Consider the following 72,089-nt stretch of genomic DNA (forward strand, 5'->3'; position numbering starts at 1 on the left):
CTTTGGTCAATCATTAAAACCTTTGGATCCCTTCTCAGAATATTATTTTTAAATGCATAAATTGAAAAAAAAATAAAGACTGTAAAGAAAACAATTATATTGAAATATGATTATCATTTTTTTAAGTTCATAGTCCTCCAGACTATAGATTCCTATCTAAAATGATCATTCTGATGTACAACCATAAAACTTGACTGTCATTCAATACTATTAAGTGCCAAGATGTGTAAGATACCAATTGGTCCTTAATAAATGGAAGAAATATAGCTTGTAGTTACAATGAGGCTATGTCTTTAACTCAGCTTTTGGGAAGCAAATTTATCTTCTCTCATTCTAGTCAGTCTCTAACTTCTCAGCCAGCATATCATCTAGTATTGAATAGACTGCCCCATTTTGGATGCAATATGCTGGAAAAGATGTTCCAGCTTAGGATTTATTGGATATTATTTCACTTTTCTACAGAAACTTTACCTTCCACCAAATCATTCACAGTTGTGCTGGGTCTTTTGATTAAAAGGTGTGCCTGGCTATATTAAGGCCTTAATTTACTTCAGCTGAGCTTGTTTCCCAGCATCTTAGAAAAATGTTGAGACTGTGAATTCTTCACTTCTCTGCTTGTTTCGAACTTTTTTTTTCATGCCTCCATTTACATATCTGGCTTAATGTGAGGAAATGGAGCTGGGATTCTGTCACATGGGTAGAGAAAACAGGAGTGAGGAAATGCTGTTGAGTTTTTAAAGTCCTTCAGAGGTAATGCATGTTATTTTATTTTATTTTATTTTACATTTTTAACTAACTTTCATGAGATTTTCCCCTTGATTTTTATATACTATATTCTGTAACATTCAGCTCTTTCCACATAGTGGGCTCTCAATATACATTAAAGCAATTATTAATTCCCAATATTTTTTCTTTTTCTTTTTTTTTAATTGAAGCTTTTCAATTTTCAAAAAATAGTTCATTATATTCTTAATTCTTCTCCAGGGAGGTTCTCATATTTTTTAATAAAGCTTTTTAATTTTCAAAAGATATGCATGTATAATTTTTCAACATTAATCCTTGCAAAACTTTCTATTCCAATCTTCCCTCTTCACTCCAACCTCTCCCCTACATAGCAAGTAATCCAATATATGCAAACATATTTATACAATTATCTTGCTGCATAGGAAAAAAATCAAATCAAAAAGGAAAAAAAAAAGAGAAAGAAAATAAAATGCAAGAAAACAACAACAAAAAGAATGAGAATGCTATGTTGTGATCCATACTCAGTTCCTACAGTCCTCTTGATGAGGTGAAGTCTAGTTTTGGGATTCCCTTTCAGGGAACCAAAAATATAATGAGGTTTGGGTTTTGGGGTTCCCATTCAGTGAACCAAATGATAAGGTCTAGATTTAGGGAACCAAAATAAGATTAGGGTTTCTGGTGGTGAGGGAGTTAAATGATAAGGTCTAGTGACAGGTTCGTGGTTCAGGGAAATAAATGGAGAGGTTTGACACCCCTACATCCCTTGGGATTCCGTGCAAAGGTAGGGAGTTTTGGGGAACCCCCTTCTGGTGGTGCAGGGATTCTCTGTAAAGGAATTTACAAACCCCAAAACCTAGATTTAAAAAAGAGGTTTATTATGGGGATTGGAAGTAAGGAGGTGAGGGTAGAGAGAGGATAGCACTAGAAAATACTATTATCCAGTGGGCAGAGGCTTCTTTCGCATAGCCTGGCATGTTTAGATGCTCTGCAAAGAGAAGATTTTAGATTGGCTCTTTTATAATAGAAGCTTTGGCTACAAGCTAAAGGGGGCTGGTGGGTGGAGTTCCAAGTTGGCTTTATCTACAAATGGGGTTTCAGCTTGAACTGGAATTTGAGTATAATTGAATGAATTTTTTAATTGAATAGGTTGGAATTCTTTTACCTCAGGACTGAATCAACCCCACCTAGATAACAGAATGAAGCTGTTTATCTTTTTTCCCTCCAGTGGTTCCTCCCTGATGCAGTTGAAGATTTTCTCCTTCAAAGAGTTTTAAAGTTTCAAGGTCCCTCTTTATTCCCCCCTAAAGCAGTCACCTCCAAATTCATTTGGGATAAAGGGGGGCAAACATCTTTTCTTTATGTAATTGCTTTGAGCTGGAAAGGGTTGTAGAGATATTTTTGGGGGGGAGTTCATGCCAGAAGGTGAGTTGTGAGATATGAGATCTGAAAATGGCAGCAGGGCATCTAAGGGGTGTTTGTCCTGGTCAGTCATCCTTAATCGTCCCTTGCTCTCTCAGCCGAAGGCCAATTGAAAATCCAAAGTTTGAAGCCTAGAGAAAACAGATCTCAGGAGCAGATTAAAAGTGGGGTGTCACCCAGGGATAAGATGGTGATGTTCGGGAATGGGGCCTTTTGTAGGAAATGCATCAGGTCCCTTCTGTGGGCTGCCTTTAAGAATGCTGATGACCTATCTGAACAATACAGAATGCCACAGAAAAGTAGAAGAAAAAATGCTAGGAGCAAAAAGTTCTTGTCTATAGTAAAAGTGTTAAGTAGCCTAGAGTTTAGTCCTTTTCATTCCAAATTCCAGGAGAGCTAATTTCTCCTGGGATAGGGTCAAGGATGGCAAGGATTAAGGGTGTGATGGACTCAGAGTCAGGCCAGGTGTTATGCCACAGTTTTCTTTAACTGTCCTGACTCAGTTTCCCTGTTTCAGTTACCTTAACTGTTCTGTCTCTGACCCAGTAAAACTAAGGATTATTAGCTCTCAGGTTATAAATTAGCAAGATAAAAGAGTAGATCTCCTGATTCTTTTACGGATTTACAATACTCCTTTAGAATATTCCAAGAGACCCCATGATATCTTTACTTCTTTGTCTCTGGAATTTTTAGGTTTTATGGCTTCCCCTCCCTGATAAAAAACTTTCCCTCCCTTTCTCTTCTTTGTCTCCAAAAATGTATTTAAGAAGTTGTTGTTCCTCCATTCATTGCTGGAGAATGGCATCTGGCAGCTGTATGCTGGATGTTGGATTCTTTGGGTCCTCCAGCCCTGGGACCAATATGGATTCCTTGGTCCCAGTATACTTATCTCTGTCTGACTGGATAATCTGAGACGAGAGTCCTGTCCAGTCAATCTTACTCTCCCATTAATAAAATATTAAAAACTCTCTAATCTCTCTCCTGCCTCAGTTTCTCCGGCATTACAAGGTAAGAGACTTTGATATCTATTAGGTTTCCAATTGTAATACTGGAGAAACTGAGGCAGGAGAGAGATTAGAGAGATTTAATATTTTATTAATTGGAGAGTAAGATTGACTGGACAGGACTCTCGTCTCAGATTATCCAGTGCTGTATGGGAGAATCACAAATCTTTAAGTACTTTTTGGAGACAAAGAAGAAGGGAGGGAAAGTCTTTATCAGGGAGGGGAAACCATAAAACCTAAAAATTCCAGAGACAAAGAAGTAAAGATATCATGGGGTATCTTGGAATATTCTAAAGGAGTATTGTAAATCCGTAAAAGAATCAGGAGATCTACTCTTTTATCTTGCTAATTTATAACCTGAGAGCTACGTGACAGAACAGTAAAGGAAACTGGGACAGGGAAACTGAGTCAGGCCAGTTAAAGAGAACTGTGGCATAACACAATAAGCCACTGATGTCTATTGGCTTTTTTTTTTTTTTAATGCTCTGAATCCCTGGGGTTAATGGCTATCCCAGGGTTAAATTTTAGACCTCTTCAATTAAGAGGCTTTTTCAATTAAAAACAGTCACTGAGCATACCCTTTGATCCAGCAGTGTTACTACTGGGCTTATATCCTAAAGAGATTTTAAAGAAGGGAAAGGGACCTGTATGTGCAAGAATGTTTGTGGCAGCCCTCTTTGTAGTGGCCAGAAACTGGTAACTGAGTGGAGGCCCATCAATTGGAGAATGGCTGAATAAATTGTGGTATATGAATATTATGGAATATTATTGTTCAGTAAGAAATGACCAACAAGATGATTTCAGAAAGGCCTGGAGAGACTTACACAAACTGATGCTGAGTGAAATGAGCAGGACCAGGAGATCATTATATACTTCAACAACAATACTATATGATGATCAATTCTGATGGACCTGGCCATCTTCAACAATGAGATGAACCAAATCAGTTCCAATAGAGCAGTAATGAATTGAACCAGCTACACCCAGGGAAAGAACTCTGGAAGATGACTAAGAACCATTACATAGAATTCCCAGTCCCTATATTTTTGTCCGCCTGCATTTATTATTGTCTTCACAGGTTAATTGTACACTACTTCAAAGTCCGATTCTTTTTGTACAGCAAAATAACTGTTAGGATATCTATACATATATTGTATTTAACTTATACTTTAATATATTTAACATGTATTGGTCAACCTGTCATCTGGGGGAGGGGGTGGGGAGAAGGAAGGGAAAAATTGGAACAAAAGGTTTTGCAATTGTCAATGCTGAAAAATTATCCATGCATTTATCTTGTAAATAATAAGGTATAATTAAAAAAAAGAAAAGAAAAGAAAAAGATAAAAAAAAATAGTCACTGATCTTTTTTGTGAAGCAGGGTTAGAGGATGGATGTGTCCCTGCCTATCAGGGCTACAGATCAAGATAAGGATGTAGTTTAAGATTTTCTAAATTTCTTAACTGTGCTAAAGGTTTGTGCTTTTTTTTAAAACAAATTCCTTTTGGGGGCCTGAGAAGAGAAAGTTGGCTCCTGAATCTCACCATAAAATCACCAAGATGACTTAGGCAAAGGTCCCTCAGCCTCCCCGCTTCCTGCTATCCTCACTCTTTATGGGGGAGAGGTGGAAGAGACCAGAGGGCCAGAGTGAGAGCAATGCAGCAGTCCTACCCAACTTGTGGGTGGCGAGGTGTTTGGTCTGTCCTGGTGGAGCAAGGAAAGGGGGAACTGGGCCAAACCCCAAATTCCTACCAGAGAGCAGGATGCTGGGAGGGGTGGGGGAATGTTCAAACCCTGTGGTGTTTGCTGTCCTGGTAGAAAGGCAGTTCCTCTAGTTCCTCAACTCAGGACAGGGACTGGGGTCTCCTCCAACAGTTTCTATGATACCTACAGAATAAATCTCTGGGGTTCCCAGCCTAAGTCTGGGAGGGATTTGCATTAAAAAGACATCTCTGCTCTGAATGTCTTTTCCAGGAGGCAGAAGTTGTCCTGAGAAGAAGAAAAGAGCTGGGTTCTAGCTCAGGTTCTAGCTCAGATAAGAGAGAGTTAAAAAACCAATAGCTGTTTGTAATAGCAGAGTAGGAGAAGCATCAAAATGGACTCCTTCAGTTTGGGCCTTAGTATATTGGCCTTGGACCCCTAAAAACGTTGGGGGCATGGGTCTCAGGTATTTCCTTAGGCTGGAAGAGTTTGAAAGAGACACTTCCACTGGGTGTGTCTTGGCCAGCTGCTTCTGCCTCAGGATAGAAGTCAGAATTAGTCCCAGGATTTGAAAAAAAAAAAAAAAGGCACTTTAAGAGTGCCTAAATGTTGGTGGGTAGAGGGAGATTGATTCTCAATTCAGCTAAACTAATCAATTTTCAAGTTTTGAGGTTTTTATCAAGCCCAGTGTTCCCAATTCTATAGCTTTCCGTTCTCTATAGGCATCCCTAAGAGAAAGATATGACAAAAACTTTTATTTTTGTCAAGTTTGCAGGAGTTTTATGCCATGAATGTCCCCAGGTAAAAACTCTGCGGAGTGTAAAAGCTCCAGATAGCTTCGACCATGCCCCAGGGAGCTGAGCTGTCCCTCCCTGCTATAGAAAACCTCGTGACCACCCAATGGGAAGTCAGCCTTCAATAGAAAAACTGAAATCTTTTCCCCTATAAGGGGAAGAAAAAAAACTTTAGTGTTCTCGATTCAGTAGCTCCTCCCTGACTATAGACAGTGTCCCCAAAATTATAACATCTCATACTTCTCTAGAGAAAGAGAGCAACAAAATGTTCCCTGAGGATTGGAGAATTGTCAGAGACTAGCTGTAGAATAGGCAACAAATCTAGAGAGAGACAGACAACAGGAATCTCCATAAAGGAATTCTGCAAGCTAGATAAAAGTCAACAAGAAAGGCTTTTTCACCTCATCCAGAGTTTTGGGGGTTCCATTTGGTCACCAATGATGTCTAGTTTTCTGGGTTCCCAGTGAGGGAACCAAAATATGATGAGGTTTAGGTTTAGGGGTTCTCTTTCATAGGGATAATAGTGTAGATTTAGGAAACCCAAATGAGATAAGGGTTTCTGGTGGTCTCGTTTCCCTCAGGCGGGGTCCCTCACTAAGGCAGAGTTGAAGATTCTCTCCTTCAAGGAGTTTTAGAGTTTCAGGTCCCTTCTTCACTCTCTCTGGATGTAGATGGCTTTCTTCATCACAAGATCATTGGAACTGATCTAAATCATCTCAGTTGAGAAGTGTCACATTCATCAGAATTGATCATTGTATAATCTTGATATTGCCATGTATGATGATCCCCTGGCTCTGCTCATTTCACTTATCATCAGTTCATGTAAATTTCTCTGGGCCTCTCTGAAAACATCCTTCTGACCATTTCTTATAGAACAATAGTATCCCATAACATTAATATACCATATCTTATTCAGCCATTCTCTAACTTATGGGCATCCACTCAGTTTCCAGTTTCTTGCCACACAAAAAGGGTTGTCACAAACATTTTTGCACATGTGGGCTCCTTTCCCTTCTTTAAGATTTCTTTGGGATATAAAACCAATAGAAACTTTTCTGGGCTCAATGGTATGCATGGTTTGATAGCCCTTTGGATATAGTTCCAAGTTGCTCACTAGATTAATTGGCTCAGTTCACAACTCCACCAACAATAAATTAGTGTCCCAGTTTTCCCACATCCCTTCCAATATTCATCTTTATCTTTTCCCATCAATTTAACCAATCTGAGAGGTGTGTAGTGGTACTTCAGAGTTGTCTTCAGTTGCTTTTCTTTGATCAATAGTTATTTAGAGCACTTTTCATTTGACTAGAAATGGTTTAAATTTCTTCATCTGAAAATTTTCTGTTCATATTGTTTGACCTTTTATCAACTGGAGAATAGTTTGAATTATTATAAATTGAGTCAATTCTCTATGTGTTTTAGAAATGAGTCCTTTATCACAACCCTTGAATGTAAAAATGTTTTCCCAGTTTATTGCTTCCCTTCTAATCTTGTCTGCATTAGTTTTGTTTGCATGAAAAACTTTTTTAACATAATATAATCAATTTTTTGTTCAATAATATTTCCAGTTCTTTGGCCACAAATCTGTAAGGTAAAATATCTTTTATTCTTCTAATTTGCTTATAAAATCACTTTTTTATGTCTAAATCATGAACTCATTTTGATCTCATATTATTATAGGGTGTTAGATATGCATTAATACATATTTTCTGCCTTACTAGTTTCCAATTTTCCAGGCAGTTTTTGGTCAAATAGTCTGAGGAAGCTTATGAACTCCAGAATAAAGTTTTTAAATGCACAAAATGCAATAAATAGGATTATAATTTTTTTATGGGTTTGGTGAAGATAAGAATGTGTTTTTTTTTGTTTGTTTGTTTTTTGTTTTTTGTTTTACTTTTTTATTTTTGCTATTCCAAATTTTTAGACCCCTCGAAATCTATCTACAGACCTCTTGAGAGATAATAAGGCCTAGTTTAAGAACTCCCCAGCTTGGAATCCAAGCTGGAATCCCCTCTGAAAAAGATGAAGAGCAAGCTTTTGAGATCTTAGGAAGAAAAATATGTGACTTGTCTATAGCTGAAGTAGTAAGAAAGGACACTGAGAAGACTCACTTAATATGCCATTTTGAATTTCTTTCAGCCATATGAGAAGATGAAATACTATCTCTTTTTCTCTAACTCTTTTCCACAAGTTGCATATTATACCCTCTTTATTAAAATAGATCTTCCTGATGAGTCTTCATCTCTGTCCCTGTCCCAGCCCCTTCTCCACCTATTCACCTCTCCCTACAATCTAGTCTCTGTCTCCCTCCCTCTCTTCCAAGTATTATTTGTATTAACTAAATTTAATGAAACCTTAAAAGAAGAAATAATCTGAAATTCCATTCTCTTGATAAGAACATGCCTAAAGCATTATGATTTTATACATTCATAGTAATCATAAAGGCATATGCATACATACATAAACATATACACATATATAATATATATGAATGCTCTGTATATACATAAATGCACCTATGTATGTATATAAAGTTAATTTAAAGAAGTTATTTTTGATAAATGTTTATATGCTTTACTGAAAATTCCTTTAAAATCTATCCTCTCTCATTTAAAACAAATTTATTCATTTAAATGAAGTTTAAATGAACAAAATTTCTATTTTATTGAATGAGATTCTGTCTGCCAAAATATGTTTCTGTTGGACAGTGTTTAACATCCTGTGAAATGCTAACCGTGAAGTGAATTTCTAGAATCATGTTAACAACTAATATATGTATCATGTACCACACACATATACATATTTAGAAAGACATATCTACATTATCTATATCCATCTACATACAGACAAATTACATATTTTTGGCAATGATTCAAATGCTAGCATTCTCTTAGTTCAAGTTTAATGCTGGGTTTAAATGAGGGACTTATAAATCATTGAATAGTTAAGAAAAAGAGGTTTAATTCACCCTAACATAACTAGAATAAGCCACAAGGATTCAGTGGTACTAAATGTCTCTAGACGGTTCCCATACCCTCCCCTCTATTCATATCTAAAGACATCTGGCTATCAGTTAAAGGACATAAGGATTACTCACAGAGTCTGGAAAGCCTAGACTTTATGTCACTGGAAGTTTTTATGTTTAGTTGATTAAGAAGCTGCATTATGGAAATGGTTGAGGTGGGGTGGTATGTGCTGGGAATCAGATAACAGAGGAAAACTAATATTTATCAGAAGAATGAAAGGAGAGAAGCCTGAGTCTACTTCATTTTGGAAATGAGAAAAGAGTCTGTGCCATAAGAAGTCTGAAATAATCCGATTCCATGTGCAGTTTTGTCTTCTTTTAGGGAAAAAAATAATTTGTGAGGATTAGCAAAGGATAAGGAGCCTGGGTCTTCCTATGTGGTAGGTAAGAAGAAAGAAACTGCATCAGGGAATGTTGGCTATCACATGCATAGATAGATAGATATTTAGATACATGTACATCTATACAAACATACATACATACATAAATGTGCTTTCCTATATTGTTTTGTATATATGTTTTATCCCCTCAATCATCTTGCGAACTTGAGGACAAGAATTATATTTTGTATTTCTCTATGCCCCTACTCCCACTCCCATTTAACTGATGTAGTGCAATACAGGGTACCTACTAGGTTTTTAATAACTAATTATAACTAATTGCTTCATTACAAATAGCTGAAGAATACTGTGTAAAAAAAAAAAAAAGAAAGAAAGAAAGAAAAAAAAAAAAAAAAGCCCAGAGCCTCAAGATGTTTAAAGCAATATCTCTAGGTCAGAGGCTATAGAAACTTCAATGTTTAATATTCATTTTCTTGGTCCTTAAAATGTCAGTACATATTTGAAAGTCTCTGCTGCACAAACATATGCCACAACACATTATTTTTAGGCCATGAAATTGGGAAAGGGCTGTTGCTGTGATTAAATTTGCATATTAATAATCTAAAGTCCTTCTATTTCTCAGGCAACTAAAGCTAATATGATAAGATCTCAGTCAAAATTAGTATAGAAGTTATGAAAGCGTGAAGTGGCTGCAAAGTCCATTGGCCAATTTATTGGCAGGTGTGATTTGGTTAATTTGGCTATGTATCCAATAGTATTTTTTTCCTCCCTTCCCACTGCTCTCAAAAAGTATTTGACAAATGTAGTATAGAATAAAACAAGTCACAGAATCATGTGTCTTTGGAAATGAAGTTAGAGAAGTTATCACTTTGGATGTCAGGAAGAGCATCATTCAGGAGCCAAATGGGGTCAAGCTACAGAATTTGTGAAGGGAAATAGGACAATTTGTATAGAAATTCGTAACTGGGAATGAAGACAAAGGGTATCATAGGAATATAGTTTGAGAACGTTTGTAACAAATGACAGGTCTATACAAAATTTATGTTATTCTGTTATAAACTGGGGATTTGGATATGGCTTTTATATGCCCTGCATTGATTCTGTCTATATTTGGGAGATGATATGGTGATGGAAGGAATGGATAAGCTGAGTGCTGGGATCTTTCTGCTTGACTAGAGTGGGTAATCTCTAGGATAAAATGTTCCTTTGCTTTGTATGCAAAGTCTTTTACAATCTGGCTTCTTTCTAGTTTTCCAAGCCTATTACCTATTTTTCCTTCCCAACCTCTCTTTTTGTCAACCTAGCCCATTTATTGTTTCTGATAAAAATATTTCATCTCCTACCTCTGTGTCTTTGCATAGATGATACCACATTATCAAATAATAATCCTTCCTCTTCCTAGAATTTCATTTCCTTCAATAAACTACTTCCTCTTTTATGAGATATTTCCTGATCTTTCCCTAATATGCTAGTGTTTCCCCCTGAAATTGCCCTGTATTTACTTCAGTTATACTTTGTTATTTAATTATGTGTGCATTACCTTGCTTCCCTGATAGAATGTTATCTATTAGGGGACAGGAATTATTTCTAATTTTGTCTATCTATTACTGCACTTAGAGCAATGCTTTGTAAGCACACAATAATAATGTATTATTATAATATTCATTGTAATACATAGTATTTTTTCAATCAATTGTTGTGCTTTCCCAATATAATACTTTATCACTAAGATAAAGGGATTGAGTTGAGAAAGAAGACTGTCCTTCAGTTAGAAATCTAGCTAATGTTTCAATGGAAATTGTCATCCCTTTCCTTCTAATATTCACGTAACTGTTCTGAGGTCATATTTATACAACATTCCAACAAATTTTGAAAAAGCCAGAAATCCAACTAAGAATGCCTTTCCACCTTAGCTCAAAGGATTCAATGCTTAAAGCTATAATGAGTATAAATGATATAATTATTTTCCACTGTACTGATCAATTATTTCCCTAAATTTTACAAATTAATGAGTTATACAGAGAATGGCTTACAGCAGGTATAATGGTTGTAAATATTAAATTTTCCTTACCTCTTCAAAAAATTATGCTTGAATATCTGTGCAAGAAACAACAAAGCAGCTCGAATGGAAAAATGACAACTGTTGTTTTCTCAGAACAGTGGGTAGTGTATTGGAATAAAATTCAGTAGGTACAGAATTCAAATTCCGCTTTACATTTTTATTAGCTACTATGGACAAGTTGTTTAATTTCACAATATTTTAGTTTCTTCAGCTGTAAAACAAAGTTGATAATACTTTTAATACATATATTATTGGAGTAAAGTGAGAGAATATATCTTTATAAACCAGAATAGACAATACAAATGCACTTTTATTGTTTGAAAATGTTGAAAAAAAAAAAAGAAAGTGAATAATTACAACTTAGACTAAACATTAAAAGAATTACTTTGTAGTAAGAAATAATGGGCTCCATCAATTGGAGAATGGCTGGGTAAATTGTGGTATATGAATGTTATGGAATATTATTGTTCTGTAAGAAATGACCAGCAGGATGAATACAGAGAGGCTTGGAGAGACTTACATGAACTGATGCTAAGTGAAATGAGCAGAATCAGGAGATCATTATACACTTCGACAACGATATTGTATGAGGATGTATTCTGATGGAAGTGGATTTCTTTGACTAAAAGACCTGAGTTTAAATTGATAAATGATGGACAGAAGCAGCTACACCCAAAGAAAGAACACTGGGAAACGAATGTGAACTATTTGCATTTTTGTTTTTCTTCCCAGGTTATTTTTACCTTCTGAATCCAATTCTCCCTGTGCAACAAGAGAACTGTTCGGTTCTGCAAACATATATTGTATCTAGGATATACTGCAACATATCTAACATATATAGGACTGCTTGCCATCTAGGGGAGGGAGTAGAGGGAGGGAGAGGAAAAATTGGAACAGAAATGAGTGCAAGGGATAATGTTGTAAAAAAATTACCCTGGCATGGATTCTGTCAATATAAAATTATTATTAAATAAAAAATAAGAAGAAGAATGGGCTCAAGTCCCAGATTCAGTACTTATTAGGCATTTTAATTTGTGTAAGTCTCTCTCTGAGCCTCAGTTTCCACATCTATACAGTGAAATTATCAATAATCATACTATCCTATGTCAGAAATATGCTTTGTAAGCACACAATATACTATATTATTATAATATTCATTGTAATACACATTATAAGGTTTGGGTACTTTTACAATGCTTATTTCTAAGACAATTGTAATCTATCATAATCTCATGGAAAGAACATTTTATTGAAACTCAGGAGATCCAATTTCAAGTCCAATGTGAACTAGATATGTGACCTTAGGAAAGGTCATTGTATCTCATGTATTGCCATTTTCTTCATTTGTAGAATGAAGGGATTGAACTAAATGATCTCTGATGTTCCTACCCATCTAAATTTATGTTGCTATCTATAATTTCAAATCCCTTTCTTTCAGTGGCAATTGTTGTAAGATTTTAAAATTCAAATTAGCTACAAAATGACAGATGCATTTTAGAAGCCAAATATATTAAAAAAAAAATTAATAATATCTAAAAGCATCAAAGAATAGACTTTTTGCAATAACAAAGCCAGCATATAATGATAATAACTAAACACACTACAATTATTAATATAATAATCAGAATAGATGAAAAAGAGAGAGAAAACATCACCAATTCGGGGGAGCACCAAATCTGATTCATTGTGGCTGGGAAGTCCCGTGTTCAACCTATGAACTGGGAACTGGGAACAATTCCAGGCAGAGTGCCCGCTCCATAGATGAGACTCCAATAAGCCATTTTAGAGCTGGGGCTTTTGTGGTATTACAGACAAAGAAAGCTTTAGGCCAAGGATTTGGTCTATAGATGGGCCAGGGGCTTTGGGCTTCAGCCCATCTTCTTGGCTATTGGCCATGGGAATACAAATGTATTAGCTCATCAAGGAGATAACCATGAGGGGCTGCAAGGTTGTAATTAATAAATGACATACATGGGAGATTAGCTATTTCTCTCAAGTACTGTCCTTGAGTTTTAGAAGGGGCTAGTTCCTGCAATATAGATAAGCAGCCAACGCATACATAATACATTTCTTGAGAAGTCAAAGTAAACTTTCCTTGAGAAGTCAACTAAAGGACAGAGTGAACTTACTCAGGAATAGGGAATATTCTTTCAGCAATGTAAAGTATAGATTTATGCTACTTGGCATGACATAATGTTACTATGTAGGTAATGATGGTTTTTATGTAAGCTGTTACTGAATAGCTCACTACAGTATCCAAAATTATTTCATAATATAATAATAGTCAATATTACTATGTGCTATAAAATGTGCTGGGTATAAAAAAAAGCTCTTTTAAGGAACATATTCTCCAATGGGGAAAGATTATTCACAAAGAGAAACTAAAATATAGAGGCTGCAGCCTCATGCAAAGGAATTTTTCTGGAGTCAAAATTAAATAGACTAGAGGGCTAAAAATGAAGAATTTAACTGTAAATTTCTTTATTTTTTATATCAGAATCTATATATGACTTAGGTGAACATAGCCAGTTACATAGAGTACTTAGTCACCTTATACTGTCTGAAAAAACAACATATTCTTGTTAATTAACTTTTTAAAAATTGGTTATTTTAAAGTGGTTATGATGCCTTTTGGTCATTTGTGCTCATTTTTGAAAAGATCTTTCTTATACTGATGGCAGATTTAACATTAACAATGGAGCTCAATTTATATGTTATCTCTGAAAAAGATCCCCTAGTCATTCATGACCTTAATGTACTCACATTCCTCCCCAAATTGTGTGCATATATTAATATGTTGGAATTATAAATCTATCCAAAAGGATATAAGCTCTTATAGAGCATCAACAATTCTTCCACTTTGATGTCACTGGCATCTAGAATAGTTTCTTTCATAAACTAAGTATTAAATAAATTGTTATATAAGATTAGACTTTATTGAGAATACAGCATGACCTATGCATGTAACTCTTCCCCATTGTGTGAAAAAGGCAATTAATGGGATTTGCATTTATTCAAAACACACATAACAATTATTTTTATAAAGCTATGTTATTGAGATGATTTTTGTAGAGTGAAAGCAATAGAAAGTTGTTTTCATATGAGAAAGGTATATCTTTATTAACTACCCTGTGTTAAATTTTTACTTCAATCTGCTGGAATGCTATTATTAGTTATTAAGTAATTTACTTGGGTGGAGTCAAAGTACTGGGTAAGGGCAGTTAATTGTTAGAGAATAAAAATATAAGGAAAATGACCTAATAAAGTCCAATTTAAAGGATGAAATCAGAGCTATAATAGAAAGTAAACTATCTCTTTAGCAAAAATTGACAAAATAATTTACTGAAATTGATGTTTGATATCTGCTTAATAATGCAATCAAAATCAAAAATTGTTCTGAAAACCTACATTCAGAGAGTAAAATATATCTTGTGGCACTCATAAATAAAGCACACGTGTGCGCGCGCACACACACTCACACACACACAAACTTTTAAGGAAATGCCAGCTACTTCTTCTGCAGAATTATAAGGAAGGTTAAGAGGGAAGATTTCTTTTTTTTTTTCTTGTTGGGCTAAATTGTTGAAAGTGATAAGATGAAGACAATGTATTGATTCCACAACAGCATAATCAATAAAAATTTGAGATCAGGCATTTTTTTTCCATCCAGAACAATTTAGGATGCCAGAGAGAGTGTTTTTGTTGCACTGGGTTTGGGACTTTCTAGGAATGTATCATAGCAGCACCAGAAATTTTGGGCCTTGAAAGCATACTGTAGCTGCTTTTTTTCATTTCATTGTTCAAAGAAGATAAGAAAGAGATCACAGGGGCATTGTTTGTAATCACTGGGTGCAAAAAAGGTCACTCTTTGAAAATTGCACTTCCTATTATCCACCTCCTAGTTCCCAGATAGAGAAAAGTCCTTGTAGTCAAAAGACAACAACATAGGACTTAGTTCCTGGTCAGAGAGTGTGGTAAGGAGTGGTAGCTTTAATTAATTAAGAATGAGAATATAGACCAAAAGAAAAAATGACCATACTTCTTCTTTCATCACCTTGGAAAAACCCAAAATTTACTGATTCCTAGAATTACCTTTGAAACATTAGGGCATAAAAGCCTAAAATTTGGCTTCCCCACCTAAGAGTCAGCAGAGCTCCATAATATCATAAAATCAAAAATCAAGACATTGTAAAATTGAGCAAAGAACAATAACAAGTATCTGGAAATAAAAAGCTCATGCAATATCTGAGAGGGTCAAAACAGTCTCAGAAGATGTTAAGTGATATGAAAATATATACAAGAAAAAACCCCTATAATGTCTGGACTAGCTCCCTGGAGGGCCTCAAGGTCAGCCAGAGTCAGGATAAATTAAAGTCCTTGGTCTTTAGGGTGAGAAGTGAAGGCAAGCTGCCACATGGCTTGCCAAAGATGTATCCTGGATTCTGAAGTCTGGAGTCTCCAGCCTCTCTCCTCGTTGTCCTGCTGCCAAGTGACTCTGACTTCTCTCCCCCAACCCTCCAATCCTTGCCTATGATTATCTCACTACCAAAACATTCAAAAAACACCAATGGTGAGAAGAGCCATGACATCATCATCTCATGTAAATATGTATATAGAGCCATTATCTCACATCAAATAGGTAATAAGCCTTAAGTGCTTTCTTGTCTGATTCAAGGACATCTTTTTCAGAGTTTCAGTCCTCTAGAACACAGGTGCTCAAGCCCTCCCTGACTTCTCAGGGTGATGAGAACCCCAAAAAGGAGGCGATCACACTCTCCTTGACTTCTCAGGAAAGGGAGTGAAAACACCAAAAAGGAGGTGATCACTCCCCCCCTGACTTCTCCGGAAGAGAGGGGAAAAAGACCAAAGGAAGTCAAGCCAGATATTGTTATGGGTTTCTGTTAGAATCCTTGCAAAGTGTTAAGTCATTAGAATTGATAGAGACAATAATTATCTAATTTAGCATGGTTCAGTATGATTGATCTGACACTACAAGGAGATGTTATGGGCCAGAATTTGGAACAAGGTACTAAGTGGAATTGAGGAGACAATGTTTAAATCTAGTTTAGAATTGATTTAATCCTACAACAAATAATGGTTTTCCAGTGATATAATGATTGGTGTGTACTCATGGTACAGCGTATAAGCAAGAAGCTCTCAGGGCCAGGAATAGAAGCCCACTCTCAGAAGTGGAGACAGATTCATTCCATATTCTACCTTTGTGCTGGCTGGAGACATTTGGAAGGAGCCAGGGGCTGAAGCACAAGACTTTGAAGGACACAATAAAGGACCAGATTTTAACTCCGGGCTGCGTTTGAAGTAATTATTAGTCAGAACTGAAACTAAGGCTGCCTTCAGAAAACCTCCCCAAGAAACCTGCTCCCAGAGAGAACCATTATATTATACAAAAGAAGAGAACACCACAGATTTCTGGGCTGAAGGGTCTTACTAGAAACAGGTATGCACAAACCCATCAGCATGGGAGGTATTACACAAGCACATAACAATAAAGCACAGGCTAGCAATGATGACTCTCCGCACAACCAGTGCAGGCTCATTGTGGTGTAACAAACATGAATTGTACATACAAGTAGTGATATAACAAACTATATGAATCAACATGGTATTATAAAAGATTTCCAGAAGTCCTAGAAGCAGGGAATGTAAATAACAATCACACACGCCTCCTTTAGCAACCAAGAGATAGTCCAAAATCAATCTATTGTCCATTACTTCATGTGTCAGGGAATCCAATGATCCCTGCAAGTTTTTGAAGTCCTGAAAGAGACTTTTTATGTGCTAGGCAATCCAATGATTCCTGCAGATTCTGAAGTCCTGCAACAGTCCTATCATGTCTCAGGAAATCCAATGATTTCAATTCTTACAACAATCTTATCATGTCTCCGGGATTCCAATGATTCCTGAAGGTTTTGAAGTCCTGCATCGTCAATTGCCATAACTGCAATGCTCTTTCACTGGTGGGCACAATCAGCAATGAATCCACTTCATGTTTCTTGGGTCTTCTCCTTCATTTCACGGGTCTGCTCTGTTTCTCTCCAATGTACAAGGTGAATACAGCTCATTGACATCCATCTGATTCCTTCTCCATCTGTAGAAATACAAGCAAAACCTCTCCCCCAAGCAGTTAACCTATCTGTTCTCTTCCATTCACCACTTTCTGAGTCTCTCCACATCACCTGGAGATTATCTAAAGATAGTGGAGCTGCTTGCACTGGACACTGCCCTTCCGGTGGGTTATAAAACCTGTCTGCCAGAACCAGTGCATCTTTGTCAAAAATTTAAAAATTAATGGTATAAAGAGCTAAATTTAGAAGTTCTCTAGGGTTACCTGTGGCTCCTCCTTTCTTTTGTTTTTGGAGGAGTGTCTTGATGTCTCTGTTTCTCCTCTCTGTAAAGGTAGTTGGTCCTTTAAGAGGAATTTTGGAAACCTTTTCTTCAAAAATCCATTGCCAATTATGTAATAATTAGGTTATCTTTAATGGAGACCTGTGTGTAAAATTTGGAGTCTTGGCCAATAAAATTTGACACTCTGGTATAGTTTCACAACATACATTAATTTGTGCATTGGCATAAAATGTGTATATTTTGTCATGTCTTATCCCAGATAATTATATTGCTTCCTTAATGGCCTTTAATAAAATGCTAGCCACAAGACCTGGGTAAGGAGTAAGGCTTTGTTCTGGTTATGCTGGGAAGTTCACCCATTCTTAACACACTGTCTTCTTGATGAAGGACTGCTGTGGGTGCCTCTTGTGTAGCAAAAACTGATATTTCCAAGGGTTTTTAAGTGACTCTTTCAACCACATTGAATAAAGCCAGTTCAACTTCTCTCAAAGCTTCTTGAATTTCTTTTGTAAGCTGGTGTGGTGAGTTTAAAGCACTGTCTCCTCTTAAAATGTCATATAGAGGTTGCAATTGATAGGTAGTCAAGCCTAATACTGAACACATCCATTGGATATCTCCTATCAATTTCTGAAAGTCATTTAAGGTATTTAGCTTCTCTGTTCTTAAGGAAAGTTTTTGTACTGTAAGCACCTTAGGGTATACTTCATATCCTAAATATTGAAATGTCTTTGAATTTTTTCTGGACTATATTCAATTTGTAGTTCCTTAGTGTTTCTATGGTCTTTTGTAGACATGATTCTAATATTTGTGGATTCTAACATTTGTTCCTCAGATGCACATCCCAATATATCATCCACGTAACTTAATAACATACATTTCATAACATTGGAAATGCTTTTCTTACTGGAGTAAGAGCAGCAGCAATATACATTTGGCATATAGTAGGGCTATTTTTCATTCCCTGTGGCAAAACTATCCATTCATATCTTTTATAGGGTTCACCTAAGTTAATGCTGGGCACTGAAAAGGTAAATCCTTTCATATCCTACTTATCTAGAGTATAGAATAGAAACAATCCTTAATGTCTATAACCCAAACAGGCTACTCTCAAGACAATTGAGTAAGAGATGGAAGTCCAGGTTGAAGAGTTCCTATAGTTTCCATCTATTCATTTACTTTTCTTAAATCAGTCAACATCCTCCCTTTTCCAGATTTCTTTCTTACAACAAATACAGGGGAATTCCAAGGACTTAAAGAAGATTGTAAGTGTCCTTGGTCACATTGCTCTTGTACTACATCTAATAAGGTCTGAATGTTATCACTAACTAAGGGCTTCTGTTCTATCCACATTGGTGTATCAGTTTTCCATTGAATAGGAACAGGTGAGAGTGTTGGCAGACCTTTAACAGCAGCCCTGTCTAAAAAACCGAAGCACCCATTTGTAATCCAAACTGTTGTAAGCTGTCTCTTCCCCCAAAACTGATGTGCATTTCTTCAAATAACAAAGGAGTAAAAACTCTTATTTCACCTTCAAATGTCCATCTCAAAGGGGGTAGCACTAACTTCAGCTGCTATTGATCTTCCTACACCAGACATATAGGTGTTTGCCTTAATCTTTGGCCAGTGACTGGGCCAGTTGGCACCTCTAATGACTGTATGATCTGCACCTGTGTCTACCAACACTTATAATGGTATATAGATAGTGACCATAGGTCAGTCAGCTGTAACTGGTTTAGTCTTGAATATTCCTGGATTCTGCTACTTGAAATCAAAATCTGGGCAACTATCACCAGATTGCCTATTAGGAGTCTGTATCAGTAAACCTGATGTTACTACTTCTCCTGGTTGATAAATCACAAATTGTCTACCAGTATTAGTGATATTATCTATACATTCCCCAGTTTCCCATATCAGTATATGGATGAACACTGTTTTGTAAGTACTCTCAGGAGGTGAGATGGTTAAGCCTACTATGCCTGGAGGCAAGGGATCCATAGGCTGAAGAGAAACAGATTTCACCTCTACAGGGGGTATCTCAGTAGTTCTATCTGCATAACTCTATTCTCCCCAACTGTAATACTTTTCTCCCATCAGGTTGCTTCCTGGCTGATTGATCATGTCTAAGTACTGAACTTTTAAAGACTCTCTGGGTGTAGCATCAGCTGTCATCAGGCCCCAAATATTTTTTTGCTTTAGGCCCTGGGGCTTGGCCCCCCATTTTGTTTCACTGAATCAATCAACATGCTAATTTCTAATAGAAGCCTCTATTGCATTTTGGACATGGGGTTTTGGGTTTTGTTTTCCCACTCTGTTTTCTCACTTTGATTTTATGCCAACATTGAGCTTTCAGGTGCCCTACTTTACCACATTGAAAGTATTGAAAAGTCTCTTTGGAAGATCCATGCCAAAAGGAATCCTGTCTTCCTTTGGATCCAGGGAAGTCTGCATCATAGCTCAGTATAAAAGGTATTTGTGCCCACTGTGACACAGCGTCTTATGATCTCTTCTAAAAGAGCATCCTTGTGTAGTTCTAGTATAATCCTTCTGCAAAACTCATTAGCGTTTTTAGCAAGTTGTCTTATCATAATTTCTGTTGCTACATTTTCACCAATAGTTCAGATGACAGCTATTGGCAGACATCCCGCAAAATCAGCAAAAAGTTCATTTGGACCTTGTTCTATTTTCATGAAGGCTTCTCCTCTATCTTGTTTTCCTGACAGGGAGCCCCATGCTTTGATAGCAACAGAAGCATTTGGTTCATAATCTGCTATGGGCTAATTAATCTGTGCTGAGGTGTCTGCATAAGAACCTACATCTATTATTTGGTCACAGGTGATTGGAGTATTAACTCCATTTTGACTATTTTGTTGGGCTTGTATTTTACAGAGTTCACTATATTCAGAAAGCCGCAACAAGTTTTATCCAGGTTCTAAGCATGTCCTTGCTATAGATTTCCAATCACTAGGAGTTAAAATTTCATAAGCCAAATTCTGTAATGACATTTTAACATAAGATGATTTAGCCCCATAAAGAGTAAAAGCCTTTTTCAGGTCTTTGATAACTTCTAGATTAAAAGGAGTGTATCTTTTCCTTTCTTGACTTGAAGAGTTAAGCTATTCAATCACAGCATACATTTCTATTCTCAATTCAGCTGTATGCTGCCCTTCCTCTTTGTCTTTAAGTAGTGCCTTTTGCAATGGAGTCATGGGTGAGGTGGTTGCTGGGGGAGGAGGTGCTGGTGATATCATTGCTTTGTCCACTCCTCCTCTCTCTACTCAAGAAGGTGAAGTTAATGGAGGAGGGTCAATAGCCAGCTGAGATGTAGGTGGAAGTGAAGCTGGGCTGTAAGAGTGAGAATCACCAAGCCCTTTAAGTTCACTTAACTTCCCATACCTTTGGCAGTATTTTCTTTACCCCCTCTCCCTTCTCTTCCTTTTTCTCCTCATGCTTCCTAGTCTAACTGCTCTCCTTAGAAGTTTTATTTTTTCTAGAACTTGCCAATTTAAGGCCAATTGTATTATGTCGTATATATATAGATTGTTTCCTTAGAAATTGAATCAAGACCATTATCATTGCGGGAAAACTGGGACACTAATGCATTGTTGGTGGAGTTGTGAACGAATCCAACCATTCTGGAGAGCAATCTGGAATTATGCCCAAAAAATTATCAAATTGTGCATACCCTTTGATCCAGCAGTGTTTCTATTGGGCTTATATCCCAAAGAAATACTAAAGAAGGGAAAGGGACCTGTATGTGCCAAAATGTTTGTAGCAGCCCTGTTTGTAGAGGCTAGAAACTGGAGAATGAATGGATGCCCATCAATTGGAGAATGGCTGGGTAAATTGTGGTATATGAATGTTATGGAATATTATTGTTCTGTAAGAAATGACCAGCAGGATGAATACAGAGAGGACTGGCGAGACTTACATGAGCTGATGCTAAGTGAAATGAGCAGAACCAGGAGATCATTATACACTTTGACAACGATATTGTATGAGGACATATTTTGATGGAAGTGGATTTCTTTGACAAAGAGACCTGAGTTTCAATTGATAAATGACGGACAAAAGCAGCTACACCCAAAGAAAGAACACTGGGAAACGACTGTAAACTATCTGCATTTTTGTTTTCTTCCCGGATTATTTATACCTTCTGAATCCAATTCTCCCTACGCAACAAGAGAACTGTTCGGTTCTGCAAACATATATTGTATCTAGGATATACTGCAACATATCCAACATATAAAGGACTGCTTGCCATCTAGGGGAGGGGGTGGAGGGAGGGAGGGGGAAAAAAAATCGGAACAGAAACGAATGTCAATTTAATGTAATTATAAAATAAAAAATTAAAAAAAAAAAAGGAAAAAAAATTAAAATAAAAAAAATAAAAAATAAAAATAAAAAAAAGACCATTATCATTGTAATATTCACATAATTGATCTTCTATTAGTTTCCAATTATCTGCCTCTATTTCTTCTTCATTGAAGAACCAAGGAGACATGTATTCTAATGTTTCCAAGAGTCCACCGATCTGCTCCCAAGTTACAAGCAAACCTTGCCTCTTTATTAGTCTGTTTGCTTTCTTTTTATTATTATTATTATAAAATTTTTTATTGACAGAACATATGCCTAGGTAATTTTTTGCAACATTATCCCTTGACTCACTTCTGTTTCAACTTTTACCTTCCCTACCTCCACCCCCTCCCTTAGATGGCAAGCAGTATTATACATGTTAAATATGTTATAGTATATTGTAGTCACAATATATGTGTGCAGAACCGAACAGTTCACTTGTTGCACAAGGAGAATTGGATTCAGAAGGTAAAAGTAGCCTGGGAAGAAAAACAAAAATGTAAACAGTTTACATTCATTTCCCAGTGTTCCTTCTCTGGGTGTAGCTGCTTATGTCCATCACTGATCAATTGAAACTGAGTTAGATCTTCTCTTTGTCAAAGATATCCATTTCCATCAGAATACATCCTCATACAGTATTATTGTTGAAGTCTATAATGATCTCCTGGTTCTACTCATTTCACTTCAGTTCATGTAAGTCTCTCCAAACATCTCTGTATTCATTTTGCTGGTCATTATAATATTCTATAACATTCATATACCACAATTTACCCAACCATTCTCCAATTGATGGGCATGCATTCATTTTCCAGTTTCTAGCTATCAAAAAAGGCTGCAACAAACATTTTGGCACATCCAGGTCCCTTTCCCTTCTTTAATATTTCTTATATATTTCTTAGCCATAATGGTTTTGGTGACTGCTGCTTTATAATATAATTTTAGATCAGGTACAGCTAGGCCACCTTCATTTGATTTTTTTTCCATTAATTCCCTTGAGATTATCGACCTTTTGTTTTTCCATATGAATTGTGTTGTTATTTTTTATAGATCATTAAAATATTTTCTTGGGAGTCTGATTGGTATAGCACTAAATAAATAGATTAGTTTAGGGAATATTGTCATCTTTATTATATTCGCTCGGCCTATCCAAGAGCACTTAATGTTTTTCCAATTATATAAATCTGACTTTATTTGTGTGGAAGCCTTTTTGTAAATTTGCTCATATAATTCTTGACTTTCCTTTGGTAGATAGATTCCCAAATATTTTATGCTATCAACAGTTATTTTGAATGGAATTTCTCTTTGAATCTCTTGCTGTTGGATTTTGTTGGTGATGTATAAAAGTGCTAAGGATTTATGGGGATTTATTTTGTATCCTGCAACTTTGCTTAAGTTATGAATTATCTCTAATAGCTTTTTAGTAGAATCTTCTCTAGGTATACCATCATATAATCTGCAAAGAGTGATAGTTTGATTTCCTCATTAACTACTATAATTCTGTTAATCTCTTTCTTGATTTTTATTGCCAAGACTAGCATTTCTAATACAATATTGAATAATAATGGTGATAGTGGGCAACCTTGCTTCACTCCAGATCTTACAGGGAAAGGTTCCAGTTTTTCCCCATTGCTTACTGATGGTTTTAAATAGATGCTACTGATTATGTTAAGGAAAAGTCCATTTATTCCTATATTCTCATGTGTTTTTAATTGGAATGGACATTGGATTTTATCAAATGCTTTTTTCTGCATCTATTGAGATGATCATATGGTTTTTGTTAATTTGGTTATTGATATAGTCAATTATGCTAATAGTTTTCCTAATATTGAATCAGCCTTGCATTCCTGGTTATAAATCCTACTTGGTCATAGTGTATTATCCTGGGGATGATTTTCTGTAATGTTTTTGCTAATATTTTATTTAAGATTTTAGCATCAATATTCATTAGGGAGATTGGTTTATAATTTTTTCTCTTTTTTCAACCTACCTGGTTTAGGTATCAGTACCATGTCTGTGTCATAAAAAGGAATTTGGTAGGATTCCTTCAATTCCTATTTTTTCAAATAGTTTATAAAGCATTGGAGTTAATTGTTCTTTAAATGTTTGGTAGAATTCACACGTAAATCTATCTGTTCCTGGAGATTTTTTTCTTAAGGAATTGGTTAATAGCTTATTCTATTTCTTTTTCTAAAATGGGACTGTTTAGACTATTTTCTGGGCAAGCTTTATTTTTTAAGGTATTCTTCCATTTCATTTAAGTTATCAAATTTATTGGCATAAAGTTGGGCAAAGTAATTCCTAATTAACTCCTAATTATTGTTCTAATTTCTTCTTCATTAGTGGCAAATTATCCCTTTTCATTTTTAAGACTAACAATTTGATTTTCCTCTTTCTTTGATTTAATCAGATTTACTAAGGGTTTGTCTATTTTGTTGGTTTTTTTCATAGAACCAACTCTTAGTTTTATTAATTACTTCAATAGTTTTTTTACTTTCAATTTTATTGGTCTCTCCTTTTATTTTTAGAATTTCACATTTAGTGTTTGACTGAGGGTTTTTAATTTGTTCTTTTTCTAGCATTTTTAATTGCAAGCCAATTCATTAACCTTTTCTTTCTCTATTTTATGCAAGTAAGCCACTAGCAATATAAAATTTCCCCTTATTATCACTTTGGCTGCATTTTGGTATGATGTCTCATTATTGTCATTTTCTTGGGTGAAGTTATTAACTTTGTCTACAATTTGCTGTTTCACCCAATCATTCTTTAGTATGAGATTATTGAGTTTCCAATTTTTTTTTGGTCTATTTTCCCCTGGCTTTTTATTGAATGTAATTTTCATTGCATTGTGGTCTGAAAAGGATGCATTTACTAATTCTGTCTTACTGCATTTGACTTTGAGGTTTTTAAATCCTAATATATGGTCAATTTTTGTATAGGTTCCATGAACTGCTGAGAAGAAAGTGTACCCCTTTCTGTCTCCATTTAGTTTTCTCGTGAGATCTATCACATCTAACTTTTCTAGTATTCTATTTACCTCTTTGACTTCTTTCTTATTTATTTTATGGTTTGGTTTATCTAATTCTGAGAGTGCAAGGTTGAGATCTCCCACTATTATAGTTTTGCTGTCTATTTCTTCTTTCAGCTCTCTTAATTTCTCTTTTAAGAATTTAAATGCTTATACCACTTGATGCATATATGTTTAATATTGATATTGCTTCCTTATCTATGTACCCTTTAGCAAGATATCTTATCTCTTTTATCTCTTTTAATTATCTTTCTTATCTCTTTTAATTAGATCAATTTTTGCTTTTGCTTGATCTGAGATCAGGATGTCTACCTCTGCTTTTTTTACTTCACCAGAAGGATAGTAGATTTTGCTCCAACCTTTTACCTTTAACTCTGTATGTATCACCTTGCTTCAGGTGTGTTTTCTGTAAACAACATATTATAGGATTCTGGCTTTTAATCCAGTCTGCTAACTGCTTTCTCTTTATGGGGAAGTTTACCCCATTCACATTTATGGTTAAAATTACCAATTCTGTATTACTTGCCATCTTGTTAATCCCTGCTTATGTTTTTTCTCCTTTCCTTCCTCCTTATCCCCCTCCCCAGTATTAAACTTGTGAGCACCCCTTGCTTCTCACAGCCCTTCTTTTTAGTACCCTCCCCCCCTTAGAGTTCCTCCCCCTATCTTACCCCTTTTCCTCACAATTTCTGTATTCCCTTCATTTTAGTTTACTCCTTCCCTTTTCACTTTTTTCCTCTCACTTTTCAATGAGGTGGGCGAAGTTTCAACATAAATCGAATATGTCTAATATTTTTCTCTTTAAGCCAATTCTGATGGCAGTAAGATACACACTATATTCATCCCCCTCCATTTTTTCTCTCAGATATAATAGGTTTCCTTTGTCTCTTCATGAGATATAGTACTCCCACTTTACCATTTTCCGGATACAACTTCCTTTCTACCTCTGGTTTCTAGAACAATGTAGATATGTGTTCTTTTTATATCTTTATAGCAGAAATACAGTTCCCAAGATTTCTTTTTACCTTTTTAGGTTTTTCTTGAGTTCTGTACTTGTAGATCAAGGTTTTTGTTTAGTTCTTGTTTTTTTTTTTTTTTTTCATCAGAAATAGATGAAATTCACTTATTTTGTTGAATGTCCATCTTCTTCCCTGGAAAAAGATGCTCATTTTGGCCGGGTAAGTTATTTTTGGTTACATACCAAATTCCTTAGACTTTCAGAATATCATATTCCAGGCCCTTTCATCCTTTAATGTGGATGCTGCTAGATCCTGTTTAATCCTTATTGTGGCTCCTCTACATTTGAATTAATGTTTTTCTAGCAGCTTTCAGTACTTTTTCCTTCATCTGATAGTTCTGGAATTTGGCCACTATATTTCTTGGTGTTTTGATTTTAGGGTCCCTTTCAGTAAGTGATCGATGAATTCTTTCAATTTCTATTTGACCCTCTGTTTCTATAACATCTGGGCAGTTCTCTTTGATAATTTCCTGGAAAATAGTGTCCAGGCTCTTTTTTTCGTCACATTTTTCAGAGAGTCCAATAATTCTCAGATTGTCTCTCCTGCATCTATTTTCCAAGTCTGTTGTTTTCCCAAGAAGATATTTGATATTTTTTTTTCAATTGTTGTGGTGATCTTCTTTTAAAATAAGTAGAATAGTTCTCTCTCAAGACGCAGCTGGGTTATAAAAGTTCAGATGTTTTATTGCCTCCAATATAGCCTGGTTAGCTTAGAAGCCTATCTCTCTGCTTGGTTCCAAGAGCTCTCTCCGAAGTCTCCAAATCCAAAGGTTCTGTCCTTCAGCCTCTGCCTCTGCTTTCTTCAACCTTCAATCCAGCTCCAAGGTGAATCTGCCTTGCTTCCGAGAAAGGGCTTCTGGCTCTCAATCTCCCAAAGTACTCTGTGTCTGCACCAGAGTGCTCCTCTCCAATCCAGCTGAACTCTCTTCCGCCACCAGCCAGCCAAGTGGAAAATATTCTCGAATAGATCTCTCTTCACTGGCCTTATATAAGACTCTTCTGAGAGAATGGGATTATGGGTTTTCTCCCATAGTGCTCTCTGGCCCTAAGAGCTTTAAGGGAGGTGTGAATTCACAAAGTTACAAAGTTTACTTTGTGAATCTGGCATACTTGTGAACTCCGATGAGTAAAGGTGTAAACACAAGCATTTTATTAATTAGTTCTATTTAGTACCTTATTTCAGGTTCTGGCCCAAAACATCTTCTTGTAAGATCAGATCAATAATCTATCAACTCTAATGAGTTAGCGGTTTGTAAAGATTCCAACAAATTGTTTCATTTTTTTGGTTTTACTTGACTGATTCTTGGTGTCTCCTCGAGTCATTCAATTCCATTTGTTCGATTCTGATTTTCAATGAAATGTTTTCTTCACTCACTTTTAAAAAATCTTTTTCTAATTATACAATTGAGTTTTTAAGTGAGTTGTTTTGGAATTTACTTCCATTTGGAATGGAATTTTTTTTCCACTTTGCCAATTTTATTTTTTAAAGAGCTCTTTTTCCAGTTCACTAATTCTGTTTTTCAAGGATTTGATTTCTTGATCCACTCTAACTTTAACTGAATGGGATGACTGCTCCAGACCCACTTTCCAAGCTTCCCATTCCTTTTCCCATTTTTCTTCTAGCTCTCTTGTGAGAACCTTTTTTATTTTTTTCTATGAGAATTTTGTGTATTGAGGACTAGATGATATCCCCCTTTGGGGATTTATCTGGAGACAGTCTGTTTTTAGTCTTCTCTGTGTTTAGAGACTGCTCTCTATTGATATAGAAGCTACCTATAGTTAGAGTGTGCTTTAATTTTTTGCTCATTTTGTCAAAGAAGAGTCAAAGAAAACAAACTAACAAGAAAAACAAATGGTCTGCTTTTTTTTTTTTTTTTTTGGCTGGATGGTATTACTGAGCTTCCTCTACAGACTGCAAGGGGCAGCAGTGAGGCACTAGCAAGAGAGCAATGGCTGCACTGTGTCTGGGCTCTAAGACTCTGAGAGTGTGCTGAGACACTGTGGGTAGGTGTGGCCAGGTCCAGAGAAACCCTAGCTTTTCAGAGTTATAGTCTTCACACCCTATGTTTTAGTTTCTCTGCTTGTCCACTGGCTTGCTGCCAGGGCAAAGTTGCCAACACTGTATTAAAACTCTCCACAGAAATGGCTGAGATCACATCACACCCCACTCTGGTCTGCTCAGCTGTGAGCTGCCTGCCTTCAGTCTGTGCCCGATCTAAAACTGTCCCCACCCATGAGCAAAAACAGACCTTTTCTGGTGAATTTTGAGGATATCTTCTCTTGGTAATTAATTTGTGGTTTTCTTTTCAGCCAAGCACTAATTCCAAGGCTTGTCATGAAATAAATTATTCTGAGAGAAAACTCGGAGCTTAAGTAGATGTATGCTTCCTCTCTGCCACCTTGGCCCCTAAGTATGCTTTCTATAGACTTCCCTGGGGGTGGGTTTGGGGGTGGGGAAGACTCTTTTCCTAATATCTGACCCATTTCAAGTAGTAAATAAACGTTACTCGTTTAGCGCTTGACAGAGTTCCCTGTTTGTCCCCTTTAATACTTAGCCTATTTTATGGTCATAGGGACTTCTTCATTGAAATTACATTTCTTGGTCCACATTGGGGTGCCAAATATAATGTCTAGATTAGCTCCCTGGAGGGTCTCAGGATCATCCAGAGTTTGGATAAATCAAATTCCTTGGTCTTTAGGGGCAGAAGTAAAGGAAATAGGCAAGCTGTCATGAGGCTTGCCAAAGATGTCTCCTGGAGTCCAGAGTCTCCAGCTTATCTCTTTCTTATCCTGCTGCCAAGTGACTCTGACTTCTCTCCCACAGCCCTCCAATCCTTGCCTATGATTATCTCACTAACAAAACATTCAGCAAGCACCAGTGGTGAGAAGAGCAACATCTCATCTAAATATACAGAGAGAAGCATTATCTCACAGTGAATATGTAATTAGCCTTAAATGCCCTGTTGTCTGATTCAAGCATAGCTTTTTCAGTTTCAGCCCTCTACAACCCTAAAGGAAAACAAAATACCAAACCAAAAGATCTCCCAAAAGATCCAAGAAAGAAAATTTTCAAAGGCAAAGAATGATTTTTAAAGATAGAGTGGAAAAGAAAAAATAGGGAAATAAATAAAAGATATTCAAGAAAGATTTGAAAGAAGAATTAGCAGCTTAATACATGACAGATAAAATTACTTGGGGAAAGCAGATGCCTTAAAATTTGTCCAAAAAGTAAAAGATATATAAAACCTAAATGAAAAAAAATTCATTCTAAAGTAGAAGTGTTTAAGAGGGAAAAGAATTACAAAACCTCTCTAAAGAAAATAATTCCTTAAAAATTATAACTAGGCAAAAGGAAGCTATTGATCCCATTATATCAAGAAACAAAAGACAAAAAAAAAAGAAATTGAAGCAAATATGAAATATCTCATCAGAACCAACAAATGAACTTGTAAACAGATTGAGGAGGGATAATTTAAGAATTATTGAACTCCCTGAAGACTAAGATCAAAGAGAGTCTAGAGATCATATTTCAAGAAATTATTACCAAGGAGAACATTTCCAATATTCTAGAAACAGTGACTTGAAAATCAGAAAAATCTATCTATTAATCTAAAACAGTTCTCCGAATGGAGACTCTAAGGAATATTATAATCAAATTCTAAAACTTCTGGATGAAAGAGAAAACATTTCAAGAAGCCAGAAAGAAACAGGGTAACAAAAGATGTAGCTGGCTGTCACATTAAAAGAGAAAGGGACTTAGAATATGATATTCTAGTGAGTTAGGTTTAAAACCCAGTTAGGATAAAAACCCAGCAAAATTGGATATAATCCTTAGGGCAAATGGATGTTTAATGAAATAGACATGTTTAAGCATTCCTGATGAACTCAGTTTGGGCCCTCTACAATACATATTTGTATATACGCATACAAACACATACATAGACACATCAACACATATTTATTCAATTGGGTAAAGAAGTCATCTTATCCAATAGAGATTTTTTTTAAAATGATAATTAGTAGTTGTCTAATATTAAGAGTAAACCATATCTGTAATAACTACAAAGTAGTAGACTTCTCAGTGAAATCAAATTTGAGGCAATGATGTCTATTATCCACACTATTATTCAATATTGTTTAGAAATACAACTACATTAATCGATTTAAAAAAATAAGAATGAGTAATGAGGTTATAAAACCATCACTTTTTCAGATGACATACATTTAGGAAGCTGGGAGAATAAACTTAAAAATTAGTTGAAACAATTAAGAACTTTAACAAAGTTTCACTATATAAAATAAATCCACACAAATTATGACCATTTTAATATATTACCAATATCTAACAGAAGAAATGGTAGAAGTTTAATTTAAAATAACTGCAGGAATAGAGCACATTTAAGGATATACCTAGCAAAACTTACCCAGAACAGAAATTAAAAACAAATGCAAAATATTTAACATAAAGGTATTTAAACAAATGTAGTAACATTAATTCCCTCAATGGTAGGGCAGGCCAATAAAATGAAAATGACCATTTATACCTAAATAAATTTTATTATTCAATGTCATGCCAATCAGACTATGAAAAATATCTTATAGAGATAGCTTATAGAGCTAGAAATTTTTTTGGGGGGGTTATTTTTGTTTTTATAATAGCTTTTTTATTTTTTTCAAAATACATGCAAATATAGTTTTTAACATTCATCCTCGCAAAGCCTTGTGTTTCAAATTTTTTCTCCCTTCTTCCCTTAGACAGCAAGTAATCCAAAGTAGGCTAAACATGTGCAATTCTTCTAAACATATTTCCACATCTATCATGCTGCATGAGAAAAATCTGATCAAAAAGGAAAATAAAATGAGAAAGAAAACAAATAACAAGAACAACAACAAAAAAAAATGAAAATACTATGCTGTATTTCACATTCAATAAATGAAGTAGTTGTTGCACATATAAAACCAATACAACTAAAATGTCCTGGAGGTGGAAAATAACACTGAATTCCTGACTTTTTCTCACAAACTTCAGTTTGGTATCTCATATAGTCATTTTTAAAGACAGATTTAGGTGAAGTTTGGCAAATGTAACCCCTTATACTGACATCTTGACTTCACCCATTCAAAAGTAAGCTTTCTAATTTTTAAAATTGATAATGGTTCATATACATCATATATGTTTTTTCCATACATAAGGTCGCACACTATCTAATCCAACAAATATTTACTAAGTGCTTATTATCCATAAAGTGATATTATATTTACTTGTAATAAAAAGGAAAGAATGTTTTTTTTTCTTTAAAAAATTACCTGAAAGCTAAATATTCAAGTTGATAGATGTTTCTAAGAAATAAATATTCAGCCTTCATAGTATTTGCAACAGTACTAATCAGACTAAGTGCCATGATCTTCAAGGCATGACCTTCTGTTTGACTAGGCAATTGCTTCTTTGAGTCAGAGCTGCAGCCTCAACATTGCCAACAGCCACTGTGACTTGATTCTAAAAGAAAGTTCTTGATATATCAAAAACTTCAGCAACAAAAATGACTATAGTATAATCAGTGGAAATGAAAAAAAAAGAAAATTAATTACTGTCTTTTTGCTCTTTCATTGAATCCTGAAGAAATATGTTGTCAAAATGTGAATTCTCTGAGAAGAAAGATTCTTCATTTGTATATGTGTCCTTAGAACTGAGTGTGCTTTGCAAATAGTGAGTGACATATAGTCATCCATTCCATCCATCTATTCATTCTTTAGATTTCCATTCTTCCTTACCTCAAACAGATATTTTTTAATGGCTATTACATTGTCACTATACTAGGTATTCTAAAAATAAAAAAAAGTCCTTGCCACAATATAGATAGCTACATTCATCTCTTTTGAATTAATATGTATTTCATTGAGGAGACTTGGTAAAATGATGTCATAATTGGAAAATGAGATGTCCATCATTTAGGGAATGGCTGCATAAATTGTGGTATGTGAACATAATTTAAAATTATTGCTCTATAAGAATGGTGAAGAAGCTAATTTTGGAAAAGCCTGAAAGGATTTGCATAGGCTGATGCTGAGTAAAACAAGCAGAATCAGGAATACTTTTTGCATAATAACAGCAAAATTGTGTAATGATCAACTATGAAAGATTTGTCTCTTCTCAATAGTTCTGTAATCCAAAGCAATCCCAATAAACTACTTAAGAATCTGGCTGTTTAAGAGAATTACAAACTCAATGCCAGTCAGCACTTTTATGTTTTTATTCATCCTTCACTTTCAATGTTCAATTTTTTTAATATTTTGAGTTTCAAAATTTTTTCTACCTTCCTCCTTTCCAACTCTCTGCACCAAGAAGGCAAGTAATCTAATATAGGTTATATAAATAGGATTATGGAAAATGTATCTCCATATTTGTCATTCTTTGAAAGAAGAATCAGAACAAAAGAGAAAAGCCACAAAAAAGTGAAAATAGATTTCTTTGATCAGCATTCAGACTCCTTAGTTTTTGTATAGATGTGATCTCTTTCAAATCCAGACCAAAGAGATCACATCCATACAAAAACTATACCACTATTAAGTGATATTGCTGAATGGAAGGGTATACACAGTTTGGGCCCCCTCCCAGATTACTCTGGAGAATGGTTGGATTAGTTTATAACTCCACCAAAAATGCATTTGTGTCCCAGTTTTCCCATACTCCTTCCAAAAATTATCTTTTTTTCATCTTAGGCACTCTGACAAGTATGAATTAGGCCCTCAGATTTGTTTTAATTTGTATTTCTTTAATAAGTAGTGATTTAGAGAATTTTTCATATAATTGTTTATGACTTGAGGAATATTATTATAAATTTAACTGGTATATTTTAGAAATGAAATATGTATCAGAAACAATGGCTATTAAAAAAATTTCCTGCTTTTTGCTTTCTTTTTAAACTTGACTTCACTGATTTTGGTTGTGCAAAAAAAAAAATAATGTAATCAAAATTATACATTTTGTGCTTCATAATGTTCTCCATTTCTTGTTTGGCCATAAGTCCTTCTCTTCTCCATAGATCTGAGAACTAAACTATTCTTTGTTCTCCTAATTTGCTAATGGCATCACCTTTTATGTTTAAACCATATTCCCATTTCAACCTCACCTTATTATACAGTATGAAAAGTTGGTCTATGCCAAGTTTTTGCCATACTATTTTACATTTTTCCCAGAATCTTTTTTTTTTTTTGGTCAAATAGTGATTTTTTTTCTCAGAAGCTAGAGTTTTGGGTTTGCAAACAGTAAATCACTATAATCATTTACTACTTTTTCTTGTGTATCTAAACTTTACATTGTTCTATTATTCTATTTTTTTAGCCAGTACCAACTAATTTTGGTGATTGCCTCTTTAACATGTAGTTCTAGATCTTTTACACTTAGGTTACTTTCCATTGCACATTTCTTCTTCTTTTTTTAATTAATTTTTTGGTTCTAGACTTTTTGTTCTTTCAGATGAATTTCATAATTTTTCTTGTCTTGTAAAATTTTTTTAAAAATAATTTCATTACTGCGACATTGAATAAGTAAATTCATTTAGGTAGAATAACTATTTTTATATTACTTTAGCCTGCTCATGAGCAATCAATATAATTTTTCCTCCAGTTGTTTAGATCTGAACTTATTTGTGTAAAAAGTGTTTTATAACTGTGTTCATATAAATCTAGGGTTGCCTTAGAAAGTAAACTCTTATATTTTATATTGTTTATAGTTATTGTGAATGGAATTCCTCTTTTTATCTCTTGTTGCTAGGCTTTGTTGGTAATATAAAGAGATGCTGGTTATTTATGTGGCTTTATCTTGCAACTTTGTTAAAGTTATTGATTCAAGTAGTTTTTAGCTAATTTTCTGGAATACTTTTAAGTATGCCATCATATTAGTTACAATGAGTTATAATTTTGTTTCTTTACTGCCTATTCATTTCTTTTTTCTAATTCTAATTAATTATTTTCTTATTGTTAAAGCTAACAATTTTATTACAATATTGAATAATAGTGGTAACAATGAGCATCCTTGTTTTACTCTTGATTTATTGGGAATGCTTTTAACTTAGTTCCATTACATAAAATGCTTGCTGATGGTTTTAGCTAGATAATATTTATCATTTTAATAAGAACTTGATTTATTTTTGTGCTCCCCAGTGTTTTGTTGAGAAGTGGGTGGTGTATTTTTTTACTTTTTTCTTTATCTTTTGTGATAATCATATGTTTTCTGTTAGTTTTGTTATTGATGTGATCAACTAAGCCAATGGTTTTCCTGATATTGAATTAACCTATTACTGGTAGAAATTCCACTTGATTGTAGTGTATAATCCTCATGGTAAACTGCTGTAATCTCTTTGCTAATATTTTATTTGATTTTTCCATCAATATACACTGGGAAATTTTTTTTTATAATTTTCTTTCTTTGTTGACTCTTTCTAGTTTAGGCATCAGTACCAGATTTGTATCATAAAAAAAAAATGATAGTACTTCTACTTACCCTTTTTTTCCCCAAATAATTAACATGGCATTGGAATCAATTGTTCTTTAACTATTTGGTAGAATTCACTTGAAATTCTATCTGGCTCTGTAGTTTTTGTTTTTTTTTTTTTCCCTTAAGGAGTTCATTTATGGCTTATTCAGTTTATTTTTTTTCTAAAATTGGGTTATTTAAGTAAGTTATTTTCTCTTCTGTTAATCTGGGCAATCTATATTTTTGTAAATATGCATGCATTTAATTTATTTGTCAAATTTGTTGGCATAAAATTGAGCAAAATAGCTCTCAATTGTTGCTTTATTTTTCTCTTCATTACTTTTTTCATTTGATACTGATAATTTGATTTTCTCCTTTTTCTTTTCTAATTCAATTAACCAAAGATTTATCTATTTTATATTTTTTCATAAAAAACCACTGTTTCATTTCTTAGTTCAGTTATTTTATTATTTTAATTTTATTAATCTTTCCTTTGACTTTTAAATTTTCAAAGCTGATATTTAATTTTGGGTTTTAAATTTGTCTTCTCCTCCCTAGATTTCTTAGGTTCATATTCAATTCATTGATCCCCTTTTTCTCTATTTTACTTCCATAAGGATCTAGAGAAATAAAGTTTTCCCTAAAAACTATGTGGCTGAGTCCGTAAATTTTAGTGTGTTGTCTCATTATAATCATTGTCTTAGATAAAAGTATTGTTCCTATGATTTGTTGTTTAATTCACCCATTATTTAAAATTAGATTATTTAGTTTCCATTAATTTTTAGTTTATTTTCCCATGTACCTTATCACGTCTAATTTTATTGCATCACAATATGAAAAGGATGTATTTAATATTTTAAAAATGCATTTTAATAATAAAATCTGCATTTCACTGTGAGGTTTTTATGCCCTGATATATGATCAGTTTTTATGTAAAAGTCATAGAGTGTTGAGAAAATGTTATAGTCCTTTCTATAATCATTTAGTACTTTTCCCCCAGTGATTTATCATATCTACATTTTCTAAAATTCTAGCCACTTCTTTATTTTTTTTTTATTTTGTAAATTGATCTATTTCTGAGACGTAATTGAACTCTTGTCTGTTTAATCTCTAAGAATTTTGATGGTATACAGTTGGCACACACATGTTTATTATTAATAATACTTCATTATGCATTCTCTTTATCATCATGTATTTTTCTCTCCCCTTAAATTGGATCTTTTTTTTCCCCTTTTCCTTGTTTTGAGATCAAAATTGGTACTTCTGCTTTTCTTGCTTTATCTGAAAAGCCTCCAGCCTTTTACCTTTATTCTATTTGTAATTTTTTTCCCAAATGTGTTTCTCCTTAATAACCTAGTTGGTTTCTGGATTTTCATCCACTCTGCTGTCTATTTCCATTTTATGGGAAGGTTCATCCCATTCATATTCAGTTATGATCAGTAACTCTTTTTTCTTCCATACAATTTCTCCCCACTTATATTTTTTTCTTTCCCTCCATCCTTTCCTTTTTCACTAATGTTTTGCTTCTGACCTTCACCTCCCTCATTTTGCATCCCTTTTATCATCCCTCTTTCATCCCCTTTTCCATTTTACTACTGTCCTCTCTCCTAGCAACCTCCCCCTTTTCTTTTCTCCTTCCCCTCCTACTTCTCTGTAGGTTGAGACAAATTTCTTTGCCAAAATAAGTATGCGAAGTTAATCACCTTCCTTCTTTTCCTTTTCTGTTATATGTCTTTCATGATTCTTCATGTGATATAATTTATCCAATTTGCTTCCACTTTTCTCTTCTCCAAGTGAAATCCTTTACTCATGCCTTAATTTCTTTTTTTATAACATAACATTAAAATCAACTTATACCTACCCCATTACACACACACACACACACACACACACACACAAACACATACACACACACCTTCTACCTGCTCTAACAAAGACACAACAATTATTGTCTTCTTATGTAGGAGTGTAAACAGTTTAACCTTTAAATAATATTTTTTCTTTCTTATTTACCTTTTCTTGAATCTTGTTTTTAAAGATTTTCTGTTTTTTTTTTTCTATTCTGCTCTAGTCTTTTCCTCAGAGATGAGTGAAAATCCTTTATTTTATTGAATGTCCATCTTTGCTCCTGAAAAATAACGCTCAATTTTTGTAGTAGTTTATTCTTTTTTGTCTTCCTAGTTCCTTTACCTTCCAGAACATCATATTCCAGGCCCTTCATTCCTTTAATGTCAAAGGGACTAGAATGCTTTCTTTCTAAGTGTTTGTAGTATTTTATCCTTAACATCTCATAATTCTAGAATAGAATAATAGAATTCTATTCCTTGGCTTTCAATTTTTGATCTCTTTCAGGAAGAGATCAGAGGATTTGGGTCAATGACTATTTCACTCTCTGGTGCTAGGATATCAGGGAAGTTTTCTTAATGACTTCTTGAAAGATGTTATCCAGTTTTTTTGTTTTTTGTTTTTTGTTTTTGGCTTTCAGATAATCCAATAATTTTTAAATTGTTCCCCCTAGATCTATTTTCAGGTCAGTTGTTTTTCCAATCAAATGTTTTACATTTTCTTCTATTTTTAAAAAAATTTATTTAATTTATTTTGATACATTATTGTAATGATCATGCTAGCACCCAGGACACCCCAGAATCAGCTGGTGTCAGGATAAGCAAAAGTCCTCAATCTTTATTCTTGGTCCCCAGACTCAGAATTGAACAGGATGGAAGCAGAATCTCTGCAACCATCTTCCCTCGTCCACCGCTGAGTGTATCCTCTACACACCAATCATTGAGCCAGTACAGATAGTAGAAAGCATATGCCCATAGAGTATTGTCCAATCAGAAGTTAGCCTCAAGTGCTCAGCAGTCCTGACCTCAGTGCATTGATTCCATAGTTCCAGCTCTCTACATATCATTAAGTCATTAGATTATCTTAAGCTGCAAAATTGTTTCACTCCAAATGTTTGTGGGTTCTTACTCCAGAATCCATTTGGAGGTTTGATCTAGCATTGATTTCTAGAAAAACTAGGGAGAGTTCAGGCAACATTCTGGTCTCTCTTCAACATCTTGGTCTATCAATCTTTGCTTTCTATTAAAGCACACATCTTTGCTTTTCTTATTGCTTCTTTGCCATTCATATAGAATAAGCTAGGCTACCTTTACATTTATTTGGGGTTTAACCAGCCAAGATTAGAAATGTAAGCAATCTTGTAACCATTTGACAGTTTTGCTTTTTAAAAATTCTGCTCCCTGTTTTATTTACTTTTCTCTGAAACTTCTTACAACCAACAACAACATTTCAATTTAGCTAATAAACATTCATTAGGCATCTACTATATGCCAGTGGCTACTCTAGTTCCTGGAGACACAAAAGAAAAAAAAATCTCTATGGTAGAGAAACTTATTCTTTATTGCAGCTTTCAAAGGAGATTCATTTTAATTCTCATGAGACATTCTTTTGAAACCTCACAACACTTATTTGTCAACATTAGCTACCCATTTAGATAAATATCAAGAGAGACCTCTTTGTGATTCTAATATTTTGAGCATTTGCTTTATGTAAGGAAATTGTAGAAGATAAAATCTTGGAAAGCAATCAGAGGATATATTTGTCCTGAATTAGTCATCTTTGTCCAGGGAAGTCAGATATCAATGTCAGAAGTCATGAAGGTTTTTATTTTATGTTCAGATTTATATAGATGGAATGAAAACCTGAATATGAATAAGACATTATGATCATGACTCCTAGGTTATTATAAGAGCCTGAGTTTATGTTCAGAAACCCTCAGGGATAGGGTCTCCCCAACACTGAACAAATATAACACATATATACACCACACATGTATGTATATGAATATATGCACATATGTATACATGTACATATATATGTATACTTGTATAGATATATATGGATATTATAGATATATCTATTCCTATTCTCTCCAATATCCTTTCAGTGCCTTATATCACTTAGCAAGATAGGTAGATTTATTTTTAGCAACCATAGAAGTTATATCCTTTCTTTTAAGTCATGATTTGTCCTTACTGGTCAAGAGCTGAATACTCATTATTAATGTCTTAGAATCATCTGACCTAGCACCAGAAAAGAATTTAGAGAACATTTAGCCTTCCTTCTCATGTTATAAGTTATGAAGAGTGATTTGCTCAAGAGACATAGGTAATAAGTAACAGAACCAAGAAGCAAATAATTATTCCCTGACCTCAAATACAATTTCCTTTCCATTCTAACATGTTCTTTATTTACTAATTTACAAAGTATTCATAAAATGTTCATGGCCTAAATAAGAGGATTACATGAATGTGCAGACCGATAGCAGGAAGGCCATATTGGAAAAATGCCTCCTTGAAAAAAATGAATAAATAAAATTTATCCTTTTAACTTCTTCCTTAGAATATGGAGCACTTCTATTATGCTTCAAATAGATAAATAACCTTTATGATCATAAAACGGGAAAAAAAAGAAAATACAAAATTTTGGTATTCATAATTGTAGACAACACTAAAATGTATTACAAAAAACAACAGAAGAAATTTTAAAATAATTATATATATATATATTTTTTTTTCTTTAGTATATTCTTCCTTGATGGTAGAATCACAAAAGTGGAAGGTGTGGCAACGTTTGATCTGGAAAAGTTGCAGTTTAAAAATAGTGAAAATTATTGTAGGAGAAAGGAAATGAGTTACAAAAAAGGGGAGAGGGTTACTTTTCTTTCTAGAGCTATCATTGATCTTTGGGGGACTTTCAGGTAGTTGGTTGCAGTTATGGATTTTCTCATGACATTTGCTTTGGTTCATGACTTTTGTGATTGTTTCTCTTGGTTGTTTAGAATTGATTTTATCTTGCAGTGGCTGAAACCTTGAGACTGAGGACTTCCAAATTATAGATGCCAAAGTTTGAGAAATGATTTCTCAGTGAGTATTTGATCCATTCCATACCTAAACAGAATCTTCTCTACAAGTTCAATAAATAGTTAACCAATCCTTGCTTCAAAATAGTCAGTTGGTTAATAAACAAGTATTAAGTTCATTACTATGTGCTAGATGCTATTAATTACTATTGTTGCAAAAGAAAGTAAAATAAGTTCCTATCTTCTAGGACTTCACAACTTAATAGGGAAAGAAAAAGAGGCTTAAAAAGGGCAAGCAATGGGTTGTAAGTGACAAACAATGAAGTACAAAGGAATACAATTGGGTAGGAAAAGAAGAGATGGCTGGCACTACTTGGTATAGGCCTGGCCTTAGATCACTATCCCAGTCTATCATAGAGAAATTGTGAGTATATTAAAATACCATATGTGAAAAGCTTTTTTTTAGCTGAAAAATACAAACACATAATTTTTCCATAGTGAAGAAGTTTTAATGAAGAAATAGAATGCCTTTTCAATCAAAACTGTCTTCTCTCCCTAGCTTGCTATTAATATATTTTATTAATTTATTCCTAACACATGGCACTAATTACATTATTGCCTTCATAAAATCCAGTGACTCTTCATTACTTCCAGGATTCAATATAAATTCACGTTAAAAAAAAATCATCTATATTTTGGATCCTTCCTATGCAACACTTTCTTATGCTGTGCTTTCCAAAATACTTCACGCTCGGGTGACAGTGATCTTAATGTTCCTTTTCCCAGACCTTCCATCTCTTGTCAGTGTCTTTCCATCCAGCTGTCTCTTATTATTGGAATTTATTTAAGTCACCTCAAATCTAATCTACGACAGTCAACCCCCCCCCCAAACTTATGTCTTCTTACAAATATTGCCTTCAATTTACACTGTATATCTTGTGTATACATACATTTTTTGGTTTGTTTGTTTTCAATTGTCTCTCACATTAGAACACTCTCAGGAGTGTTGGAAAATTTTTTTTCTGCTCAGAGATCCTAAGATCTTTCTAGAGAGTAATTGCTCTCATTCAATTGGATGCTAATAAATCAATAAATGAGTGTAACAGAGAAAATATTTAATTAGCACCAGTTGATGAGCAATTGCTAAGTATCAAGAAACAATGGAGAAGATACCCACCCATTAAGTTTTACACAGCTTTAGGGAAAGTAGTAAAAGAAATCTATCAGCTGAGGCTGTTCAGCAACTTTTCTTATTTTGGGAGGTTGACTAATAGAAATCCAATGACAGGTAATTGGGAAGTTGGAAGAGAATAGTTTAACTTTAGGCTAACCTTATTTCTTTGTTTTTGGTCAAAGATCTGATAGGAGTATTATGCTGTATAATTAATTTCATCAGCCTATCTGAATTTTTATGTGGGAATAAGAGGTCTAAGAAAGTTGAGACCTCCCTTTGAAATAGAAGCAAGCAATCAGGTCTGCAGAAAAAATGTCTTGGACCTTAAAGGTCCTTTTAAAAAGTTAGTAGAGAGAAGATCTTTCCCTAAATCAATAGTACAAGGTTTTGTTTTGTTTTTTTTTTTAATTGATTTCCTTCATAGGATCAGGGAGTGTGTTTTCATCTTATTTTGTAGCACAGCAACTGGTATATTTTAAGAAAAAAAAAAAAAAGCTTGATGTTGATAAGTATTTTTTAGTTTGAGGCATTTCCTCTGCTTTTGCCATTTTTTTTTTTTTTTTGCTTCCCTGGGCACTTAGGATAGTGGCTGCCACCCATAGTAGCATAATAGATGTTGAATGACTGATTTTACACTTTAGAGTGAATTCAATGTTAGTTCCTGTTTTATGCTTTTTAATTTGCTGGAGCAGGTTTTGAGAGGAGTCATGGGATCTTCACTTCAGAGGGCTGAGAAATTCTCTCCTTTTTCTAATCCTGGGTTGGACTCATTAAAATTGAGATAGAAAAAAAAAATCTCAGTTTTATAGTTCCAGGGATAAGATGTGTGTTTGGAGGGGTGTGGTGGGGATATAGAGAAGTAGGCTCTTCTACTTCTAATGGGGCAGCTAGGGGGTACAGTGGAGTAGTAGTAGTAGAGGCTGCTACAGCTCTCTCGTGCTAGCTCTGAGAGAAGTCAGAGTGAGCTAGTTGTCTTCAGGCTACTATGGGTGTATCCCCTTTACTTTCATTTCCTGAAAAAATATTGTATTTAAAAATTCAAGATTGTAAAATGCATAAATTAGGTATGTGGTAAGGGTTATTATTCACATTATGAAGGGAAATGATTCTTCCATTTATGAAAAAAATCACTGTAGGGGTTCTTGAAATAGTTAGTTTCCCTGGTGCAGTTAAGCATTGTTTTATAGATCATTAACTATAAGACAGAGAGGCTGGGGGACAGAGACACTTAAAGCTTAAGATATTGAAGCCACTACAGATTAAAGCTGGATCATAAATGAAGAGAATACAGTTCTAAAATGAAAATGTAAGACAGTGTGAAACTAGTATTTGATTTACACGTCATTTCAGGGATTCTTTTGTAATATAAAGATGAAATTCATAAGATTATAAGTTTAGAGTTGCAAGGGATTATAGAAGTCATAGTATCCATCCCTCATATTTTCCAGAAGAGTAAACTGAGGCCCAGAGAGATTAAATGGCTTACAAATATATTAGTTAAAAAAGATTAATTAAGATGCTATATTTATCTGTAATAAATAGCAAATATAGATTTGAACCCTGATTCTAAGGATTCCAAATTCAACATTTCCCCAATTGTTTTCCATTATTTTTCCATTATTTCTATTTCCTTTATTTTCCACATTAGTTTCCATAAATGCAATTGAATGTCACTAGTTCATCTACTCATTAATTCAATGTGGTACTTTGCAGTGTTAAGTAAAATGGGATGCATAGAGGACATCAAAACCTCTGCTTATTATCATCTCCCTAGAAAAGAGAGACTGTTATAGGCTAATGTAGCTATATGCATGAACTGAGATGATAATTACATTTGTTTTTGTTGTTTCAAGCAATGCATGGCACAGTGGAGGGGGACCTAGGGTCCAGACTCAGCTCTACTACTGACTAACTTAGATTGTGACCAAATGTATTCTTCCCTCTGTGCCTGTTTCTTGATTAATAGAATGGAAATGAAGAATTAAATCAGCATCTACTAAGATCCTTTGACCAATATAGGTGGCTCATATATTTATTGAATGACCAAAGGCACAAGCATATAAGTGAGTATATGGTAGCATGGACCAACTATAGAATTGTGGTGTTATTTAAATGTGGTGTTAGTAACAACTTCTTGAATAATATGGGTCTTAGGCTGGATTTTGAGAATGGTAAAATTTGATTGAGTGCAGAGAATCAGGAAACATTGCTCCTTGCACAGAGAGGATATTGACTGGAACTATGGAACTATAGAATTTAGGAAGAATACAATTGGAAACAAGGAATTCTATTGGAGGTGTCAATGAAAAGATTGTTCTTGTTCAAATGTGGCCATGTTAAAATATAATGAAAAACAAGAAAGAGCAGTAAAACGTAGGCCCCTTACTGGACCACTTGCATTTTCTGCCTTCTAGAATGATTAGCTTCCTTGAAAGTACAGAATAGGTTTTCTGTCACAGTTCATGTTTTTCATAAAAAATAAACAAAAACAAACAAACAAACAAAGAAAAGTCTGGTTTACCTGTCACTAAGAAGTCAGTATCTCAGTATGTGGTTCCCATTTTATTTATTTTGTCCAAATACAAAGTTTATAATATATCCAAATAGTAGCATAGTTAAAAATCAGGTAAGCTAAGTTTTACATTGGAATCTCCCTATAACATCACCTGCTACATCATGGAATTCAGTAACAGGGAGGGAGGGTGTTCAGCTTGGATGGGCTTTCATTTTCAGGAACCCCCTGTGAAAATCAGCTTATCTGTCATGGTTTCTTCTCTTAAAAGTTGCAATTGAAGCAGTGTTGGAGACTATCATCTTTCAGGTGTTTGTAAGCTAATTACACATTCTCTGATACCTTCCCCATATTTTTCAGGAAAAAATTTACATGTGTTGAAACTTCACAAACCAAAAAAAAAAATGTATGCTCTATGAAAAATTAGGGAATGGGATGCTTTGGAATTTTCATTAGCTTTTCACAACATTCACTACGGAAAATTATATGACATGGTTCCAGAGTAGATCTTAATGTGTTGCTTATATTTTACCTCAAATTAAATTGCAGATATTGGATAATAAATAAAACTAAAACATGTCTCAAAAAAAGAAAATACAGAATAAGTGCAACTGACTACAGGAAACATTTTCTGATCCTCCTCCTGTCCCTCAATTTTGGAACTCTCTCATCCTTGAAATTACTTTGTCTTACTTTGTTTATACCTAGCATTTATTTATTTTAGCATATGTTACAGTCATTTGAAATTGGAAACTATATCTTTGTTTTTGTTATTGTTTTATAGTAACACTTCATAGCACAATATTTTGTTTTTAATAGAAATTTATTCAAACTGAATAGGAGGGTACTAAATAAGGTGACTTGATCAGATAGGCAACAAAGAACTACTTTTGGTTTTTGGACAGGAAATGTTGATGAAAGTACTACATCAGGAAGATTACCTTGGCAGCAGAGTGTAGGATAGATTGGAGGGAGGGGAAATTGGAGGTAAGGGGGCTACCTAGAAGGTGATGCCAATAATCCAGGTGCGAGATATGAACAACTGGACTAATGCCCGCTTGACTAGAGCACAATTCTTCCATATATAGAAGAATAAATGCACACATTTTTGAGGCCAAATCACAGGGAATCACCTAAACAGTCTGCTTTGAACTTGGTGATTATGAAAAACTAATTCAATTTATAGGCTAATGTAGCTATATGTATGAAATGAGATAATTATTACTTTTTTTTATTGTTTCAAGCAATGCACAGCATAGTGGAGGGGATCTAGGTTCCAGACTAAGCTCTACTATTGACTGACTCAGTTTGTGACCAAATGTCTTATCTCTGGGTCTCAGTTTCTTATTTATAAAATAGAAATGAAAAAACTTTTCACCATCTACCTCCAAAACTCATAAGATAAAAAGCTACATGCTGCTAACTTTTATTATTATTTTCTTTCTTTTCATCACACTTCCCCTTTGGAGGAATAAACTACCTTTTCAACTATTTCTATAGAATACAATGAAGGAGTTACTAAGACTGAAGGAGCATCCCTGTGGGTCCATTAAGCTTTTCACAAGTTTTGCAACACATACAGTTTCCTTTTGAAATACATTATGATACCTCTGTAAGGTTTTCTCACAGAAAGAAAAAATACATAATGTTTCAACTCTGGAACAAAGAAAATCATGGATGTCAAAAGCATATCCTGAGCAAAAATACAAGAGTTTGGTTTAGCCTCTGTGAAATTAGGATCCAGATCCATTTTGCAGATAGGTAATGATGTAGTGTTATTGACTAAGGATTCTCCAATCTCATTTCTTCTCAGTCCTATCATAACCAAGTTACAACAAATTATGCCAACTCTAAAAACCCTGTCACAATTTCAATCAGAAAACATTGAATCTAGTTTCAAGTTGAACACTGAACTGCTCTTTTTGTTTTATTGTAGTAAGTTTATTTATTACTAATATGTATTTGCTTTATGAATCATGTTGGGAGAGAAAAATCAGAGCAAAAGAGAAAAAAATTATGGGAGGAAGGAATAAAAAACAGAATAAAGAAATGAACATTAATTCTTTTTTTGGATTCAGATGGACCAAGCTTTTCATAGCTGATCATCATATATTCTTGCATCATATATTATTGCGTACAATGTATTCCTGATTCTGCTTGTTTCACTCAGTATCCATTCATATAAATCTTTCCAGGCCTTTTTAACATCAGCTTGTTCATTATTTTTTAGATCAAAAATATTCCATTACCTTTGTTCACCACAAATTATTCAACCATTTCCCAATTAATGGGAGTGCACTTATTTTCCAGTTCTTTGCTACAACAAAAAGAGTTATTAGAAACATTTTTTCACATGTGTGCTTTTCCCCTCCTTTATGATTTCTTTGGGATACAGACCCAGTAATGGCATTACTGAGTCAAAGGCTATGGACAGTTTTTTAGCCCTCGGGCATGGTTCCAAATTGCTCTCCAGAATGGTTGGATCATTTTACAATTCCACTAATAATGCATTAGTGTCCCCATTTTCCCACATCCCCTCCTACATTTATCATTATCTTTTCCTGTCATCTTAATCAATCTGAGAAGTTCAAGGTGATACCTCAGAGTTGTTTTAATCTGCATTTCTCCAATAGTGATTTAAAGCATTTTTTTCATATAACTATAGATGACTTTAATTTCATCAACTGAAACTTGTTTGTTAATAGTCTTTGATCATTTATCAGGTGGAGAATGACTTGTATTTTTTTAAATTTGACAGAGTTCTTCATCTATTTTAGAAAGAAAGCCTTTATTAGAAATACTGTTTATCAAGATTTTCCCAATCTTTATACTTCTGTTTTAATCTTGTTTCTGTCAGTTTGTTCATGCAAAAACATTTTTACTTTAATATAATCAATGTTATCTATTTTACCTTTCATAATGTTATCTAATTCTTCTTTAGTCATAAATTCCTCCTTCTCTAAATATTTGATAGGTAAATTTTTCCTTGTTCTCCTAATTTGTTTATGGTGTCATACTTTATACCCAAATCATGTAACCGTTTTGGCCTTTTTTTGGTATAGGGTATGAGATATGGGAATATGCTAATATTCTGACATATTATTTTCCATTTTTCCCAGCAATTTTTGTCAAATAGTGAGTTCTTATTCAAGAAGTTAGAGTTTGGGGTTATCAAATACTAGATTGCAATAGACCTTGATTATTGTATCATGTATATAATGTATATCTAATCTATTTCACTGATCCAGCACTTTATTTCTTAGTAGCAAATGGTTTTGATTACTGCTGCTTTATAATAGTTTTAAATTTGGTATTGCTAAGGCACCATCCTTTGTATTTCTTTTTATTAATTCCCTTGATATTTGTGACCTTTTGTTCTTTCAGATGAAATTTATTACTTTTTCTAATTCTATAAAATAATTTTTTAGCATTGTGATTGGTATGGCACTGAACAAGTAGACCAATTTAGGCAGAAATGATTTTTATTATATTAGTTTGGCCTAGCCATGGACAATTGATATTTTTCAAATTGTTTAGATCTGATTTTATTTTGTAAGAAACATTTTGTAATTGTGTTAATATAGTATTTTGGTTTGTCCTGCCCACTGAACTGCTGTTTTTCCTTATCTAAATTACTTGACTTCTCTGAACCTCAATTTCCTCAACAGCAAAATAATCTCATCTAACACTTTATATAGAGAATCAATATATAAAGCTACATACCTTTTCTGAAATTTCAAGATATTTAAATCTTTCTAATTTTGGGGGGTAAGATTTCCAAGTAGTTTGTCATACTAATGCTGAAGTAATTCCTAATTGTTGGAATCCTTACTAACTGCTAAGTAGTTAGAGTTGATCTAATCTTACAAGAAGATGTTTTGGGCAGAACCTGAAACAAGGTACTAAGTAGAACTACCCATAATCCCTCTCTCTGGAAGGAGCATAAATAGGCCAATGGGCCAGTCGGAGAGGGCTGGAGAGGAAGACGCTACAAGTCGAGATTTCACCGGAATGACATGAAGACTGGAGCTGGCTGGAGGCTAAAGGAAAGAACCTTTGGATTTGGAGATACTCGGAGGGCCCTAAGCTAAACTGGCTGTGTTTTGAGAAGAACAAGAACTGATTCAGATCCATCTTAACTAGACCACAACATTAAAAGATCACAACACCTAATCTTTAATTTAAACGCTGCTGTTTGAATTAAGTTTTTGTTTTTTTCTCATTCAGTTCCCACTGGACAGCATAGGTCCTTTCAGTTATTATTGAAATGCCCATGAATTACAAATATCTCAATCCATATCGTGCCCTGCTACCTCAGCATAATAGGCATGACTAGGCTTGGACCAAATCAGGAGAATGGGCTAGCAGCCAACACCTGAAAACCCTACACACCAAAAAAAAAAAAAAAAAAAAAAAAAAAAAAAAAAAAAAAAAAAAAAAAAAAGCTAGGGCTTTGGCCTATAGAGCAAGAATCTAGGATAGTCCTCCTTGTGCCCCAGAAACAAACCTCAAAATATTTAAATAAGCAAAAACAAAACAAAACAATGAAACAAATAAAATCAACAACCCAAAAGAATCCTGATCAGGAAAGATCAATACCCCAACTCAGAATAGAATATCAATGACCAAATACCTAGATGAAAAGCCTCAAAAGAGAATAAGAATTGGTCTTAAGCCCCCAAAAATCCTCTCAGAAGAACTCGAAAAGGATTTTTAAAATCACTAAGAGCAATAAGAAAGAACAGGGAAAAGAAATGGTAGTTATGTAGGAAAATCATGGAAAAAAGAATCAATAACTTGGCAAAGGAACAATAAAAATTGATTGAAGGAAACAAGTGGAGAAAAGATACAAATGTTAATTAAAGAATATCATTTCTTAAAAATTATAATTTGGCATGTGGAAGTTAATGAATCAGGCATGTAATTTCTTTTTAAACTTAGAAAAATTAATTAAATTATCCAATTTAAATTAAATTAAATCCCAAATTAAATATCACTTCTGAAATTCTGAAAAGAAAAGAAAAAAAATTCTGAAAATCAAAGATATTAATAAAATCAAAAGTAAGAAAATGCTTACCTATATTGAATGACTTTCTATATTAGGGAGGGGAGAAGAAGGAGGACAAAAAGGAAAATTTGGAACACTAGGTTTTGCAAAGCTAAATGGTGAACACTATTTTTACATATATTTGGAAAAATAAATTGCTATTAAAATAAAAATAAAACAAATTTATAGGGACAGGTAGGTGGTGCAGTGGATAGAGCACCAGCCCTAAAGTCAGAGGACCTGAATTCAAATCTTGTCTCAGACACTTAACACTTCAGTGCTGTGTGACCCCGCATAAGTCATTTAACCCTAATTGACTCAGCAAATAAATAAATAAATGAAATAAGAGTTAGTTGTATTAAAAAATAAAGAATATAAACATTTGGTTAATTTGATTCAAAACAAGAAGAAAATCAAATTGCCAATATCAAAAATAAAAAGAGTGAATCCATTACCTATGAATAGGAAATTGAAACAATAATTAGAATCTTTATGTCAATAAATGTGATATGCTAAGTGAAATGGATGAATATTTACAAAAATATAAATTGGCTAGATTTACAGAAGAGGAAATAAAATACTTAAATTATTCCATTACAAGTAATCAATGAACTCCCAAAGAAAACATTGTCAGAGCCAGATGGATTTACAAGTGAATTCTACCTAACATTTAATGAAAAATTAATTCCAATTCTATATAAGCTAACTGGAAAATAGGTGAAGAAGGAATCCTACCGAATTCTTTTTGTGCTACAAATATGGAAGGATCTAAACAGAGAAAGAAAATCATAGACTAATTTCCCTAATGAATAATGACGGAAAATGTTTATATAAATTATTAGCAAAGAGATTGCAGCAATTTTTCCTTAGATTAATACACTGAGAAACTATAATTATCTATCTATTTATCTATCTAGATATAAAGATATATATATGCATATATATATATGTATATATATGTATATACATATATATATATGTAGAGGGTTGGAACTCTGAAAAGAAATACTTGAATCAGGGACAGCATAGTGCTTATGGTTTCACATGCTTAGTGCATTGTAGTGATATAATCATACTGGGGTATTTAAGGAAGTCTCAGACACAAAAGGCTCTCAGCCACAGCTCTCAGCAATAGATGAAGAGAAGGCTTTAGGCTCCAGACTCCATCTTTGACCAGCCAGGTGGTAGCTCTCCTGCCTCCTTCACTTCTCCCCCTAAAGACCAAGACTGGAGCTGATGCCAAAGTCCTCTAGCCCTCCAGAGAGCTAGCTCAGACATTACATACACACACACACACACACACACACACACACACATACACACACAAACACACACACACAGAGACAGAAACTCAGAGAGCCAGAGACATAGAGAGTGATAAAGACACACATTATTTTCAGTTATATGTAAAACATTTTTAATGTTAATTTTTAAAATTTTGAGTTCCCCTTTTCACCCTACCCCTATTGAGAAGGCACATGTGAAGATATGAAAAATATTTTTATAGAAATCATGTGATGAAAGAAAATGTAAATCTTACCACCAAAAAAGGAAACCTTAAGAAAAATAAAATTTAAAAACAAAGAATACTTTAATTTATATAAAGAAACAAAAAGTTCTTTCTCTGTTATCCATAGCATTTTTTTTATTGTAACTTTCAGAGTGGTCTTGGATAATTATATTGCTTAGAATAGCAAAATCTTTTATAACTGATCAACCAAAAACATTGTGATTACTTTGTACATAGAGTATTTCATTTCTTATAATCTCATGAAGGGCTTTCCAGATCTGAGAGAATCCTGTTAATAATTTCTTATAAAATAACAGTATTTCATCATAATCATATATCTCAATTCATTTAGCCATTCCCCATTTGATGGGCATCTCCCCAATTTCCAATCCATTGCCCTAAGAAAAAAAACTGATTTTAAAAATTCACCAGTTTTGTCTAGTAACACAAGATAAAGAAGAATAAAAAATAAGTAAAATGCTGAGTGTTGGTTAATCCAAGATGAGAATTAGCAGTGCAGGAATGGTGGAAGCTTTATGAGATGAGGGTTATTTAATAAAGGATAAACAAAAATAAAAGTAGATCAAGAAGCTAAAACTTGGTACAGAACCAATAAAATATAGTGAGAAAGATAGAACAGAGAACAAGGTTAGTTCAGAGCTCTAATAGATCAAGTAGAAAGACAAAGATGGAGCTTTATTTGACAGTTAAGGACAGGATAGGAAATTATTATCAAAATTCTGGGCTTGATTGTTGTACAATTCTAAAAGACAGCTAAGTCTTAGATGTGACCTTGATGTAAATTCTTATACTTGGCTTAAAAACAAAACAACCTAGCACATAACAAAAACCTTTCCAAATATAAAATGAAAGGTATGATGACAGCTGTCTGTTTTTAGAAACAGACTTTGGGTTTTAGTGGATTATAAACTCAGTGGAGTCAATTATGTTCAATAGCATTAAAGAATACAAATAAAACCTTAAATCTTAATTAAGAGAAGATCAGATTTCTGGAATATGAATATAATAGCCTCATTGGCCTATATTCTGTGATTCCTAAATCACAACACCCAGCATAATTCAAAATTATCCAGTTGTTCAGACTCAGAATTGAAATGAAATGAGACATATAAATTATATAACAAAATAAGTTTAATGAACAATAGACTAGAAAGCATGTTTAGTAAGAACATAGTATTCATCCAGTTATTCACAGCTCCCTTTTCATCTATCTTTGACATAAAAATGTACCTAGTCAACATAGTATGTTAAACCAAAGGACTAGAATTCTCTGGCATTGCTTATATCCTTTGACAATCGAGAATTTAAATAAAAGATTGAATCATTAATTTCCTGAACTGATTAGGTCTAGAGGGTAGTTTTATCACATCAGAAATTCAAGAATCAAAGGCAACAGGTAAGAAAGGAAAATAAAACAAAATGATATAAAAAGGACAAGAACCAAAGCAACAATATTCTAAATGAGTGATTTAAGACAGTTCATGGTGGATTTTCTGATAAGTGATGACACTTCCAACTTAGTCATTAATGTTCATCTTGGATAAGGATCAAGCCTATCTGAAGACCCAAGCTGATTATACTTCCCCATAAAACCCCTCAGTTATTGTTCCCCAACCCATTAGTCAGCAACCTTTCTCTCTTAGGCCCCATGATAGTAGTAGGGCAGGAACCATATAGTTTTGTCTTCTTAGAGAAATAATCTTTTTTTCTCTAGTAAATTTATTTAGTTTAATACATATTGCTTTATGAATCACAATGGGAGAGAAATATCAGAGCAAAAGGGACAAACCATGGAAGAGATTAAAAAAAAAAAAACAGGTAAAGAAAAAGAAATGAACATAGCATGTGATGATTTACACTCAGTCTCCTTTGTTCTTTTTCTGGATGCAGATAGCATTTTCTTTTCAAAGTCTGTTGGGATTTCTTTGAACCACTGAACCAAAAAGAAGAACCTAGTCTTTTATACTTGATCGTCACACATTCTTTCTGCTATTGTGGTTCTGGTTCTTCTTATTTCATTCAGCATCACTTTATGTAAATATTTCCAGGTGATCCAGCTGGATTTCTAAATCAGCTTGTTTATAATTTTTAATAGAACAATAATAATCCATTGCTTTCATGTGCCATAACTTGTTCATTCATTCCCTGTAATGTTTGGGCTAGCTTTCTGCAAGTCCTCCAGATGGGCCTTGGTCTCAGCAGGATAGACACCACGAGAATGGTCAGGAATAGAGTCCTATGATGAACTCTGCTGACATGTTTGGCTTGGCTCCCCATTCCTCTGAAGGACATCTTGGCTTTCCTGATAAGTCAGGGGGCATGACAACCTGTGTTGCACTTGAAGCAGAGTTGTGCTGATATGGCAAGGAAACATTTGCACATAATAACAAGTTGTTTATGTGGTCACACATGTGCAGTATCCTATAATTAATGCATTAGTATCCTATAGTTATCTCAGTGTATTGCATAAGCATAGGATATATGCAGCTGAGAATTTCTTTGAATAAGTGGACTCCTGCTTGACTATCCTCCTGAGTCCAGCTTCTTCAAGATCAGGTTCAGGACCAAAGTCCTCTCATGAACAGATCCAGACAATTAGTGCCCAATGTGGAGCCCTTGAGAGCAGACATAGTAGTTTAGCTGATGAAACAGTGTCCGTTTGGATGGGGAATCCCTGGTACCCAGCAACAGCACAAATATAATGACAACAGGAAGATGTGGCAAAGGCTAATTCAGTCACTTCTGTTTTCTGGCCAAAATGAGGCAAGCACTAACAAAGGAATCTCTTTCTTGAGGGAAATGAAAAATTCTACTCAGAAGAAGATCACTGAGTGTTCAATATTGTGGCACATATGTTTTTGTGGCCAGAAAAATGGAAGCTAATGGGAGAACAACTAATTGAATACTACCTATTATGGGCCCTGACTCAATCCTGAGGGCACATCCCTCATGTACCATGTAATAAAACTGGCTTTTGAGAGATTCTACAAATTATCAAGAAAAGAGGGCTTTTACTGTGGAATGCCAAACTAAGGAGGATGAGAAAAACAAACAAAAAGATGGTATCGATAACTCTAAAGGGTATGATATGCTGCACAAAGACAAATACAAAGATGGAGCTGGGAACTCTGAAGAGTGTGGCACTTCCCCACTCCTCAGTCCACCTCCACTTCCCCCTGCACCTGCATCCTGGTGTATTCCCCACCCCATTACCTTTTCATCTTCAACCCTCAACTCCACCTTCAGAGGCAGAAGACAGAAACACATGAAGGGTGGTGGTACCATCGGCATCACCAGCACTGCCATCTTGTTCTCCTCTTACGCCCTGATGACAGGAGGTACTGGTGAAGGCAAAGGAAGAGGGACAGAATATGTTTGGATTGAGAATGGGGGCACATGATGTAATTGAAAAACTGGATCCCAATAGACTTTTGGGCCTGATCAGGAGAAGGCACATTCCTTTTGATCTGGAAGTTACCAAAGATCTAAAAAAGGCTTGTACTCTCTGTGGGCCTATCTCACCTTATGTTAGGATGTTATTAGAGAGTTTTGCTTATGAACTCTGAACTCCTACTGATTGTAACTCTATAGCAAAAACATGCTTAGAACCAGGAGAGACCCTGTTGTGGCTTTCTGAATACAGTGAACTATGTTGAACACCAGCCCAACAAAACAGGCAGCATGAGATTAAGGCACAGATCACCTTTGACTAACTGTCAGGTATAGGTCCTTATGCTGACACTTATGACACAGATTAATCGGCCTTAATCATCCTTTGGCCACATATGAGCAAATGCTTCTGCCACCACTAAAGCATGGGGCACTATCCCAGGAAAACAGGACAAGGGGGAAGCATTTGCCAAAATTGTCCAGGTCCCAGTTAACCCTTTGCAGGCTTTGTGTGGCATATATAGACCGCCATCACATGAACCATTGGAGAAAACAAAACAACAGAAATTACAGAGAGGCAAATTGCTAGAGAAAATATTAATGAGCATCATAGAAGAGTTATCCAGGGACTATCCAGGATGCTCTGATAGATGAGATTGTAAGGCACTGCACCATCATGGGCACACAAATCTATTATCCCTGACTGTGATGCAAGCCTTTCAAGACCTGAACATGGGAAAAGAGGGATAGGATCTAACAAGATATATACCTCTTATACCAATATACAAATTAATGTATGCTGTGAAACCATCCTGTGGCAAATTTAATTGGCCTCAACTCCCAATTTTGTTCATGGTTTCCCCTTAAGAATAGTCTGGCTACTACATGATTGGCCATAGATTTTTGAAGAAAATGTTTGTAAGGTCCCTCTTCAAGGACCAACCATCTTTACAGATGTGACCAAACATAACATTTGTGCTGTATATTTTCCTGACTGAGCTATAAAAAGAGTAGTCAGAACTTCCTTTTAGTCCACACAGCAGAATGAGTTATATGCGATTATGCTAACCCTTACTTGTTATTCAGAAAATGTAAATATAATATCTGATTGGCTTATTCAATAGGTGTAGTACAAAGAGTTGCCTAAGTCCAAATAAAATTTGTAGCCTCTCACATATATCATCTCTTTAAGGAACTTCAGGAGCAAGTGCAAAATCGCCCAGGTAAGTATTACCTCTTGCATGTCCTTTCTCATACTGGTCTTCCAGGACCTATTTTTTTATGGAATCTCAGAGGCAAGTCACCTTCTCACCATATTAACCAATACTCCTCTATTGCAAGCCTCCCAAAAATCTCACTCTATCATCAAGCTGCATAACTTTTACATCTGAAGTTTGGGATAATAAAATGAGAAACTAGAAGCATAGTAAAAGCCTGTAGAATTTGCCTCCTTTTCTACACTCCTACACTCCCTCCAGAGCAGAAACAGAGCTTCCCTTCCAGGGAAAAATCCTTGTGGTTTGAGACCCAATGAAATTTGGCAGATGGATGTGCCCCATTATAAATCCTTTGATCATCTGTCTTCTATCACTGTTATCATGGACACCTTCTCAGGATTTACTTTTGCCATCGAAAGAGATGGCCCAGGTGGTCACTGAATTCCTTGCATTGGCCTTTGCATTTATAAGTGTGCCACAAGCAATAAAAACAAATAATAAAAACATATATTTCAAACATTTCACACAATTATGTGCACAGTATCAGATTACACAAACCACTGTCATACCCTTCTATTCTCAAAGACAACAATAGTAGAGAGGAGGAACAGAGGTATCAAGATGCTCCTCCAAAAACAAAAGAGAGGGGGAGTGATGGGTAACCCAGAGAACTTCACCAGAAAGGGAGTGTCCAATGTGAGTAGTTTTGGTATCTTTAGAGAAATGCCAGATGATATGGAGAGATCTGAAGAGCAGTGAATGAAAGGGACCAGATAGGTTAATTGCTTGGGACAGAGGATTTGCTTGTGACTCTACAGCTGGAGAAGGAAATCAATGGGTGCCAACACACTGTATCTGCCTTGTCCATCAGAGAGAGTTGGAAAAAGAGAAGACCCTTGAAACAAAGGAGAAAACCCTGGAAATATCCGGTGGTTTCTTCTCTGATTATGTCCACTACTGAAAGAACATGGCTATTATTGCTATGTCTATGGTAATTGACTATGCAAGGAGGACAGGCAGAATGACATCAAAAGACTGCTACAAGACTTCAAAACTTGCAGGAACCATTGGATTCCCTGACACATGAAGTGATGGACAATAGATTGGCTTTGGATTACCTTTGGGCTGCTGAGGGAGGTGTATACGTAGTTGTGAATTCCTCTTGTTGTATGTATATCAATAACTCACAGTAGATGACCACAAATATACACCACCTTCATGGGGCAGCTCAATGGATGAGCAACACAAGACAACAGATATTTTCTATACATTCCTTTTGGGGTTTTTGGGAAATCTTTTATAGCATATTGTTTACTCATATTTATAATGTTATGTTACTAATTGCCTGTGTGATTCCTCCCATTCAGAAACTTGTTATCTGTCACTTTATGGATCTGATCACTGATGTATACCTGCTCCAATTAAAAGAAAAGGGGAGATGCTGATGGCCACAGATAGTGGGGAACCCTGGGCAAAGTACAAAACCCTTTAGAACAGTAAGGGACTCTGCTGACATATCTGGTTTGGCTCTCCATCTCCTAAAGGAGTCTGGTCCTTCCTGAGAAGTCAGAGGGTGTGACAACCCATGTTGTACTTGAAGAAGAATTATGCTGATGTGGCAAGGAAACATCTGCACACAAAAACAAGTTGTTTGTGTGGTCACACATACACAATATCCTATAGTTATATGTGTATTGCATAAGCAAAGAGTACATAAAGCTGAGGAATTCTTTGAATAAACAGACTTCTGCTTGACTATCTTCCTGCCTCTTCACTCCTCATACAAAATTAAGACTCAGGCTGGTACCAAAGTCCTTCCATGAGCGATCCAGAGAGTCTACCACAATGACAAGGGCAGGAGTAGTCCTAATGGATTACTAAGGGAACTCTAAAGCACTTTAATCAGTCATGTCATGGTGTCAACTCTATGTCAGAAGTCATCTCCAATGTAGAAATTTTTTACACGATTTTATCTCCTTTGGGATATGGTCAAGGACTCCCACTCTCAAACCCATAAGACTTCCAACAAGGCTGACAATCTATCTCAGGACTGATTTTTGCTCATTTATTGCCATGAGTTACATAGCAGAAGAGGCTTAAATTAGATGAATATATATGTGTTCAAATTTCCATATTAAATAGTATCATTTCTTTTGGGATGAAGGAGGGACACTTTCCCCTATCCCTCAGTGGAATTCCCAGATAGAGAGATTTTTGAGTCATATGTTCTGGAGATAGAATAAAGTCTTCTTATCTTAAAATAAGGAAAACTCCTGGTATGATCAAGGATCAAGAGGAGCGGCATAGAAGAGCCAAATGGACTAATCAAGCTTTGCTGCATCATTTCTAATCATTGAATTTTCCATTATTGAGTACTAAACAGTTGGAGGAAGGGTAGCAGTTACCGATTTCATCCCATTAAACTCTCATCATTCAAATACTATCCTCAACAAATTATCTGGTGTGTATTTGGCATATTTTGTTTTATCCCTTATTTAGAAAATTTCTCAATGGTCCTGAGGAGATCCAATTATTCTTTTTGCATGTTCCTTAACTCAAACACAATTCTTAAGTTAATCTCAACAAAGTCTTCATGGTATTAGTTCACAATGTGCTCATAGAGTTCCAAGGAATTTGTTCAGAAAGATTCTTAAACTATCCCAAAAGCATAAAGTGTAGAGAAGTTCCAAATGTATTGTTGTGATTTACCTGAACATCAAAAATCATCTCTAATTGGAAAATTAATTGAATTCAACAAATGTGCATGTGCATACACCATGTAGATAAAGCACCAGTCAGAGTTAGGAAATCTACTTTCAAATCTGTCCTCAGCTACTTTCTAGCTGAGTGACCCTATTTGCTTCTATTTCCTCATTTATAAAATGAGATGGAGAAGGAAATGGAAAGCCACTCTAATAACTTTGCCAAGAATACTAGTAACATGATGTCATGAAGAAGCCGAACAGCTGAAAATAACTAAACAACATACCTGGAATGCATTTCCTCCCTCTTTCTATTTCTTAAAATGTTTCATTTTCTGAACCATTCAATCCAAGAGACAAATTTCATAGAAAATCTTTTCTATTTGGCCTATCCCATTTTCTCAGTTGCTATTCTTTTCTTTTCTCCTCAAATTAGTTTGCATTCACTTTTACACACACACACACACACACACACACACACACACACACACACATCTGGACTTGTGGTAAGTATTTCACCTGACCTTTGAAGGAACCATGGTCAGTGATTAGAAATTTTTGATTGCCTGTCATGTGGAATAGGAGTTGATCTAAATAGCCCCAGCTAGCACAACTAAAAAAAAAAATGGAAGTGATAGAGGTGCAAATTTAGGAGTTATATTAGAAAAACAATTCAAAAGTGTAATGGGTTCCTGAATAGTCAAGCAAAGACAAGTGTTAACTTTATTTATATATGGCATTAGATGTCATGTTCATTCATAAAATGTGAGCTTCTTGGGAATATGCACTGTTTTATCTTTATCTATTTTTGAAATTGTATAGAACTGTATCATTAAATTCCTTTTTTTCTTATAAAATGTGAACACAAGATTTCTGGGGGGCATTATGGAAGAGTAAACAGTAAACAAGTATAATTCTTCCATATTCACATTGCAACAACTATAAAGTAATGCTGCCAATGAATCCTGAGGCAGCAGAACTGACAAAAAGACAGGGTCAAATAATGTTTTAGCCCAACAAACTTGGAAGTTTGGCAGGAAAGGTTTCTCTCACTTGAGTAAAAGGGGAGCACAATCTAGGACAGAAAGTGTCCTAGCAAGTCAGCAGCAAGTCCCACCTCAGAAAATCAATGTTAGATCTTGAGCACCAGTGCTATTAATGGGCAAACACCTACACTAGAAACTTACCTGCCCTCATTTCCTCAGCATAACCAGGTGACTGGGCAAACTCTAGTTCTGTGAGCCACCAGGTGCTTTAGAGTAACATACTTCAGGATAGTTTCAGGTAAACAGGTAGATGACAACCCTGTTATGCATATTATGTTATGTTATATATGTATGTAAACATGTTATGTTTGTATGCAAACAGGCATCAAATAATGATCAAAATGCCACCTGCTTTAGTGTCAAGTCAGGAAAAGCAAAAAACATTCCTTCAGCTTTAGCAAACCCCAAACACCAGCACTAGCAACCTGACCCAGCATTAGGTAAGCGTCCAGATTGCTATGTTCTACACTAAATGCAGTACCAGCTAAACAGCCAAGCCCTGGCACAGAAAGCCTGGGACAATGTCCCCTCTATCCTGGGAGCACAGATGAAATTTTAAAAAATATATTTTAAAAAGGTGATCAAAAAACAACAACAAGAATGAGATCATACAATGATATTATGGTTACAGGTAAGATCAATAGGACAAGTGTCAAAACATTTATGGGCAAAGCTGCCCAGTGGTTTGGCAGCAAGCCCCACCTCCCTTAGCAAATAAGCAAGAGGTCCTGAGTCCTAGTGTGAGGAATCAGGTACTGCCAACATCAGAACCCCTAAAGTGCCTTGTCATAGTTAGGAGAGCCAGCAGACTCCTGATTCAGGAACCAGCATGTGCATCAGTATAGCCTCAGAGCAGGCAGGCATTCTCCAGAGATAAGACCGCCATGAATATAGTCTTTGGTTGGCAGATGACCTCCAGTTGCCAGTCCACCCAATAGTTCACTGTAGCTTAGGAACCACACTGGGGTTCAAAATACACCAGCCACTGCTGCTAACACTGTAACTCAGCACCAGGTAAGCAGCCAGAATTCTTCTACCTCCCTTTCAGCACAGCACCAGATAGAAGAACACTATAGTGCAGTGTCAGGTAAAGAGCCAAGGCCTATAGCCACTGGCATGAGAAGGCTGAGACAGTCCTCCTTCCACTCTGGGAGCATAAACTCAAATTCAAAAGATAGATTAAAGGGTCTCCAAAAATAAGACAAAAAATAAGAGGAGCAAAAACAAAGACAGAATCTGATCAAAGAAAGGGATGGCAAAAGGGAAGACCAAGATACAAACCCAGAAGAAAATGACAATGTGGAAACCTATAAACAAAACTCCAAAGAAAAATGGGAGTGGCCTCAAGTCCAGAAAGAACGCATAGGAAAGCTTTAAAAATAAGCTAAAATCATATAAAATAAGCAGGAAAAAATGGGGAAACAAATGAGAGTAATACAAGAGAATTACTTTTTAAAGAATCAGCAACTTAGGAAACTGCTTAAAAATAGAATTGGCATGGGAAAAAAGATAGAAAAATCCACTGAAGAAAACATCTCTTATAGAATACAATTGGCCAAATGGAAAAATAAAGAACAAAAGTTAAATGAGGAAAACAATATGTTAAAAGTTATTTTGGGCATATGGAAGCTAAAGAATAAATTAAACAAACTGAAAAGAATGAAAAAAAAAAGGAAGAAAATATATGATACTTAATGCGGGCGGGAAAAAAAACTGACATGGAAAATAGATGCAGGAAAGACAATGCCAGAATCATTGAATGCCATAATCAGCAGAAGTACCTGGACTGCATCTTTCAGGAAAACTGTCCTGATGTCCTCAAAACATAAGCCAAAATAGGAATTGAAACCCCACTGATCTTCTCTAAAAAGATTCCAAAATTAAAATCTCAAAGGAATATTATAGGCAAATTTCAGAAATATCAAATCAAAGAAAAATACTATAAGTGGCCAGAAAGCAACAATTCAGATATCAGAGAATCACAATCAGAATTACTCAGAACTTTGAATTTTCAACATTAAAGGATAAGAAGTCATGGAAACATGATATTCCAGAAGTCAAAAGAAACTGGAACTATAGCCAAGAATCACTTTCCTTGCAAAACTAAGCAAAAATACATAAAGGAAAAATAGTCATTGAACAACATAGAAGTATTTCAAACTTTCATAAGGCAAAAACCAGAAAGAAATAAAATTTTGATATTTATTATCAAGATCCAAAGATCTAAAGAGGTAAAAAGGGAAAAGAAAACACAAGGTATTCAATACAACTAAACACTACATCCATAAATGAAAATGATATTTGTATTTTAAGAAAATTGTATCATTAATAATAGAGGTAGAAAAACCTAGACATAGACAGAGGTGAACTTGTATAAGGTAAACTTGAGTGAATGGATCAAAATAAATAATGTATGAAAAAGAGGACAGTCAGTGCAAAAGGAAGGGAGTAAATTATTACACATAAAGAGGCACAAAAGATTTATTACAATGGAGGGAAAATGTTGAGGTTGAGCAATGTGTATCACTTGAACCTCCTTTTCATCAGTATTGTCTCAAAAAGGGAATAATATATACAATCGGTTGCAAATCTTAATCTACAGGGAAGTAGGAGGGGTGGAGATTAAGCGAAAGATGTTTGTATAGTGAATTTTCAGGAAACAGAACAAATGGAGGAGTCTGCAAACAGAAGTAAAACACTAGTGTGGAGGGAAAGTGTGAAAGGAGAGAGAGGAAGAAGAAGGATGAAGAAGAAAATGAGGGAAGGAAATACAAATAATAATCAAAATTGAATGTGAATGTGATAAACTCTCCCATAAAACAAGCAGATTGTGGAGTGGATAAAAACCTTGAATCCTATAATATGTGGTTTACAAGTAACAAACTTGAAGCAAAGAGAAACTCAGAGTAATGATAAAAGGGCTGGAGTGGAATCTTTTATGGTTTTCTAAAGTTAAAAAAAAAAAAAGATTGTAAAAGGAGCAATCTTGATCTCAAAGTAAAAGCAAATATTAATTCAATTAAAAGAAATCAGGAAGGAAACTACATCTTGCTTAAAGGCCCTAGAGACAATGAAGCATTATCAATATAAAATATATACTCATTAAGTAGTAAAACATCCAAATTCTTAAAAGGGAAGTTAAGTGAGTTGTAGGCACTTTGAAAGGTAAAATAGATACTTTTGATTATATGAAAATAAAGAAGCTTTTCTGGAAAAAAAAAAAAAAAACAACAACAACAAAAAAAAGCAAAAAACAATGCAACCAAGATCAGGATCACAAAAAGTTGAAAAACAATCTTCACATCAAGTGTTTCCTGTTACAAGTCTCATTTCTCACATAAATAGAGATCTGTGTCAAATTTATAAGAATACCAACCATTTCTTAATTCATAAATGGTTAAATTATAGTAACAGGAAGTTTTCTAATAAGGAAATCAAAGTTCTCTAAATCATTTTTGATTAGACAAAGGAGGTGACACCTCACACCTATCAGATTGATTAATATGACAAAAAAGAAAAATGGTAAACACTGAAAAGGATGTGGGGAAAATTGGGACACTAATGCATTAATAGTATAGTTGTTAACTGATCCAGACATTCTGGAGTACACTTTGGAACTATGTCTAAAGGATAACAGAAGTGTGTATACCTTTTGAACAAATAATATCACCGCTAGGCCTGGATACCACAGCAATCATTAAAAAGGGAAAAAGGACTTATATTTACAAAAATATTAATGACAGTGCTTTTCATGTTGGCAAAATATTTAAAACTGAGGGAATGCCTATCAATTGGGGAATGGCTGAACAGGTTGTTGTTTAAGGATGTAGTAGAATACTATTGTGCAATAAGATATGATGAACAGGCAGATTTTAGAAAAAATCTGTAAAGACCTGCAAGAACTGATGCAAAGAGAAATGAACAGAATCAGTAAAACAATGACCATCATCTACAAATGACAATTCTTCTTAGCAACACTGTTATAAAACTAAAAACGTAAGAAGGAAAATGCTATCAACATCTACATAAAGAATTGTTGAATTCTGAATGCAAATCTAAGCAGATTTTCTTTCACTTCCTTTATTCTTTTTCCTGTCTCCTTTGATGTGTTTCTTGTTTCACAAATGACTAATGTGGAAATATGTTTTATGTGACAGCATATGTATAATTAATATCAAATCGCCTACAGTTTTCAGAAGAGAGGATAGGAGAAAGGGTAAGTAAAAAAAAAAAATGAAATTAAAAATCTTGTAAACATGTAGAATACTACAAAAAGTCTTTATATGTAATTGGGAAAAATATAAAATAATATTAAAATAAAACATGAACCTGATGCTTTCAAAAATAGTATAGTTCATTTTTCTTTCTCCTAAAATATCTACATTTCTCCCTGTTTGGGGGAAAATATATTATAAATACTTTTATCTCAAAACAATTATTTAATTTTCCATAAATTATTTTAGTTAAGGCACATTATCTTTTTATGTCTTTGAGAGAACTTAATAAGTATTTCTTCATTAGTCTCTCTTTCAAGATATCCCAGGGAAAGACTTAGACAATTTTTCTTGTCAGTTGAGGATTATTTTTCCTCATTTTTTTCCTTTTAGCTATAATTGCACTTTTCATTTTACCATTTCTTTAAATTCCTTAATTTTATTATTCTTTCAACATAAGGACACTCCACCATCTCCTCCATCCCTCCCCCATTTATTTTTGTCATCCATTTTCCTACCACAGAATATCAGAATTAGAAATTGATTTACAATCATATAGCTTTGCTTTCCTGTTTAGAAACCAATTCAGCTTGAGTTTTCCTTACATCAATCCTAAAAATTCATATATATCTTATATGTAAATAAATATAGATATGCATATATACATAATATATACATATGTGTATTCTAAGTTTTTTTTTTCCTTTAGTTCTTCATTATGGGAGTATAAGGAATAATCCTTGTTTTATGTAGCAGGCCCCCAGAAATATCTGGTACACATACTCTCTCTGTCTGTCTTTCTCTCTCTTTCTCTCTCTCTCTCTCTCTCTCTCTCTCTCTCTCTCTCACACACACACACACACACATACACACACACACACACACATACACACACTTCCTCTTTTGTTTTAGTAGCTGTTAATATCCTTCTTGTTTTGTTTATATTAATATGAAACTTGTTTCTTCTCTCTTTTTACTCTAAAAAATCTCCAAATTCTCTCTCTCTCTCTGTCTCTTCCTTTCTCTCTCTTTCTCCTTTCTCCTCCCACTTTCCATTTCACCCCATCATTCAATGTTCACGTTTACAAACTCTTAAATACATAATATAAATATAAATTCAGAATACCTATATGCAAATATATATATATATATATAAATCTCTAAGCATAGTTTAGTATATTTTAGTTTATTCAATAGTTTACATAGATATTTTTCTGCTCATTTATCTTTTGGACTTTATTCTATATGACAAAAGAATATTCAACTCATAATATCGTTACATTATCATCTTGAAATTTGTCATACATACACAAATAAAAACAATTGCATTTTCAATACATTCATCTAGAATCTTTTCTAGTTTCAATTGTTCTTTATTTTTATAGAATCATTTTCAAGCTGATTTGCATAGGCAGATTCAAGTTTAATAATATAAAATATTAAGAGCTTTTGGTTTGAAATGGTACTTCATTTTTTCATAAAATGCCATGGTTCTTGAAAAGAACTGGGATTTCCTAGTTTTTTTTTCCTTTTGCGTAAATGTCTGCTCATATATCTATTTTCACTTTTGATCCTGAACTGCTATAAAGTGTTCTCTAGCAATATGACTTGAGAGCAATTTTTGATCCACATTAAACACTGCTATGTTCCACTTCAGTGAAGTACTTTCAAAATTTTGGAGGGATTATGATGCTGATCCCTGTTTTCCAGAGAAGTTTTTTTAAATAATAGTATTATTCATGTTCTTTCTCCTAACCTTTTTTATTATTGTTGTTACATTTTGTATTTAAGTACCATTTCCTGCCTACTTTTGTTTTTAAGGTGTCTAATGTTGAATGGTGTACCAAAACTCATTTAATAATAATAAATGCTTTATATATATATAAAGCATTTATTTTATATATATATATATATATATATATATATATATATATATATCAGTAGAAGATATAGATTAGAAGACTTAGAAGTCTTAGAAGGACATAAGCATAGAAGTCCAATGTCTTATATATCTAAATATGTAATGTACTGAAAGAAAAGTTTTATATTTTATAAGGAACTTTGGAAAAGTGGAAAATGATTGGGCAAAAGAGAAATGTGGAAGAATAACTCACACTTTGAATGTTCAATGGATTTATTGGTACTTTAATTTAATCGCATTAGAAATATCTGATAAAGTAAAACTTTCACAGATACAGATAGGCAAGTGATCTGGTAAAGTAAGGCTTTAAATTATTGTCCTAAGGGGTGGAGCCAAGATGGCAGAGAAGACATATGCTTCATTCTAAACTCCTCTTCTACCCACACCATTAATTACCAAATTCAGCCTCAGAAATAGTTCTTGACTGGTAAAATCCACAAATATTGGGAATACAACAAATTACCAGATGAAGATAATCTGGAAGATCATCAGAAAAAGTTTGTGCTGATCAGCAGGAACAAGCCAGTGCAGGAAGGGAGGCAGATCCAGAGCCTAGCACACTGAGTCTACTGTGGTGGGGGCAATCTCTTGCGGTGGAGAATTTGCAGGGAGGGCTCTACCACAGGTTGACTGCTCTGCTTTTGTTGCAAAGCAGTAGATCAGCAGAGAAGGTACAAAAAGGCCAAAAGTAGAGTGTATTCCAAAAAATACCAGAATCTAAGAGGATATGGCTACACCCTCCCAGCAGGGGAAGTGACTTAACACAGACCACAGCATAGCTGTGCAGCCATATTCTGCAGTGTGGGGCTTTTGCCCAAGGCAGTCAAAAATCTGCACAACAGGAGGGCCTTCCCGGGGGCAATAGAAGTTTCTCAGCACAGCCTGGCCAGGCTTCCCAGGGCAAAGACATTATTGCTCTGGGGCTCTTCCCAGGGCACTCCTGCAGCTTGGCCACTCTTTGAAGCCCATTTTTCAGGACAGCTACTGTCCATATATCTATCCCTATTCTGCAGAGGAAGCTGGCAACATCCTTGCCCTGAAGGCAGAATCTAAAGGCTTAAAAAAAAAAAAAATGAGTAAAAAGACCAAGCATTTGCTAACCATTGATAACTTCTATACATAAAGAGAGCAGGTTTTCAAACCCCAAGTCGACTAATAGCAGTCTCCAGATAGAGCCTCAAAGGGAGATGTAACCTGGTCCCCATCACGTTAGAAGAAATTATAAAACATCTTAAAAGAGAGCTAGAAGAAAAATGGGGAAAGAAAAGAGAAGCTATGCAAGTGAATACAGAAAAGGCATATAACTCACTTATAGAAAAAATTTGATAAAGTGGAAAAAGAAAACAACTTCCTGAATTGTGAATTGGAAAAGATAAAGAACTCCCAAGAAAATAGGATTTGTGACTTGGAAAAAGAAAATAACTCAGTAAAAAAAAAAAAAAATAGTGAAATGGAAAAAATTTCCATAGAGCAAAACAACTCATTTAAAAACTCAATTGGATATATGCAAAAAGAAATAAAAAAGCTAATGAAGAAAATAACACATTAAAATTCAGAACTGAACAAATAGAAATGAATGATTCATTGAGACATCAAGAATCAATCAAGCAAAACTAAAAAAAAATGAAAAAAATAGAAAAAATGTTAAATATCTACCTGGAAAATAGATCTCAGAGAGATAATCTGAGGATTATTGGACTTCCTGAAAATTATGATGAAAAAAGAGCCTAGATACTATTGTACAGGAAATCATCAAAGAGAATTGCCCAGAAGTAATAGAATCAGAAGCTAAAATAGACTTTGAATGAATTCATCGAACACCAAATAAGAACTTCAAGGAATATTGTGGCTAAATTTCAGAACTATCAGAATAAGGAAACAATATTACAAGCAGCCAGGAAAAAATCCAAATGCCAAGGAGCCACAATAAGGATCACTCAGGATCTAGCTGCTTCCACAATAAAGGATCAAAGGGCCTGGAATCTGATATTCCACAAGGCAAAAGAACTTGGAATGCAGCCAAGAATAAACTACCTAGTTTAGCTGAGCATTTTCTTCCAAGGAAGATGTTCATTTAATGAAACAGGTGAGTTCCATTTGTTTCTATTGAAAAAAAAAAAAAAAAAACAGAGCTAAACAAAAAATTTGACCTCCAACTATAGGACTCAAGAGAAACAGAAAAAGGTCAAAAGAACTCTTGAGAATTGTATTATGGACATACATAAAGAGTGTATATATAATTTGATTTTACTGATATAATATAAAAAAAGGAAGTAGAAATGGAAAGGAGATAGTATCAGAAAAAGGGAAAAGGAGAGATAAAAAAGGGAAACTACATTCCACAAAGAGGCAAAGGAAAGCTACCATATCTGAGGGAATTTAGAGAAGAGAGGAACATTGTGTGAATCTTACTCTCATTAGATTTGGCTCAAAAAGAAAATAATTGACATATTTATTTTACAGAGAAACTTCTCTCACCCCAACTTTTGGGATAGAATTCACTGTTTGACAAAAACTGCTGGGAAAATTGGAAATTAGTATGGCAGAAACTACACATTGACCAACACTTAACATCATACACCAAGATAAGGTCAAAATGGGTTCATGAACTAGGTATAAAGAATGAGATTATAAATAAATTAGAGGAACATAGAATAGTTTACCTCTTAGACTTGTGGAGGAGGAAGGAATTTGTGACCAAAGAAGAACTAGAGATCATTATTGATCACAAAATAGAAAAAAATTGATTATATCAAATTGAAAAGCTTTTGTACACACAAAATTAATGCAGACAATATTAGAAGGGAAGCAATAAACTGGGAAAACATCTTCACAGTTAAAAATTCTGATAAAGGCCTCATTTCCAAAATATAGAGAGAATTGACTCTAATTTATAAGAAATCAAGCCATTCTCCAGTTGATAATGGTCAAAGGATATGACCAATTTTCAGATAATGAAATTGAATCTATTTCCACTCATATGAAAGAGTGTTTTAAATCACTATTGATCAGAGAAATGCAAATTAAGACAACTCTGAGATATAACTACATACCTGTCATATTGGCTAAGATGACAGGAAAAAATAATGATGAATGTTGGAGGGGATGCGGGAAAACTGGGACATTGATACATTGTTGATGGAGTTGTGAATGAATCCAACCATTCTGGAGAGCAATCTGGAATTATGCCCCAAAAGTTATCAAACTGTGCATACCCTTTGATCCAGCAGTGTTACTACTGGGCTTATATCCCAAAGAAATACTAAAGAAGGGAAAGGGATCTGTATGTGTCAAAATGTTTGTGGCAACCCTTTTTGTAGTGACTAGAAACTGAAAAATAAATGAATGCCCATCAATTGGAGAATGGTTGGGTAAATTGTGGTATATGAATGTTATGGAATATTATTGTTCTGGATGATTTCAGAAAGACCTGGAGAGACTTATATGAACTGATGCCAAATGAGCAGAACCAGGAGATAATTATATACTTCAACAACAATACTGTATGAGGATGTATTCTGATGGAAGTGGATATCTTTGACAAAGAGAAGACCTAACTCAGTTTCAATTGATCAATGATGGACAGAAGCAGCTACACCCAGAGAAGGAACACTGGGGAATGAGTGTAAATTGTTTGCATTTTTGTTTTTCTTTCCAGGTTATTTCTTCCTTCTGAATCCAATTCTCCCTGTGCAACAAGAGAACTGTTCGGTTCTGCACATATATATATTTTATCTAGGATATACTATAACATATTTAACATGTAGAAGACTTTTTGCCATCTAGGGGGTGAAGGTACGGAAGTGAAAACTCGGAACAGAAGCGAGTGCAAAGGATAATGTTGTAAAAAATTATCCCAGCATATATTCTGTCAATAAAAAGATATAATAAAAAAGGAAGTTTAAAAAAAAAAAAAGATAAAGTGGGGAAATCTTAATAATGCAGATTAAACTTCAAAGTGTATATTCAGACAGCAAGTTGTTAAACTGGAAAAAGCATATTACTACTTGTCTTGAACTTTTTGAACAAGTTGTTGAGGTCATGGTGTTTCATAAATTAGATTTAAGCTTATTTATGACTTAATCCATATTTGCTTAGGTAGAAAAAAGAGATTTGGATTAGTGATAGATGTGAGATCGCATTTGTTTTTCAGGAAGTGAGATAGTATTTTTGAAACTTTATGCCATTTATCCACTAAAGCATTATGCATAGTCTTTCCATAAATAGGGCATAAGCTTATTTAAAACATGTCCTATTTTACTCCACTGATCACAGACAATATGGCCTAATTGCCTGGTCAGCTGGAAATAAGAATTGAAAAAGTAAATTTCATACTAAGCTACCGTTCTGGTTCAAACTGTAATGAATTGATTCTTTGGGGCAGGACATTATCTCTATAATGTCAAGAGGGAACCTTGAAAAATAAAGGAAACTTTACTTGTGTTCCTCTACCAATATAAAAATTCTTCAGAACATTTTAGAATTTTCCCATTATTACCAACAGTTAATCTCCAACTTCTCCTTCCTGATAATTTCTCTTACTTATACAATCAAAGAGTCAAGGGTCTTTCTTTCATTTATCTATGAAAGAAGAATACTGAAAACTTAAGATGTAATACATGAACATCTCCATTTCCGTTCTACCTTAATCTACATAATTTCATTATGATGGAGAATGGCTACTTAAATTTAATCCATTCTCATATGCATAGTATTTGACTATATCACTTGTTATTTTCACACACATTTTACATGCTAGAATGTAAGTATATAAAATGTCAGGATTTTTATGTGATATTGTAAAAAGATTTGTATGAATTGAAAAAATGTTGAGAAAGTATTACATGGTCAATGAAAGACCATAAAGTGATAGAGTGGGTGAACCTCCCAGCACAACCAGAAGAAAGCCTTACTCCTTACCCAGTGCTTGTGGCTAGAATTTTGTTAAAGGCCATTAAGCGAGCAGTACAATTATCTGGGGCAAGACCTGATAAGATATACACCTTTTACACCAATACACAAATTAATGTGTGTTGTGAGACCATCCCAGAGTGGCAAATTTTATTAGCCATGGCTCCAAATTTTACACATGGGTCTCCATTAAAGATAACCAGACTTTTACATAATTGGTGATGGATTCTTGAAGAAAAAGTTTCTAAAGTTCCTCTTAAAGGACCAACTATCTTTACAGATGCGTCCAAACACAATATTTGCGCTGTATACTCTCATGACTTAACGATAAAGAGAGTAGTCAGAAATCCTTTTCAGTCCACTCAGCAGAATGAATTATATGCGATCATGTTAGCTCTCACTTATTACCCAGGAGACATAAATATAATATCTGATTCAGCCTATTCAGTAGGTGTGGTACAAAGAATTGCCACAGCCCAAATAAAATTTGCAGTTTCTAATATATATCAACTCTTTAAGCAACTTCAGGAGCAAGTGAGAAAACATCCAGGTAAGATTTATATCTTGCATGTCCACTCACATAGTGGACTCCCAGGCCCTATTTTTGATGGGAATTCAAAGGCAGATAGCCTTTTAACTATGTTAGCCAGTATACCTTTATTTCAGGAGGCCCAGGAATCCCATTCTAAATACCATCAGGCTGCTTGAGCTTTGCGTTTACAATTTGGGATTACAAAAGAGGAAGCTAGGAACATAGTAAAAAGCTGTACAGCTTGCCTTCCTTTCCACGCTCCTACACTGCCTCCAGGGAAGAACCCTCGTGGTTTGAGACCCAATGAAATCTGGCAAATGGATGTGACCCATTATAAATCTTTCGGTCGTCTGTTTTTTATCCATGTTGTGGTAGACACCTTTTCAGGATTCACTTTTGCCATACCAGCAGCAAAAGAGACAGCCCACTGAATTCCTTACGCAAGCATTTGCCATTATGGGAGTGCCACAAGCAATAAAAATAGACAATGGTCCTGCATACACCTCCAAACATTTTGCACACTTTTGTGCACAGTATAAGATTTTACACACCACTGGCATACCCTTTAATCCTCAAGGACAGGCAATAGTAGAGAGGAGAAACAGAGACATTAAGACGCTGCTCCAAAAACAAAAGAAAGGGGGAGCCACAGGTAACCCTAGAGAGCTTCTAAATCTAGCTCTTTATACTATTAACTTCTTGATTTTTGACAAAGATGCACTGGCTCCAGCAGACAGGTTTTATAACCCACTGGAAGGGCAGTGTCCAGTGCAAGCAGCTCCACTATCTTTAGATAATCGCCAGGTGATGTGGAGAGACCCAGAAAGTGGTGAATGGAAGGGACCAGATAGGCTAACTGCTTGGGGGAGAGGGTTTGCTTGTATCTTTACAGGTGGAGAAGGAATCAGATGGGTGCCAACGAGCCGTATTCGCCTTGTCCATCGCAGAGAGACGGAGCAGACCCTTGAAACAAAGGAGAAGACCCAAGAAACATTGGGTGGTTCTGTTGCTGATTGTGCTCACCATTGAAAGAGTGTGGCAGTTATGGCGTTTGACTCATGGACATAGAAAATCATTGGACTTCAAAACCCTCAGAAATCATTGGATTCTCTGAGACATTAGATTGTTGTAGGACTTTAAATCCCTCAGGAATCATTGGATTCTTTGAGACATAAGACTTGAAAGCGCTCAGGAATTATTGGATTCTCTGAGAAATGATATGACTGTTACAGGACTTCAAAATCTGCTGGAATCATTGGATTCCCTAAGACATAAAAAGACTTTTGGTGGACTTCAAAAACTTGGGGGGATCATTGGATTCCCTGATAAGTGAAGCAATGGACAATAGATTGGTTTTGGACTATCTCTTGGCTGCTGAAGAAGATGTATGTGTGACTGCTGTTTACATACTCTCCTTCTAGGACTTCTGGCAATCTTTTACAACACAATGTTGATTCATATTGTTTGTTATACCGTTAATTGGGTGAATAATTCATGTTTGTTACACCACATCAAGCCTGCACTGACTCATCCCTCATCAAGGGGAGAGTCATCACTAATAGCCTCTGCGTTGTTGCTGTGTGCTTGTGTAATACTTCCCATGCTGATGGGTTTGTGCATAATAAGACCCTTGAGCCTAGAAACCTGCTAGCAACCCCCACTTCCCTTTGGTGCTTTTCATTTCCCTTTCTGAGATGTCAGGGAGGGTGTGACTATCTCCTTTTTAGTGCTTTCACCTCCCTTCCTGAGAAGTCAGGGGGGTCGTGATCACCTCCTTTTCAGTGCTTTCACCTCCTTTCCTGAGAAGTCAGGGAGGATGTGATCACCTCCCCTTGGGGGCTCTGACCTCCCTGAGGAGTCAGGAATGGCATGATCACCTGTGTTCTAAAACAAAAGAAAGCAGGAGATGTAATGGGCTGAGGCTTGAGTTGATGCACTGAGGTCCCAAGCACATGAGGCTAAATAGTAATTGGACCATACTCTATTAATATATAATCTTGGAGAAAGAATGGTCCCGCCCACTCTTTGTGCAAGTCCTGATGTGTTGTATAGGAAATGACGATTTTGGTGGGTGGAGGCAGGGGAGTGGAAAAGGAAGGGGAAGGAGAGACTTTTGGGATTGCCATTGCCACGGTTGGCTCAGCTCACATCTCTCTCTGTTAGCTGATTTCCTGTCGCAGCTGCCCATATTGCTATCGCAATCTTTCTTGCCTATATTTGCTATCACAATCTTTATTCACCTCTTCACTTGAATAAAGACTGAAGATTTTTCCCTTAACCTGAGTTCCTGACTCTGGCTGATTTTAAATATGCGATCATTACAATAAAGTACTATTAAATAGGTGACATGACTAAAGCTCTAGTCTAGGAATATTAATTTGGGACTTGTTAGGCAGTGAAAGAATGGAAATAAATGAGCCATAAAGGAGGTTTATATAATAATATTCATTTGACAATGTCTCAGATCTGCTTTATATATAGCAACAATAAGACTATATGATGATCAATTCTAGTGGCCGTAGCTCTCTTCAACAATGAGACGATTCAAACCAATTCCAGTTGTTTAATAATGAACAGAGCCATCTATACCCAAAGAGAAGACTGTGGGAGCTAAGTATGGACCACAGTATTGCATTCTTACTCTCTGTTGTTGTTTGCTTGCATTTTGTTTTCTTTCTCAGTTTTTTTCCCTTCTTGATC

The sequence above is a fragment of the Antechinus flavipes genome, chromosome 3 (genome assembly GCF_016432865.1).
Source record: "Antechinus flavipes isolate AdamAnt ecotype Samford, QLD, Australia chromosome 3, AdamAnt_v2, whole genome shotgun sequence".
Taxonomy (NCBI): Eukaryota; Metazoa; Chordata; class Mammalia; order Dasyuromorphia; family Dasyuridae; genus Antechinus; species Antechinus flavipes.